The 71,256-nt window shown below is 41.8% G+C and overlaps 5 protein-coding genes across 5 annotated transcripts; 3 read left to right on the top strand and 2 right to left on the bottom strand.

The window, feature by feature from the left end:
- The first annotated feature begins 12,880 nt into the window (after positions 1–12,880).
- Positions 12,881–23,789, top strand: kpna6 (karyopherin alpha 6 (importin alpha 7)). Its single transcript, XM_063900085.1, has 14 exons — positions 12,881–13,022; positions 15,488–15,624; positions 15,802–15,894; positions 16,032–16,131; positions 16,230–16,324; positions 16,692–16,823; positions 16,914–17,002; positions 17,106–17,205; positions 17,606–17,769; positions 17,845–17,923; positions 18,131–18,256; positions 18,395–18,522; positions 18,939–19,123; positions 19,247–23,789. Exons 1-14 carry the CDS (start codon positions 13,019–13,021, stop codon positions 19,432–19,434), a joined length of 1,620 nt encoding a protein of 539 aa, XP_063756155.1. The 5' UTR covers positions 12,881–13,018; the 3' UTR covers positions 19,435–23,789.
- A 575-nt stretch (positions 23,790–24,364) lies between these two features.
- Positions 24,365–31,946, top strand: txlna (taxilin alpha). The gene is given in 13 exon segments (XM_063900086.1): positions 24,365–24,399; positions 24,401–24,461; positions 25,449–25,962; positions 26,674–26,934; positions 27,255–27,346; positions 28,171–28,341; positions 28,644–28,838; positions 28,925–29,044; positions 29,135–29,209; positions 29,293–29,385; positions 29,478–29,573; positions 29,784–30,042; positions 30,045–31,946. Coding segments are annotated over 13 exon segments (2,007 nt in total). The 5' UTR covers positions 24,365–24,382; the 3' UTR covers positions 30,098–31,946.
- A 599-nt stretch (positions 31,947–32,545) lies between these two features.
- Positions 32,546–36,390, top strand: eif3i (eukaryotic translation initiation factor 3, subunit I). Its single transcript, XM_063900030.1, has 11 exons — positions 32,546–32,703; positions 33,474–33,566; positions 33,659–33,746; positions 33,904–33,969; positions 34,118–34,267; positions 34,480–34,607; positions 34,796–34,906; positions 35,023–35,112; positions 35,413–35,486; positions 35,813–35,905; positions 35,994–36,390. Exons 1-11 carry the CDS (start codon positions 32,701–32,703, stop codon positions 36,073–36,075), a joined length of 978 nt encoding a protein of 325 aa, XP_063756100.1. The 5' UTR covers positions 32,546–32,700; the 3' UTR covers positions 36,076–36,390.
- Positions 36,391–37,594: 1,204 nt separating this feature from the next.
- Positions 37,595–43,679, bottom strand: LOC134875355 (probable histone deacetylase 1-B). Its single transcript, XM_063899906.1, has 12 exons — positions 43,524–43,679; positions 42,569–42,681; positions 41,835–41,952; positions 41,674–41,748; positions 40,047–40,185; positions 39,762–39,903; positions 39,585–39,677; positions 39,365–39,473; positions 38,902–39,282; positions 38,662–38,817; positions 38,535–38,580; positions 37,595–38,340 (listed from the first exon to the last, which is right to left on the bottom strand). The coding sequence occupies exons 1-12, from the start codon at positions 43,570–43,572 to the stop codon at positions 38,313–38,315; spliced, it is 1,449 nt and encodes a 482-aa protein (XP_063755976.1). The 5' UTR covers positions 43,573–43,679; the 3' UTR covers positions 37,595–38,312.
- A 4,208-nt stretch (positions 43,680–47,887) lies between these two features.
- Positions 47,888–50,494, bottom strand: marcksl1b (MARCKS-like 1b). The gene is made up of 2 exons (XM_063900076.1): positions 50,194–50,494; positions 47,888–49,295 (listed from the first exon to the last, which is right to left on the bottom strand). Exons 1-2 carry the CDS (start codon positions 50,278–50,280, stop codon positions 48,738–48,740), a joined length of 645 nt encoding a protein of 214 aa, XP_063756146.1. The 5' UTR covers positions 50,281–50,494; the 3' UTR covers positions 47,888–48,737.
- Positions 50,495–71,256: the final 20,762 nt, after the last annotated feature.

Below are 71,256 nucleotides of genomic sequence, written 5' to 3'. Positions count from 1 at the left end.
GTGTCAGGTTTTTATTTTTAAATATCTGGTTGGTATCTCTGTGACTCAAATCAAATTTTCTCTCCAAAATTATTTTTTTTCTCAGGAATTTCACTTTTTGTTTCAGAATTTCTATATTTTTCTCTAAAACTTGACTTTTTTCTTAGAATTTCACTTTTTCCTCAGGATTTAGACCGGGCTCTGGTTTGGGTGAAAAGAGGTGCTGCAGCACAGGGAGTTGAAAGTAGAATGTAGAACATAAAGAGCTTTTTGAACATTAAAGCTTGGAGACATTGCAGACAGTCACAGGAGAGGCTGTAAATACTAATATGATCCTGAAGATGAGTATAGTATGTCCTCTTTAAGATTTCCAGTGCCAACAACTACACCTAAAGCTATCAAATACTACTATAAACTTTGCATTTTGAAATTCCTTCGTGTGTGTGTGTGTGTGTGTGTCTGTGTCTGTGTCTGTGTGTCTGTGTCTGTGTCTGTGTGTGTGTGTGTGCCCATGGCTGAACAATCCACTTAGAAACCCCGACACACTGAGAGATTGTATCCTCTCAGTGAGTGGGAGGCGGTGGCACCAGTTGTTCTCTGTCACCAAACCGCTACACTCTGTCCTGCTGAGACTAACCAGAGGTGAGGCTCCTTCCTGCGCGGGTTTATCCAGTTCACATCCATGCAGTCTGGCTCTGACAGTCCCACTAATACTGCCACAGCACTGCTGGGGAACCAACCAGACACATCTACACACACACACATAAACACAAGCACTCAAAAGTTTATCTCAACTTCCCTTGTTAAGGACTAGAATTGCCTTTCTTTCCCTTCTTCTCGTGCTCTCAGAGGAGGCAGCGGTGGCTCTAAGGCAGGTATAGCAGATTGTAAATTTAGTTTAAGTCTCCGTGGAGTGAAGAGACAGAGTATTTTTCTAAAACCTTGCTACTACCTCTCTGTGTGCTCGGAAACACACTAGGTCAGCGCTTTTAGAAATGCACGAGGCAGGCCTTTCCTGGAATGAGATCCCTTCAGTGTTGGGGGATAAACACAGACTGCTTTAAAGGTAACATCCGTACAGAAATAAAATGATAGATTCCACCGGAAGAAAGAAATTCAACGCCCCGCTGAAGTATTGCTCCAACTTTCCTTCGATTTACAACATATTTATGGGTATTCTAATATTAGCAGCTTATTTAAAATCTGCTTCAAGCTACCGGGGTTCCCAGAGAACCTTCAATGCATAACACATGCATATTTAGCTGCCAAGCTTTGTTCAAACCCGCAGACATGTATTTTAAATCATAATGATATTCACAATGTTTCCAGGAATGTGGAAACGTCTGTAAAATACAAAAGCTGTATCCCTTTTAAAGCATACTACACTTCAGTGAAGCACAGGAACAAGCAGGCAGAAATGATATGGTGCCAAGTGAGGAAAATGTAGCTTTAAAGGGAGGAAATGAAGGGGAACATTTGAGTTTGATTTGTTTAAAGAGAACACGTTGTACCATATGATCTTTCCACAGCAGTTCACACTGATGGGGACAGCTTGTGGTTAATCTTTACTCATGTCTCCCCCATCATACCTAAGTTTTACTCAAAGCTAGACAAATTGACAGACAACAACAGGAATAACCAACCACGTAAGCAGCTGTAGCTTTGATGACTCATGTATTAATGTACAGCATACATATATTAATAATTTTAGGTGATTTTAGGCTTGATTTTTAGGGCTAATGTATTGTTTTTTTAGAAAATAAAATGGGTTTGTAAGGACTAATAAAATTAAGCTTTTGTTGCATTGTGGGAAATGTAGGAGAGTGGTTCCCGACCTTTTTTGTCTGGGTCCCCCCTCCCTCGTCTGGGATAATTCGCCTATATTTTCTCTTGTGTTAAACCCTTTGTGATCATGTCTAACCCAACCGCCCTTGAATGAAAATCTCATTCTCAATACAAATGCATTTATACTTGAGATTTCATTGTCAGTGAAAAATTATAATATTAAGACTCACTTCAAGCAGATGTAGGAGATAGAGTTTGATAACATGACCAACCAAAAGATATCTGTGTTGCTTTAATGAATGAATTGATTTTAAAAAGGTGTCAATCATATATTCTTCAACTTTATTTATACCTGAAATATGCCTTTAAGCAAAAGTAAATGGTTTAAAACACAGCAAAATGAATACACAGCACTACAGGAATTGCTATTTGTTATTTAATTAAAAGCCAGTAAGACAGAAAAACACCGATAATTCATCCACACACATAAATACATGTGTGTGAAAAAAATCAACAACCTGTTGTTTCCCAGAAAGAAAAACATCTTTAATTTATTCTCAGCTCAACAACACGTCATGAAAAATACACAACATGAAGCGACATCTGTTGAGAGAGCTGTCTTCAGAGGGTTTGACGGTGACAGGTGAAGACGGGGGACTCCTTTTCAAAGACGTGTTTTGAAAATAACTCCTTAAGGATGCATATTTTAAGTGGATCCGAGTGTGTCTGTTATAAACGTTGTGTCTTCATTTCAACCGTCAGGAATTACCTTTCATTCATGTGTGTTATTAACGCTGCAATCTCAAAGTCACTTCCTTTTCTTTCAAGTCTCTTAACGTCGCTTTAAATCTGGCTTTTGTAGCAAGGCAGATATAATTTCCACTTCTTTCCAATGCATTAAAGTGGACTTTTTCCTTACTTTCGTTACCTTTCCTTCAATTCTCAACACTTCTACTCGTACAGAAGGAAAAACCAATCATTTTTACAAAGAGTTGCTCCTCTTCTGAAGACAATTACAAAGCATCTCCTTTCCTTTATTTCTCTCCTTTCATGCCCAGATGAAGAAGAAGGAAAATGAAGCTCTCTGTTTCTTTGGCTTTGTCCAGACAACATTTAGCTGCTGTTACACAATGTGCACACTCTGTCAGCTGAGGCAATATATAACAGCAAAGTATAATTAAAAGCGCGACGGTTGGAGTCTGTTTTAATGCATGCTCAGTTTCACAGAAGTGTTTTTGTAGTTTCAACATCTTCGTTATCTGACTGGTGTATGTCTCTTGTGTTTGCTTTTGTCGTTGTTCTCAGACCACAAGCTGGTTTGGACGCTTGCTGTGAGGGAAATTACTGGGAAAGGAAAGATTTTAAAGTAAAGTGCTGCATCGAACGGAGGCCAGGGGAAGAAAGCACCAACGAGGAAATGATGGAGAGCAGACAGAGTGCTGAGGAAAACACTGCACCTTACAAAGTATTCCCTTTATGTGTTTAGACAGAACATAAGGGTGTGGGTTATATACTTTACCACTTTATTCCTCAATGGCTGGTGTATAATTCCAACTGATAATGGGTTTTTCAGACCAGGATCAAGACCTTAATTCAATATGCATCGGTCAGTAAGATTGTCTATGTAAACGGAGACCTTATTTCAAGACAGTCAATAAAATGACAGTCAAACTGAGCCACTGAGTTACTCAACAAAACAGGCCTCGACTGTTATTTTATACAGGAATTAAACATCTTTCCTGAGCCCATTATCTCCCACTCATGTTCAACTTAAAGAAACTGGTCAATGCAAAATGCCTTTCCTGCATTTTCACCACACTTAAAGCAAAGGAGTGCCGTAACACCGAGGAAGTGAAGGTTCTTACTGATGTCCACTGGTCTTCAAACGATGCCATGCATGTAGCTTGTGCCAGTTCTGTCAGGGTTTTGGTAGTAATGCGGACCTAAGAGCATGGGGTTGTTGTCGTTCCCCGGCTTTTTTTGCAGTACCAACAGGAGAGGCAGGTATGGGAATGGCAAGCTTTTAATAACTTGAATGCTTGTAAACAAAAACTGAAGAAGCAGGTGATGTAGCGCAAAAGGAGAAGTAGCAAACAAAACTAGAACAAACCGGGATGACTTGGAGGACATAGGACGGCAGACAAGGGAAACAGGAACAACCATGGGAACGACGTGAGATCAGGAAAAGCATGGGGACGACAACGACCCAGCATGGAACACAAGACTCAATACACAGAAGGGTAATCACAAGACACAGCTGGGGAGGGGAGGTGGAACACAGGGGCAACAGGTGAACACAGTGAGTCAATCACACACGGGGGAAACTAAAGACAGGAAGTTGGACTAGACAAGACACAAAATGGGAATACATTTCAAAAGAAAATAAGCAGACTGTGACAAGTTCCTCCCTTTTTCTCTGCCATGCAATTGGTGGTAAACATTAACGCTGGAAGGAAGTTTGTGTTAACCTGGGTTATGTGATTAATTTGCTTTGAGGTTTCCAGATCATTTGCGATCGCATTAATGTCCCTTATATTCACACATCAGTTCAGGAAAGTACATCAACATTACTTCCAATGACACCTTAACAGAGTGGTAGATTATTTTGGGTCCAAGCCAACATTAGGACTCGCTTCTTCTCAAAGAATACATCATGGCTTCCATGGCTTTAATGTAATGACACCCCTTATTTCCAGCTAAATTCAAGCAACCTTGCAGAAAGACCGCTGAATTTTTTGGGTAGAATCTCCACCTAGGGAAGGTGTGCCGTTGACCTTGCATATTTTGTCGTAGCTCTGGCATGTACACACACCACGTTGGCCCACGCCGCACGCTGCCATATGGCGGTAAATGATCAAAGATCCCGCATTTGACTTTGAGATTCCTCCAGAGGAAAGCGGGCGCAGCATTGGAGAGGAATTCACATTAAAAAGTCTCCAGCTGAATCTAATTGCTCCCCAGCTCCCCTCATTTCTTTAAGATGGAGCTCCTGCCACGCTGTGTGTGTGTGGGTATGTGTGTGAGTGCGAGAAAAGGGATTTAGAGGCGGGTGTGCAGGGGGGGAAAAGAAGCCTTGAGAAATATTAGCCCTTTGGTACGGTGGATATTACATCCCTTAATAAAAGGCTGATGCCACCGGCAGAGAGGGTCTGGGTAAAAAGAGAGGAAAATATTCCTCACTTTTAAGATGACTTTGTCTGCTCTCATCTGGGAGATTACAAAAGACCTGCCTCATGAAGTAATGAAATAAACGCTGACAACAACTTCAGACATCCAACGGAAGTCTCTGATGGTAAAAGTGATTAATTAATTGATTATGGAACCAAACGTTCCAGAGATAAGACTGAAAGTTTTTAATTAAAAAGGAAAAATGTTATTTATCCCAGCAAAGGGCAGCTAAAGAATATATAGGCAGTCATAACAGGGACTGAGATAATGAACTCTATGAACCTGCTTATGAATTCAGGTTAGCCCCGTACTAATTGCAAACGTTTGACAAAGTGAGGATGTGTTCTTTCTGTCTTTGTTGTGAACATCAGCAAAGACTTTTATCTTGGGGAAGATTCCTTTTATTTTAGAGAAAACCAAATGGGTGTGCAGATAGCTGTTGATGAATTAGTTTTTGTTCATGTTTTCAAATCAACTAGCTTGCATCTGGTTTTCTCCTTTGAAAACCAAAATGCTTTGCCAGTATTTCTGCAGAGAGAAAGTTATATTTTAGACATGAAGCTCAAGAAGAAGGTTATATTTCCTCAAACATCTAGGAAGGGATTGATCAATGCATGTTGGATCATGTGTTATCGGCATGTGTGGTTTGAAAGGACTGCAACCACAAAGAATATCTCACAATGAACCAAATCACAAACAAGTATTGTGTTTAAAATCACATTTTCCTTTTTAAAACCTCACACTTATCCCAGGTGCTCGGATGATCCCCTCACAGCCAACCCGACCTCCTCTTGATGTGGTATTTCAATGAGATCTAGATCCATAATGCTATATAATTAAGAGGGGGAAAATCTTCTCTAAATGGAGAGTGACTGTGTGACTTTAGATACGTTGTTTCTGGATCTTCCCTTTTCAGGACGCCGTTAAAACGTATCTTGAATTTTTGCCATGTGATTTCGAATAGTTTTCCATAATGCCTGATAGTTTAGTGATCTTTCATGTTTCCTTTATTGCCACCAAGAGGTTTATTAGTGTATTTAACAGAGACAGAGCACATAAATAAACATTTCTGTAAATGAGGCCATTTTTCATCTGTTGTCCCTGAACAGATGTTGCTACTCACCCTAAAAACAAGGACAGTTACGCTTTTAATGCGTCCTTGAGACATTCATGTTCTCCTGTGGAAGTTGTTAAAGATTTAGAAATCCCTTCAGTTTGATATTATATCCCAGCTCATCCTCAGATCACATTTGTAACTTGTCTTTTGTTTACTTAAGTAAATACCCGCAAAACTACATGACTTTCCCCTCAGCTGTACTGTGTTTATTAGCAGTTTTTTCATTCCTAAAACTCGTCTAAGCTACATGTTTACATTTCGTTTTAGATTCACTTTTTTAATTGTATTTTTTCTATTTGAATTGAAAGCAAAATCCTTCAAAATATGCACAAAAAGTGTTTAAACTGAGCCATTTAATTACTGCCTAAGGTCTACGCATGCTTCATCTTGTTTTGTCTGTTTACTCTCAAAATAATGTATTGTACTGCATTCATCTCGTAATAATCATTATTGTTCAATACTTTTTACATTTGCAGTGTGTGAATACATTGGGATTAAACAGACTTGCATGTGTGAAGAGATTAAGTCTTGCCTCTCAACTAATCAACATTTCCCGACTCTAAAACTCTTTGAGCCCGAGGCTTTGAAAAGCCCGCTCACACTTCCCTTTGGCACTGCATAAATGATTAGCTATCAGGTTTTGAGAAATGATTCCAAATATCTGAAATATGCTACAACGATGTTTTGCATGCTATAATCAAAACCTATTATTAAGAATGTAATGAGGCTGAACTGCAGGTAACAAATGCTGGCATGACACACACACACACACACACACACACACACACACACACACACACACACACACACACACACTCCGGATAAAACAACAACACACTGATGAGGATCCTGTGTATCAAGCCTGCCAAGTGCTCACCCATAATTAGGTGGTGATGTAGTGGCTTTTGTTCTCTCTGATTAATTATCAGCAGCTTGCCGAGTGTAAGGAAACAGCCAATTAGCTTTATCCAGGTTCTCATTCAATTACTCGGAGGCTACACACAAAAGGTCAGCGGAGGTCGGGTTTGGTTTGGTCCGAGTCAACAGTTAAGAACAAGAGAGGCGCGTTTCAGGCCAGGGAAAGGGCAGCGAGGCAATTTTCTAATCCATTTATCATCACGCCGCGCAGTTTTTCCCATTTTCCCCTCAATCTTTAGTTATATCAATAACAGAGCGCTTGAAAAACAAGCAACTGCAGCGTGCAGCGTTATGCAGACTACAGAAAAACATCCCGATAAGTGACACGCTGTCAGAGGAAAAGCCAGGCGTCGTTTTTTGAAGTTAATTTGAAAGCCATTTGTCTGCCTGGAACTAAATTGTTTTCCGCGGCCATCAATTCCACACGTCCAACGCTTTTGAAAACAACAATTAATACTGCGGGGAAAGGCAAGAGTGAAAAGACTTAATTTTATTCAGTTAATTTTGTGTCCTGTCACAAACTATTACGCTGCAGAAAGCTGATTGACCGGAGTAGAGACTCCTCCTCGGTTTCGGCTGCGGAGTTAATTAGATAGATTTACTGGAGGAAGGTGATTGTGGCGGACCGAGAGGATCAGACCGCTGTCAGGGTCAGTGGTGGTGTTATTTACGGAGAAACCCGAGTGTGTTTTCATGTCTGCGAGTGTGTGTGTGTGGCCTCACAGTGCACCAGGCCCCTCATTACCCTCTCTCTCCAATCACAGGTTGGATTTATGGGCACCGCAGGGAGGCCTGGAGTGAGGTAGTTAGGTGTTCAAGTACATCCACAGCCATACACATCACCTTTATGGTCACTCCTGCCCCATTCTTACATCACAACCAGCCAGACTGCATCTCAAACATCAAACGGCTTTAATTAAACCATCCCAGCCCGAGTCCGAACTGAATAATTTCAAGTCTATTTGTATTTCTGTGTTACATTTTCTGATGAGGAAGCGTGACAAGTAGTGGAGTTGAGAGTGCTGGTATTACAGGGAGTATTCGCAGCAGAAGGGCTGAATGTGCTGTACGGTTAATAGAAAAAGGCTTGGTTGGAATCTCTCTAAAGCCTCTTTTTACACTGTTACTTATAGAAAGTCTAAAAATAAAGAAACCTTCCAATACCAACAGCAAGGCCAGGTAGATAAAAGCACTTTGAGTTAATAGGCCTGATTGAGCCGGTTCGATTGGGCTGAAATGAGCCTGTAAGGGTCGAGAGGAAGTCCTCGCGAGCCACGTGTTCCATCAATTACAGTGTGAACAATGACTGTGCCGTATTGATCTCTTTGCTTCATCTACTCTGCTGGCAACCCTGAGTGTTTTCTGATGCAATACCCCCCCCCCCCCCTTCCAAACCTCTGTGTATATCGCTCTTTGGCATCAGACGCTGTGACATCTCTCGGCCATTTCACACGATCATTTGTTCAGGTTGATGAGCAATTAACAGGATGATGAAAGCTTTTGTATTGGATGCGTATTTGTAGATAGCTTTAACCCTCAGGTACGGTATTGGAATTTCTATTGCGAGAGAAAAGGTTGTAAAATTTCGTGGTTGAAAGAGAAATACAAACCAAATTGGTGTGCGGTTCTTGGTCATTTTCTCAAATCAACTTGCATACGTCTGGTTTTCTCTTTTGAAAACAAAAAAGCTTGGCAGGTATTTCTGCAGAGAGAAGGCTAATATAAGATATGAACCTTAAGGAGGTTATTTATATTATATCAGTGCATGTTGGATCATGTGTGGTTATAATTAGCTTTTGGACAAAAAGCAAATAAGGTATCATCATTGCCGCCTTTTAAGGAAATACAAGATTTTAAGTTTTGCTCATTTTATTGACTTTCATTATGTAAAGCTTGTGTTTAAATGTGTAAATGGACTTGCTCCTCAGTATCTCTGCGAATACATCCAGAGATTACAGAGCTGCGGCGGATCCACCAGAGCAGCTTCTAGTGGCAACTGTAAGGTCCCAGTCTGCAAAACATCTTTTGCTCAGACAGCTTTTTCTGTGAAAGGAACAAAGTCCTGGAACTTGCTACCTGATCTCTTGAAATCTGCTGCTAACTCCACCACTTTTAAGAGAGCTACCAAATCCTGGTTAATCCAACAACAAACAGACCTATGTCTAGTTGTAAGGTTTTTAATGTACGCATTATTGTATCGTGCTGTATTCTGTTTAACTCTATTTTACCTCACTGTTGTAATTTCCTAGTTTCATAAAAGCCCTTCTAGGGATGAGTGTTGCAAACCAGCATTCGCTATAAACACTATCATACTTGCATCGGATAGCTGTTTTCAGTCTGTCAATGTATATTGTATCTGTCCCTACCAAATAAACGATAAATACAAAGTACTTTTAAAGGACTGCAAACACAAAACATGTCTCACAATTAACCAAAGTACTGTGATAAAAATCACATTTTCCTTTTTAAAACCTCACACTTATCCCAGGAGCTCAGATGAGCCATCCCTAGATTTGTCACACATTTTCTAGGTTTGCAGAGGAGTCTTTTATACAGTGTTCAAAACGTAACGTCCGCAAAAGTAGCCAGAGCATTCTATAAAACTCCTTCAAGTACAACAACTGAAGCAGATATACTGAATTTCTTCGAGAACTGCATTTAGAAATAATTAGAAACTAACGTTAAGGAGTAGTCTGAACGCATAAGTTTACAGTCTGCACTAAGATATGTAGAGTTTCTTGCTGTCCTGATGTCAATAACGAGCTTGTTCCATCATTGTGGATCCAGGACAGCAAGTGAATTCTGTTGCATCGAGGGATTAACAAATCATTTGGCAGTAGCGGAGCATAGCGGACTGACTGGGTTGTCCGGTTTGACGATGTTCGGGACAGACGAAGGACCTGAGCCTTTCAGAGATCGATAAGCATGAACCGATGTCTTGAATTGGATTACTGCCGCCATCTCTAGTGAAGGATGCGGAGGAGTGGGTTAGTGTTGGAGCACTTGGGTAGGTTGAAGACTGCTCTATTCTGGATGATGGTTTTCTGGAGAGGGTCCTGAAAGAAAGAGTAGCTCAGCCTTGTCCAATAGCTCTGTGTGCGATTGGATTGTGGTTTAAGAACGATTATCCCTCCAGGACTCCCAGTTAAAGTGAGATCCCATGCGGCTCTAGTCTTCTCGAATGAAAAGTGGTTGCCATACTTGCTCGATGACATTGTCATTTCTAGTCCCTGCGACTACAGATTTGTCCGTAGGAGCCTTTTATCCTGTGAGGTTTTAAATTCTACATTAGTATTCAAATGGTTCCCACAAATCTCCCTCTCACACACAAGGAATGATTGAACGATCCACAAGAATACTTTAAAATCACCTACTCAGCATCTCACTTATCGGCCCCGCCACCTGGTAGATGTCAGAAAGGGAGACAGAGACTGAGAGGACCCCAGTCGTCAGATAAAAAAGTAAGGGATGGACAGCCCTGAATGGATTTTCAATGCTATATTATGAAGACATATCTTCTCTTCTCCATTCACGCCCCTCATGCACTGACACACTGCACTCGCCGCACACTATCCTCCCCCATGGCGTTATCTCTCTCACCCTTTATTACTCTCGCACAAAGCATTCAGCAGCGAGCCATGCAGATGTTCTCCCCCCCCACCCCCACAGGCAGGCCCACCACATTCTCACATTTCAGCAAACCGGCCTTATTATCATATTGTGTGTAATTGAATTAAAGCAGCAGTTTAAAAGGGGCAGAGTTGTGCAATTAAATAAGCACAATCAAAACTAAACTGCCTTTGACGCTTCATAATTGAGATTTTCACTCTGCAAACATGCTCCTTGATGTTGTCAGCCTCTTTTTGTGCTACATTTTTATCTGGGAAGCGTAAATTGTTGAAGGTCCAGGGATCTGAGTCCTGCTTGATGTTTTATAATGGATTTATTACCAGGAACATGATGCAAAACAGGGCAGATATTCGCATATGACAATGTCTCCACTGGATAAACTACAGTGTCCTTACAAATGAAAATGATTTATTTTGACTGTCAGAAAAGCAGTCAGCATTCAGAGATGTTCCAAAATCTGGACAAAGCTCTTTTGAATGTTTCATCTGGACGAAACGTGGACAAAGAAAAGCGTCTGCTGAAGAAATACAATTCACTAACACTGTGCTGTGTGGCCAGGAACCACTAATAACTCATGCTGATGAAATTGCACTTGATCAACATCTAGTTGTAGCTCTCATCCTGCTGTAGCAGCATTGTTAAAAATGCATTGTGGTTTTTTTAAATTGCTTACACAGCATAGACAGGCAATGGCCACTAATGAGGTCAGCAGGAGAGGTCTTCCTGTTTGTTGAATTAGTTCTTTCTTTCTTTTTAATTTACAGCACTTTGAATGAGGGTATTGATTGCAGGGTGTATTATATCTGCATTAGGAGCTGATGGTGAGTGGGTGCTCGACAGAAGTGACCAAGTGACCTGTCTACTTTACTCTTGTTTAAAACCCTTCGGTTACACGCCTTGCTCGGCTCTTATGATTCCATTACAGAGGCCGTCTTTACTCTGTGGCATTGACTAATGGATAGCCTTTGCTTCCCTGCAAAGTGGTGGCTGCTGTATGATGTGCTTCAGCAGGCCTGGAAATGAAAAAAGGTAAAGAACTCTCAAAAGGAGGATCCTGTGAAATCAGATTGGATGAACCCAAGCTACAGCCCTGCAGACTAGTCAAGTTCTCCTATGTGTTTGTGTTATTCGATACCAGTGGAGAGCTGCTATTCAGCAAGCAGTGTCTTTTGATTCATCTCTGTGCCAGCACACCTGCTGATGACTGTGAATTCTCAGCCGTCGGGGCTCGCCGAGTGCAGCCAAGAGCCACTGGTATCTCTGTGAGACACGGATCTATGAACAATATTGGTTCTTGTCTGCTAAGAAATTGCAATCATGGAAAAGTATCTGGTTGCTCTACAGTTAACTTGACCTCCCACACCCTTTTTAATAGGAGAAAAGGCAGCCTGATAGCAGTGAATGCCCCATTGCTTCCATTTTATTTGTACAACATTGCCCCCTAAAGTATTTTCTGGTGTATCTCCCAAGGCTGTTGTCAGAGGACAATGCTGAACCACGATATAGTGCAGTAATTTAACACTACCTGCTCCCAGCAAATTGACCACGGATGCACCTCACCTGTATTACTCTGTCACATTCACTTTGAGAAAACACTGGGGAACCAACACACACACAGGGAGGAAGACGCTCTCTGTTCAATTAAATGCCAGATGGTATACAAAATGAAAAGATTAGTGAAAAGCAGTGATTTTGAAAGTGCCATAATGTAAAATCCTGTGTTGGTTTCCCACCTTCACTAACTGCTATCACGCCGTATTAAGATGGAATTATGCATAACACTGTGGTAATGATGAGCAATTTATCTACTGGAGAATAAATCCAGCACTTAATTCATTATGGATACCAGAGTGTAAGAATACTCTGTTACAAGTAAAAGCCCTGCAATGAAAATGTTATGGAAGTAAAAGTAAAAATTATGAATATCAAAATATACGTAAAGTACCAAAAGTAAAAGTACTCATTATGCAGATTGGCCCATTTCAGAATAATAGTAATGAAGTCTTATTAAAGTGTTGATTATATTTCACATAATTAAACCAAATCTGCAAAGTAACTAAAGGTATTAAATGTGTAAAAGGTACACGATTTACCTCTGAATTGTAGTGGAGTAGAAGTACAAAGTGACCTCAAAATGTCAGTACAGTACTTGAGTGAATCTACTTAGCACGACTGTTGATTACAGATATTTGAGTTTGTTTGCTTTCTTGTTAGACATTACTTAAGGTGGCTAAATGTGAGGAGTGTTTTGTGAAGCTGGTCCGCCCTCTGGTGGCAGGAAGCTGGCGGTGCTGTTAGACGTTGACGTTTCCGTCTCCGGCAGACATATTGCTTACAGGAGCAAATTCTGGAAAGCTAGAAGAGAGAAAGGATTTAAAATTACTTCCCACCTTCACGACTTGATACACTCAACACGACAAAATGGGTAAGCTGTTTGACACATCAAGGTTAAAGATCATTCCTTTACGGGCTAACATATTGTGCTTTTACATCAGGATTAACGAAACTAAAATTCTCCTGTCACTGTTGTTTAGCTAAAGACTTAGCTAACTTACTAGCTAGTGAGCTAACTCAAGTTTAAGATGCTACGTAGTAACATTAGCGCAGATTGAGTTGCTGTTTAACGCTATTTCTCTTTGTTAATATTATGTCAGCTCACTATATCGTCTTAGCTCAGTGTTCCATAATGTATAATATGTCATATCACGGTAAATACAGCCAAATAATGTGCCATTTGTTAGCCAACTTAACGAAACTTGGCTAAGAGTTAAGCTAATTAGCTCCACCCTATTACGATTTAGGAAGACACACGAAGCATATAGCTACATGTTGCCTAAATCTAAATGTAAGTTATGTCCACATATTTGCTTGCTTGCCAGCTTTTTTAAAGTTTAATTTCCTAATTGCTCCCAATCTCGTGTTTCTTTGCATACAGCTGTTGCTAATATTAGCCGTTGAGCTAATGCTACGTAGTGTACATGTCAAACGTTGTATAGCGTTAGCTGTGTGTCAGGTGTTATTGTCCGGGTAGAGAGATTGTTATTTGCCGATATGCTTTTAATTACTTTAAAAAAAGATTATTAAACATCATTCATAAGAAGACACAATTTAATAGTCCCATATATTAGACACAGATGGGTGTGCGTAGCAGCTAATGCTAACGTCAACTAAGCTATATTAGCAAGCAATGTGCATGGTGTTTGGTGATTCCAACGTACACTATTTAAGGAAAAGGGTTATAAGAGATCATATATAATATAACTTTATATAAATAAAATGTTTAACATTGATGAAGAGAATAAAGAGGAATATTTACATGAGATATAACAACCTCGTACAATGTAGATCTAACAAACTGCTGCATATTGCATACAGGTGAACATCACGTTGCTGTTTGTATGATTATATTCAATGTGCGTTTTTATACTTTTTCTGACAAATCATTAACCTTGTTTATTCCATATGAAAGCACAAAATGTAACACTCTTTGGCAGCTAAGCAATAGTTTTGACATCTGACAGCAAACTGTACTCTAGTGTGTGACACCGGTGCTCCCCATGTTTTCCAGACTATTCCTTAGGACTATGATTGTGCTTGTGTTTTCAACCGCTACATTTTCTCCAATTCAGTGTGATTTTACTGTTAACTTGTATGTTCAAACTGTCCCAAAAATGTATTGCTTGATTTTAAATGTCAAATGGAAATATTACATACAAACAAATATCAGATCATGTTGTTATTGTGACAGGATGCTGCTTCGGCCCTCTCAAATTGTCCGTAAGTTGAACACCCTCAGTTTTTGTTTTTTACCAGGTTCATCTGGTGGTTTAATGGCTTTATGGAAGTGGTGGAAATATCAGTAGCAGTTTACTTAAACTCTCTGAAACTAGGAGAAATTAAACAGTATGGCTATATACCATTTAGTTTAAGTAGCAACATGATTGTCCTATTTGAATCTATACACTAAAACACCTCTCACCATTCTACGTTTTCCTCCAGAGTCTCCTTGCTGTATTTAGGGTCTCCTCTGAAATGCCAACGCAGACACGTCCTCTGCAGTGCTATTTCTGTGCCATCAAGCCCAACCAGTAAACAGTGGGTGCAGTTCACATACAGCAGCTAGTCCAACCAACACGCAGTACAGAAATGAGAGCATCCAGCCGCAACCTGTTCTCGTGTGCGGTCTACGCCCGTGGCTTCACCATCTGGGCCCATTACACACATGCATAAGCTTTTCATGAGGCTGGTTGTGCTAATAGCCTCAAACCATAACATGACCTCAATTTGAGCCACTTGTTCTAATATTTACCCTTGTAAACTCCTGTTGTTACAATGGGGGGGAGGACTTTTGGCACCGAAAGTTGGCACCACCTTGCGTTGGTGGCAGGTTTAAAAGTTGTCCCTCCTTCTCTTTCTCCCCCCTGTAGCCCTGGGTGACTCAGGGATCTGCCCGGTGCCCTTTTCTGGTGGCATGACTGCACAAATTGTGTGTGTGTGGGCACCACTTTACGCTAGCTCTGCGATTTAACTCAATTGCATAAATACGTTTGTTCTGACTGCCAACGGACTGGTTGATGAATAGCATAGCTGTGTATGTTTGTGTGGTATCTCTGTGTGTGCGCATTTTTGGTATGTAGAGTCCAGTTTAAACCGGCCTATTTATGCAAGCTTTTATAAATAGACCTGTGTACATGCTGTGTCATTACCTTGACCTATTATTAGACATGTCAATGGAAACAAACGCAAACTCTCTGTTCACTTGCTCTTCCTTTCACGTGATGGACTTGTTAATATAATCACCTTGAAGCCATAATGATGTTGTTGTTGTTGTTGTTGTTGTTGTTGTTGTTGTTTAAATCTTGATATCTACCTGTTTCTGTGTCCAATCAGAGCCGTCAGCCAGTCCGGCCAAAGACAACAACTACAGGATGAACCGCTACAAGAACAAAGCACTGAACCCAGAGGAGATGCGGCGCAGGAGAGAGGAGGAGGGCATCCAACTCAGGAAACAGAAAAGAGAACAACAGGTATTAAACCAAATTGTGGTGGGATAAAGCCAGATGTCATTTTGGGCTGTGATAAATATCCTAATTGAGTGGATTGTGGTGATACTTTCACATCGTTTGAGATTATTTCAGGGTGTAGTTTATGTATACTTTACATTGTCTGGCTTAATTATGCCTCCAACTATGTTATATTCACAGCTTTTCAAGAGGAGGAATGTGGACGTTCTCAACGAAGAGGAAGCCATGTTTGAGAGTCCTCTGGTGGACTCATACCTCAGCTCTCCAGCTACAGTGAGTGTCTGTTTCTCCTAATGCCTGTCACTCATAATAGATAAAGGAAGCTCACACAGGACCAATGTTTTTATTTGTGTTGTCTAGCCCCCTGAGTGGATCAAGTTTTGAAAGTGCTTGTGCATGTATTGTTGCAGGAAGGAGTCATTACCAGAGACATGGTTGAGATGCTCTTCTCGGAGGACCCAGAGCTTCAGCTCGCCACAACACAAAAGTTCAGGAAACTCCTTTCCAAAGGTATTTATCGTTTAACAGTGAATCTACACACCTGTGCTGTCAGTCAGGAGGTCACAATGAACCAGACAAGATTACTGAATCCATTTTTCTTATTTCAGAGCCCAACCCTCCGATTGATGAAGTTATAAACACAGCTCGAGTGGTGGATAGATTTGTGGAGTTCTTGAAGAAGAGCGTCAACTGCACACTACAGGTCAGTTTGTACACGCACTCGCACAGTTAGGCAATCCTTCGTGCTTAAAACGTGTATCTAAGTGGGATAATACAATTGGTGTCACCTGGCATGCTCGTAACGTTGTCAAAAAATGCATTGGACTCGGATAGAATCTAAAACTAGCAGGACTAGTTTTTAAGCGGCCATCATTTTTAAATCTCGGCACAGCTCACTGAGATGTTATCTTATCTCCAATGCTTAAAAAGTAGAATGAACAGAAATGGAAATCATTTGTTGACCGCATGAGGTTTTCCACCTTTTTCTAATAAAAACTCATGTTAACGCTTCGTGGTAAAATATATTTGAAATGTAACAGATTTTCCTGCATCATTTTTTTGCCCTGCAGTTTGAGGCAGCTTGGGCACTGACCAACATAGCATCCGGCACATCCATGCAGACCAAGACTGTGATTGCGGCCGGAGCAGTGCCAATCTTCATCGAACTACTCAACTCAGACTTCGAAGACGTCCAGGAACAGGTAACCCACCGTGGGATTGGTGTGATGTGTCATGTCCATCTTGGCTTGTTTGTTCCATTCTCTTATACATAACGTTGTTTCCTCCTGCAGGCTGTCTGGGCCTTGGGTAATATTGCAGGGGACAGTGCGGTGTGCAGAGACTATGTGCTGAACTGCGAAATTCTTCCACCATTATTAATGTAAGCCCGTCCTCTTTGGCTCAGGCCTTAAGTGTCCTACCTGTGTTTACATATTCCAGATCCTCTCTCATTTCCTGGGGTTTGTTCTTCTTTGTCCTTTCAGGCTTCTGACCAAATCCACTCGATTGACCATGACTAGGAACGCAGTGTGGGCTCTGTCTAATCTGTGTAGAGGAAAAAACCCTCCACCTGCGTTTGAAAAGGTACCCATGATGATCACCAAAAACTCTGATCCTTTTAGAGAATGGAATCTCTTGCATTTTACGATACAAACATGTGGCAGCCACAGCAGGCATATACCGTTCATTTCAATCCATGCAAAACATGGACTGAAATAAGATAGATAACATTGCAAAAATACAGAAGATATAGATGTATTGCGAAACATCATTGTTTAAATAGTCTACTGAGGTTTATAACGCAGCATTCCTAGGCCAGAAGTCATGGCTCCATTATATAAAAAAATAACTCATATTTTGGCGAGTGTAAGAAAGATCCAACACAACGTAGCCGAGCTGCTCTGAGAAAGCTGACTTGTCGATTGTGTGTGATTCATGGCGTAGTTAAAATGATGTTGTTTCTCATCCTGTCTTTGCCGTCTAGGTGTCCCCCTGTCTGCCCGTGCTGTCCAGGCTTTTATTTAGCAGCGACCCAGACTTGCTGGCAGACGCCTGCTGGGCCCTGTCCTACCTCTCCGACGGCCCCAATGATAAGATCCAAGCTGTCATCGACTCGGGCGTCTGCAGGCGTCTGGTAGAGCTTCTCATGTAAGTCCAGCTGCCCTCTCTGTTGCCGCCCTCACGCTGAATATGACCTGTAAATACTTACAACTGTTCCTGCAGGCACACAGACTACAAGGTGGCCTCGCCTGCTTTGAGAGCTGTAGGAAACATCGTGACTGGAGACGACATCCAGACACAGGTGAGGGTTTCTGGTTTTGGCAGAGTAAAATAAGTATCTTTTTTTTAAGAAGAGACACATTCAAGACAGACGACTATTTGTTTTAAACATTAGGTGTGTTCAGATTCTGAAATGTCATCATTGGACCAGTGAATCACTGTATTCATTTTCAGTTTTTTATACTCATCATAAACAACAGTTTTTTTACCCTCTCTGTTTTGTTTATAGGTGGTGTTAAACTGCTCCGCCCTGCCCTGTCTGCTGCACCTCCTCAGCAGTGCTAAAGAGTCCATCCGCAAAGAGGCATGCTGGACCATCTCAAACACCACAGCAGGAAACAGAGCACAGATACAGGTGATGTGCGCGTGCACACACACGCACACACACACTCACACACTCCCCTTTACAGACCTCAAGATCTGTGATGATGTCAGAGCAGTGCTGAAGCTGCTTTTTGGAGCCCTGATTTTTAAATCTCCTCCTGCCCCACAGACGGTAATTGATGCCAACATCTTCCCAGTGCTGATCGACATCCTACAGAAAGCAGAATTCAGAACCAGGAAAGAGGCGGCCTGGGCCATCACCAACGCAACCTCCGGAGGAACACCAGAACAGATCAGGTCAGAATTAGAGCTGAGTCATCCCCTCAGACACGCTGTAGGCGATGTTGCCTGACTCAAATTGTTTTAGAATTAAGCATAATTAACATATTATCTTTAAGATCAAATACATTTTCTAAAAAGATATGTCGATGGCCCCGGCCGTGGCGCAACTGGCTGGGGCACCTGCACCGTATACGGGCGACCCGGGTTCGATTCCCGACCCGTGGTCCTTTCCGGATCCCACCCCGACTCTCTCTCCCACTTTCCTGTCACTCTCCACTGTCCTATCCGATTAAAGGCAAAAAGCCCCCCCAAAAAAAATGAATTGACGCTTTAAGAGAAATTATAAAGCCCTTCTATTCCCGTCTTTAGCATTGTCATTGAATATAATGTTGCAACGTGCATGTGTGTGTTATGTGTGTGTCTGCGTACAGATACCTGGTGAACCTGGGCTGCATTAAGCCGCTGTGTGACCTGCTGACGGTGATGGACTCTAAGATCGTTCAGGTTGCTCTGAACGGGTTGGAGAACATCCTGAGGCTGGGCGAGCAGGAAGCCAAGCAGGAGAACAGCGGCACCGGAGTCAACCCGTACTGCAGCCTCATCGAAGAAGCATACGGTACCGCACCATTTCCACACACACATTAGAGGATAAAACATTACCAGTTACAGTTACAGTTTGATTCGGAACATTTGACATTTTGACAAAAACATATTGATGTAGCGCTTATTTTGCTTCCAGGTCTTGACAAAATCGAGTTCCTCCAGAGCCACGACAACCAGGAGATCTACCAGAAGGCCTTCGATCTCATCGAGCATTACTTCGGGGTGGAGGACGAGGACAACAGCCTCGCCCCGCAGGTGGACGCAGCCAACCAGCAGTTCCTATTCCCCGCTCAGGAGGCCCCCATGGAGGGCTTCCAGCTATAAGTCCCCACCTCTCTCCTCTAAATCACACCTTTTACCCCCCCCCCATACATCCTTATGTCATGGAGGACCCTTAGAAGCCGGGGTCAAACCTCCATCCCCTCTTCCCTGATCCACCCCCTGCCGTTAACACACAAACACACACACACACACACCTCTCGGAGGAAAAGTGTCCCGCTCTCCAGACAACAACAACAAAAATCTGTCTTTTCTTCAAAGCAGTGGACTGACTTCTTGCAGTGATATCTGGCCAATGGGAGAGAGCCACACAGACTGCATCACACTGAAGAAGGGACCCCCGTAGCACTGGTTTGTCGGTAAAACCTTTATATAAACTCATTTATTTTCCAATGGGACATTCCTATTTTCAGGATTACCCATGCAGCCCCATGCAAAGTCCACACAGATGGGGGGTGGGGGGGGTGCATGAGGTGAAATGCCTAGCTCTTGATGTCAGTCCGACCCTTTTCAAACAAAGGGAAAAAAGTTACATGGTCCTTTTTTGCTTTAGTTACTTCTCCCCGCCGACACTCATTTATTTTCAACTTTTTTTAGTGATTTCTTTATTTAGGCTTAGTGCTGGTCTCTGATCCCAAGGTAGAAGTGTGATTTATATTAATTTTCCCCTGCCTCTAACATTTTTTCCCCCTTTTATATTTAACATTTGAGTTAGTGGGACAAATGTAAAGGAGGGGGGAGTGTAAACATTTACCTGAACATAGGAAGGGTTTTGGATGAGCTGTTGGAAAAGGTGTTGGTTTCAGTTTTTTTTTTTAGAGGATTCGTTTAAAGATCTAGAAGAAGAAAAAAAAATCCAGTTTTGGAGGGTGGTATAGTTAGAGATCCAATGTTCGTTGTGTGCTGTGTTATTAATACCAATATGGATTATGAAGTGATCTAACCATTAAATGAGGCACAGCTGGGGGTCAAGGGGGGGGGGCGGTGCCTTCACACAGCAGCAGAACCATTCATATTTTTATATTTAGACAGAGGTTTAAGGGGTGAAATACCAGACTCCGCTACAGTTTCATCGAAGTAGACGAGATGCGGCAAGTGGAGGCGCTGTGCCCCCCCTTTCCCCGTCCCCAGCTGGATGTGATGGGGTTCTTGCGTGGTGTTATATGACCCTGCGTACAGTCACTGAGTATCCCTGGCCAAACACACACAGTTGACACAGAGAGACCGAAAACAGTGTGAAGAAATACAAAAGAAAAAAAAAAAGCTGGGCCACGACTGGTGGTGTCAGTGCTAGTGTAGTGACGGTGGTGGTGTTCGTATAGTGCTACAGTCGATCTGTAACCTGTGGCATTCTTTATCACTATCTTGGAGGGGTGGGAGTTCAAGCTGTTGGTGATTTAGCATGGGTCCGTTGTGATGGTGATGTAAATACTTTCCTCTGCCTTTTTAAAGGAAAGTCTGTCCCCTCGGGGGTGTTAAAAACAAACCCGGGTTTGGCTAGGGATACATCTCAGACGAGTGACGCCCCTAAATCACAAATTCAAGTACGAGTCTATATTTGAATTACAATGTATTTGCATTATATATGAATATATATTTGCACACACTTCATGCACACTTGCATACAACACCAGCAGACACTGTACACACACCTCTTACAGATGAGTGGCTAGCAGCAGAAAAAAGTTCCCATGGTCTTTGGAGTGAAAAAAAAAAGTTCTTTCATTTTATTAGGAAGTTTAATTTTCTGAAGTTTGAAAAAATTGCCGTTTTGGCTTTTTTTTGTTTTCATTCTGAGCACTTTTTTTCCTTATTTAAAAAAAAAATAGTTGCTCTTGTTCAGTTTTGACTTTCCGTTTTAGAGATTCTCCCAGAATTTGAAAGGTGATTCGATGCTCACAGGTCTCATGGAAACCTTTTTGTTGTTTCTAGCCACGTGACTTATGATGGATTAAACTAGCTGACTGTAAACCCTGACCCTGGATCAGCTCTGCGTGGGACAGAAGCTGATCCCGGCTCGGGGTTTTTTGGGCTTTATGGATGGAGCAGAACTGTGGTTGTGTGATGACTGACGGGCACTGTGAGGAACAGGTTGATTGACTCTATGACTGCGTCCCTGTCTGAGTCTGGGAGCGCCATCTGCTCTGTGGAATACTCGACCGGCTCTAGCATGAAATCATGCAACCATAAACAGAATTATCGACACAAAATATTACAGATTTATCTATTGGGATACACTTTCCTCAAAAATCTTTATTTGCAACCAAATTTCTTTTATGATTGCAATTATTTGGGATAAAAAGCGACTTTTCCTATTTGGTGTCACTATTTAATTTTTACACACAGTGCAGAATATCATACTGCTACATGCAGCTTTGATCTGCTAGGGTCAGTGAGATGTAATCCACAGATCACGCGTGCTCCCAGCAGACATAAGAGTTGAAATCATGAATAATTGAGCATCAAGAACTATTCTCTACATGACAGATGTGTAGAGCAGTATTTATAACTGAAGTCTTGGATTTCATGGCCAATTCTGTGCTTGGCCTACAAAAAATGCCAGAATTGCAATGTTAAAAAAAATCGATATCAATATATAGATATATATATATCTATATATCTATATACACACACAGTAAAAAAAAAAAAATCCGTGCATCGACCAGGAAAAATATTTATATTTCTGAAGAAGAAAATGCACTCCTATTCACAAAAGTGCCAATCCGACCAAGAAAGACTGGAGGTTCTTATGTATCTGTCTTTGACTTAGAGATTTGTTCTTCTTTATATCTTTTATTTACTTGAATGTGCACACGTTTTGTGCAGAACATTGCTGCTCTATTATCCTTATCTTTAAAGTTACGTTATTAGCCGTGCTTTCTTTGGGAAAAGTGGCATGCATTACTGTGGGCGCCTACAAACAAAAGAATTGAATTAAGGCAGTTTAATTATCTGGAAAAAGGGGAGGGGGTTACTTGAGTAATTGCATAAAAACAGGCCTTTCCAGCTGCTTGTCTATTGGTGTGATGACCCCCCCACTATTACAGTCTTGAGCTGGTTTTCACTGTGCAAAGCTAAGCTGCAGCTATGTGGAGTCTTAAGAATTGATTTGATGCGGTGAAAAGTATAAAATGATAAGAGAACTTGCAGTCAGAGCCTGTAGCCAGCCCCTCTGTGTGTGAGAGAAACTCTGCGCTGATGGACATGTACTTAGACGTGGCACATGGTGCAAGTTGTGGAAACTCAAGCGACTATCATAGCAGACAAATGCACGTACTGACGTTTTCTGTCATAGCTTACCAAAGTTGTGTCATCCTGAATGCGGGTTGAATTGATTTACTTGACGTCTTGTTTTCAAAACTCAATTTGTGTAATTGACTTGTGAAAAAGAAATAGCTTCATGCAATTTAAAGCTCACTTCTTTTCATTAGAAGCTCAGCCCTTTCTTCTCAGTTTTATTTCAAGTTCAAGAAATGTTTGGGGAGTTAGAGAAATCTGCAAAATAATCCTGAAGACTGCAATAAATATTGTCCAAAATCAGGCCCCCCCAGAGGCAACGATCCACCTGAGGTGACCCTCCTTCAGCCGGGTGGAGCTAACAGAGGCAACTACTTGACTTCTGGGATTCAGAAATAGTGATTTACATTAAAAAGTATTATAAGTTAAACTATATGTATGTTCTGATACATTGACAGGGATTCAGATGCAATTCTAATCACTTCTGAGAAGTGGAGAAAAAAGCCTCACTAGAACATGTCACAGGAAGTCAAATATAAAATGGGAGGAGAGGATTCAAGCCTTTCTGCTTTTCTTGATCTTTTTCCTGATCAGGATTCTCTGGGCTATATTTTTGGATAATTGTGTTTAAAGGTTTGTCCTAGTCAGGCTGCCTGATCAGGACCCTTGATATCTAAAGGGGAATGAACAGACATCACTAAATATCTCAAACCTGACTTGTCTTCCGTCCTAGAAGCTGTTCATGTCTTTATCAAAATCTAAAGCCACGCTCGGCTTGGGAAAGTAACGTTGTCTGTGCTTCAAATGTTTACAATGTTACATGTTTGTAAAAATACTTTTCATATGCCATCACTGACCAGTCCGGTTCTCTGCTCTGGTCTTCTCATTTCTTTTACATGTATTTATTTTCTCTATTCTTGTTTATGATTTTTCATTTTGCTCAAAATTACCCATCTTTAAAAAAACATCAACTGTGACTTGACTTGACTTTACCGACGGTATGAATGAGTGACGAGAAACTTATACACTTCAACTGAACATGACACACAAACATGAACATACAGGAAACAGCAACAATATTAAAAATGTAAAGGAAAGTATATTGAGTTTAAAGTTGTTCAGTGGAAATACTGTGCGAAACGAATAAAGTAATGTTGCAACCCTTTAAAGAAAGTGTTTCCTTTATTACTGGCATTCATTGTGAAGATATGGTGGTGTATTACAATATACAGCTGTGGACCGAGTACAATTACCAGTCCTTCCTTCATTTCAAGGTAGGTTGTATGTTGGAAGTGGAACATTTGTGTACAAGCCATGTGTAAGCCAACTCCCTTCATTTGACACAATATTTAATAAATGTAATACAACATAAAAACGATTAGTATTACAACAAAGGATTTTTAATTTATGTTTTTTAAGGGAAAACCTTTAGTCTTAGGCCACCCATGAATTAAAGAAATGATAAATAACAATAATGTCAGGTTGCATAATCAAAGAAATGAAGAAAGTGAGTTAAAATATGTACTTGTATCCTAATTATTTTATTTATTGATTCAGTTATTGTATTTATTTATGTTTTTATCACTTAATATATATATTTTGTTTTTTAATATTTTTATCTTTTACTTTCTATTAATATTAATATTAGTGTTTTATTTTTATTTATTTTATAAACATATATTTATTTTGTATATCTCCTGTAGATGGCAGCAGAGCATCAGCGGAGAATGTAAACGAAGAAGAAGAATCCAAAGTTATGACCGGAAGTGTTTTTTCTGCCTCACGCTGTTGTTGATGCTGTTCTCACATTAGCTATTTCCTCCTTGAGTCTGAAGGTAAACAACTCCCTTACACAGTTGAGAGCGGGATATAATTAAGAGAAAAATACATGTACAGTCAACCTTTGTTTATTTGTACGTGTGTCTTCTATATATGAGCTAACTGGTAGTCGTGCAAGCTAATTTCTGTTAGCCGCATCTGGAGCTAGCGAGGTTAGCAGGTTCTAGCTAACGCAATGTGAAAGCTCGATAGCAGGTGAATAAACGAAAGCTAGTGGCTACACGTGATAGGAAATGTACCTTTAATTTTCCATGACATTTTTAAATGCACATGCCAAGCTAAAACTAGTGTTATTAACGTTGTTACAGGTAGCTTTTGTACCGAAAAGGTGTGACTTAACCTAGTTAACTTGATACAACAAGTCTCAAGTTCGTTAAACAAGTGGCAGTTTCTGTACAAATTACTAACAGAGTATGGAAACAACCTTATTTGTCACACACGTACACACACAGTGACATGTGTCTCCTGTATTTAACATCACACAGTTATTACAAGGCACTTATTAATACCTGAGCTACAGTACAGCTTTGACGAATACTTTCTCAGCTATTACATTTAAGACTGGTGTGTTGCTAATACGAAAGTAACATGTTCCTCTAAAGCGAAAGAGGATAGTCAGCAACATTCAGGACGGATTTATTTAGCTAAAGGGCTGGTCATTCAGTTACTTTTTACTTTAATATGCTATCAGTATTTTATAACTAATGTCTGCTTTTCTTTTATATTATTGCTTGCCTTTTTGACATGCTATGCCACTTTTGCTGCACCACTGTACATTTCCCTGCTAGGGGACTAATACAGGATTATTACTGATAGGATCATAAAGCTGAATCATTGTTCGGTGCAAAAAACATTTTTACGTGACATATTACCCCGAGTCAAAAGTATGAGTTCAAAGTAATGGCTCAAGTATGTACATGATCCTCTCTGTGATGTTTCCTTGTTGTTACTGCCAGTATCACAGGTTGTTCTACTTGTTCCAGATATCAGAGATGAAAAAACAAGACACAGAAGAGTCTGCCACCCAGGGCATTGAGGATCCAGCTACAGCAGGAGGGATGGAGGCACCTGCAGCTGCTCAAGACAGCTTAGACAGTCCTAAAGAGTCTGAAGCACAGACGCCACTGACAGAATCACCGCCTCAGGACACGCCGCCACAAAGTGACACACCCCCTCAGACGGACACACCACCTCAGACAGACACACTGCTGCAGGACACACCTCAGCTGACGGTCACGCCACCACAGATGGACACACCGCCTCAGATGGACACACCTCAGTTGATGGACACGCCACCACAGACGGACACACCGCCTCAGATGGACACACCTCAGCTGACGGACACACCGCCTCAGACGGACACACCTCAGATGACGGATACGTCACCACAGACGGACACACCACCACAGACAGACACACCTCAGTTGACGGACACACCGCTGCAGGACACTCCACCACAGACAGACACACCGCAAGAGGATGAGGCAACAAGTGAAGGTAGAGTCTGAATTATTTACATCGCAAATTGTATTTTCCAACAGTAGCAATTTTGTAACATGAGCACCTTTTAATAAGATGCTCAGTAGGGAGTAGTTTTTCACTGTGTTTGAAAGGGTTATTTTTTATATCAGGTCCTACTTTTTTAAAGACTGCACGTAGTTTTTAACATCTGCAAAGTAGGTTGTGACTTTAGAAACCTTCATTCTTAATAATTGGTCCACCTTTTCACTACTGATGCATTTAGCTCTGCAAACACCCTGGTGAAATATATTGAAAAATAATTTTACTCATGACTTTTACATATTTGGAGCAGTATTTATAGACAAGAAAATAATGTGTTTATTTTACATTTAAGGTCTTTCTAAATGTTCCCATAGTGACTCAAATTGTGTGTCGAGATGAAAATGAGCTTAAATACTCCCTTTTATATTTGTTGGTATCACAGTTTGCTTCATTAGCCCCTTAATATTTATTAATCAGTCATCACAGAAATGATTAACGTTTAAATGCTTTTTAGTTGGAGGTAACACCCCATAGTGCTTAAAGTGTGACAAGAGAACTGCAGAAATCCAACATTAAACTCGTGTTTAGGATCGCTTACATCACAAGAAAGCATATTGACGATCGTGAGTGTTTTAAGAGGCTGGTCGTGCTTGAGTCCAAAAAGTTTTAAAAAGTCCTTTATTCCTCTCCCTTCCCTGCATGTAGTTGCCGAGGCGACCCTCTCTCAGTCTGACATGGCGGAGGCGCTGAGCCGGCAGCTGGAGGATATCCTCAGCATCTATTGTCGGGAGAGCATCTCAGACGACGGTGGCACTATGCCCAACGGCCAATTACACAGCCCGGTGCTCAACGGCCTGAGCAGTGAGCGGGGGGGTGGCAAGCCAGAGGGCAAAGCCAACGGGGCCGGTAACGGAGGGGAGAAAGAGCAAAAGAAGACTCAGGACAAGAAGAAGGTGAAGGGTCTGGGTAAGGAGAAGCATACTTCTTTAACTTTTCATAGTTATAGAGTCATCAGAGTAGCGGAGGCTGCAACAACTAACCTGAAATGTTTAGCATATTCATAATGGTGCAGTGATGACATATCTTTGTAGGCCCAAACCCCCCTCCCAAAAAAAATCACAATTGGGGAATCCAATGGTGGTAAAATGCTGACTCATTTCCAGGTTTCAGGACTCATTCCTGCACCGCAACTTCATGTTCTTAGTTTGCTCAATACTACTATTTCTGTTCAGTTTTCTGACATGCCGTATAATTCTGTCCTCTCTCTCTGGTCCTTTGTTGTGCAGGCAAAGAGATCACTCTGCTCATGCAGACTCTGAACACACTGAGCACCCCCGATGAAAAGCTAGCAGGCCTCTGTAAGAAGTACGCTGAGCTGGTGAGTGCTTCCTGGAAACGGTTTTCCTTTTTATTCAAAGTCAGCTAAACCTGGTGGCTTCCATGAAGGGAGAACACAGAAAGGAAATGCGTCCTTCGGTACCTTCACTGCTGCTGAATGAAATAAATGATTACGGTGCTGTAGCTTCTAGAGATTTCCAGGGCTGTTTGGTTTCAAAATCTACATTCCCTACTCATAAGCAGGTTATAATAGCTGACCTAAATAAACCCCGTTCCTCTGGTTGTAGATGAGTGTGTCTGAAGTGGATGAAACTGTATGATTCCGGTTAAACAACCAGCACAGGTCAGTAGGATCTATGCAAACAAGCAGTGAAGGTGGTGCAGGGATCTGTGACAGACTGGTGCAATGCAGAGCTCTGTCCTGAGAGTTTCTGCAGCTCCAGTGATGCCCTCAGGATACCTCTGGGGCTGTGGATTCTCCAGGGAGTATTTATGGACAGATTTGGCAGCGTGTCACAGCTGATCTGCAGTGTGATTATCGGCTTAATGTAGAGGAAAAGCCTCCGTGTTGTTCCCGTGTTAGGGCAAAATGTTGATATTATGTCGATGTTGTGATAGTGGACGGAATATTGTTCTAGATTTAGGATATTCTAACATTGTAAGTCTGCCTCTTCCTGGTTTAAGGTGGTATTACAGTAAAGATACATCATTTCACTGATGGTCAACCCCACACTATCATCACCATATCAGGGATATTTGAGGTTCTTCATATCGGCAGCCCTATATCCTGTTGTTTGGGCTCTAATCACGTTATGAAGAAGGTGTTTGACATCCTTTAAAGTCCTTTCTGTGTGTCTGTGACAGCTGGAGGAGCACCGTAACACCATGAAGCAGATGCGGGTGCTGCAGAAGAAGCAGAACCAGGTGGTGCAGGAGAAGGACAACCTGAGGAACGAGCACAGCAAGGCCATCCTCGCTCGCAGCAAGCTGGAGAGTCTCTGCCGGGAGCTGCAGAGACACAACCGCACCCTCAAGGTACCAGAACACCCCCCATGTCTGGAGTATAGAAACACTGCTGCATTTTTCTTTGACTTCCTGCAGCCATAGCCGCTCAGGTCCAGCTCCTTTATGTTTATGCACTTTGAGTCATCCGATAAGCTTCCTTCCTTAGATGCATTTCCTTTAGGTTCTTAAAATTAAATGAAGTGGTTTTTTGACAGATTTTTGAGGTGCATATGATTTCCTCATCAGAATTGATCTCTCGAGAATCATGATGCTGACGAGAGCTTTCAACAGAAGTATCGTGCAACATTAACTCATCTTTTGCCTATCTGCAGGAGGAGGGGGTGCAGAGGACGCGCCTGGAGGAGGAGAAGAGGAAGGAAGTGACCTCACACTTCCAGGTGACCCTGAACGACATCCAGGCTCAGATGGAGCAGCACAACGAGAGGAACGCCAGCCTGAGACAGGAGAACACGGAGCTGGCGGAGAAACTGAAGAAGCTCTATGAGCAGTACAAACTCAGAGAAGAGGTGTGTGTGAGGGAGTTCTCTTTACTGGAGAACTCAAATGAGTGTTTACTGGATGTGTGACGGGCTCTTTATTTCTCTGACCCCAGCACATAGACAAAGTGGTGAAGCACAAAGACCTGCAGCAGCAGCTGGTGGACGCCAAGCTGCAGCAGGCCCAGGAGCTGCTGAAGGAGTCGGAGGAGCGCCACGACAGAGAGAAGCACTTTGTAAGGATCCACTGAAAGGCACTCGCACACTACCCTATACAAATCCTGACTTATGCTTACGATTATTCCTCCTTTCCTTCCTCTGCTCAGCTGCTGAAAGAAGCGGTGGAGTCTCAGAGGATGTGTGAGCTGATGAAGCAGCAGGAAGTCCACCTTAAGCAGCAGGTTTCCCATCAGCCTTTGCTCCTCCTTTAATAACTTTTCTTTATACCGTTTGCATCCTAACTTGATCCCTCCTGTCGTTGCAGCTCTCACTGTACACAGAGAAGTTTGAAGAGTTTCAGACCACGCTGTCCAAGAGCAACGAGGTCTTCACCACATTCAAACAGGAGATGGAGAAGGTGAGGAGTCCAGGGGAGTGTATGATACAGGGAGGGGGGATTTGTGTCTACAATTTGCTGGATGTGACGGTTTTATTTCCTTTGATGAACAGATGACTAAAAAGATCAAGAAGCTGGAGAAGGAGACGGCCATGTATCGCTCCAGGTGGGAGAGCAGCAACAAGGCTCTGCTGGAGATGGCAGAGGAGGTACAATTTGTTTTATTGTCACACTCTGAACAGAAATGCTCCTTCCCGCTGAATAAAATGGACTTATTTACTATATTTTGGGTATTTTAATTCCTGTCTTCCCGCCTGTAGGATCTCATGACTTGAATTGTAGTATTACTTAGTGCTTGTATATCATCTAGCTGCAAAAACTGTTTTTGTTTCTGACTTTTCTATACCTGTGTTGTACAGAAATCTGTGCGGGACCGTGACTTCGAGGCTCTTCAGGGTAAAGTCCAGCGGCTGGAGAAGCTGCGTCGGGCTCTGAAAGTGGAGCGCAACGAGCTCAACAAGAAGGTCCAGAACCTCAGTTGTCCAGAGGGAGGCGCAGCAGTAACCACCACCGCCTCCGACCCAGGGACCGACTCCCCCTCTCCCACACCCACAGACTCTCTCCATGTCCCGGACGCCCCCCACTGCTCCCACTCCTGCCACTGTGAGCCAGAACTGGAACAGACGCTCTGCTAGAGGAAGCTAAGGCTCTGTCTGTCGCTGCACAGGAATGAAGCAAAGCAGCGTCAAACCCCCCCCCCCCTACAATAAGCCACCAGCCTGCTAGCCCCCCCCCCGCCCGCTTCCTCCTTTGCTGGAAGAAGCTGAAGTTAAACACTGGTCCAGAAACAGATCAGAAAGCAAGCTTAACTTGTCTCCTCCCAGCATGCACTGCAGGCTTTAAGACGGCGATGAGAAGATGCCTCATCGGTCAGTCACCATAGCTCCAATACTGTGAAACCCCTCGTTAAGATCACTGTTCAATCAAAGCATTTACAGGTTTTATAATAACCTAATTTCCCCCCGAATCAGTTTATCAGTCTTGTTCATTATCAGGAAACATTAGCTACTCCATGCTATTAGCGCTACCACGTGCTGCTGTTAGTGTTTGAAACACAGCTTCCAGTACACAACCTGCACTGAATCCAAACAAATAAATCCCAGAGACGTTTCAAGTTCTGTTCATCTTTCTCCAACTTGACCAAGACTTCCCTTTTTTATATGAAGGCTCCAGTAATATCCGTCTGTTTCGCTGTTTGAATACACATTCCCTTTTTGACTCAAACACAGAACTGCACGGCAACGTTATAACAGAGCTGCTCGGGAGGACACAAGCTAGGCAGGAATGTGACAAGAGGGGGCATCAGAGGTTGTGTGTGTGTTCGTGTGTGTGTGTGTGCGTGTCCTCGCAATGTGCTATGAAGGTGTGTGATTCATAGCTTCTAATTTAGTGTTTTTTCCAGTTCTTTTCTGTATTAGGAAGCAAATAACGTCCCTATCTTCTCCAAATCATAGTAACATATATATAATATAGAATTCTTCATAATTATTAACGGACATTTCTGGGTTTTCCTCCCGTTTTACACGTTTTCAGTTCTTGTAGACCTTTTTGAGGAGACATTTTGTTTTTGTTCGTATCACACTTCTTCATTTCCACAGCGTTCGTTTGTGTGGTCTGTATTTATTGTTTGATCATTATTATTGAAATGTATCACCACTAAAAATAAAGCCGTTTTTTTATTCATTTTGAAAACGTGTTACTTTTAGGACCAACATTTTCATTCCTAGCCTATCAGAGCTCATTTGTTGTTAGCATCATTAAGCTGTGTGTGTGTGTGTGTGTGTGTGTGTGTGTGTGTGTGTGTGTGTGTGTGTGTGTGTGTGTGTGTGTGTGTGTGTGTGTGTGTGTGTGTGTGTGTGTGTGTGTGTGTGTGTGTGTGTGTGTGTGTGTGTGTGTGTGTGTGTGTGTGTGTGTGTGTGTGTGTGTGTGTGTGTGTGTGTCCTCTCAGCCCTGATAATTGCAGTAGCTTGTAATCAGGTTTTAACTCGAGAATGTTCAAGGACCTCTATGCAACGCTTGCCTTTTGGTTTTTACTCTGTGGCAGTCTCAACTCGACAGGCACTTCGCTGAGAATGTAAACTCATGATCTCCACTGTCCTGCATGGATGTATTGTATAAACAGACTACATATCTCACAGCAGATCCTTATCTTTGCTTTGGATTAAACCTTGTTAATCGCCTCTCGGTTGAGCGGAGTGTTTGACATGGAGCAGTGACTGAGCCATAAGTAGAGGAAATGTTATTGGACTTTTGAATTGTAGTTTGACACAAACATGTCAATTTATCTTCAGACATTCTTATGTATTTCTTAAAATGTAGCATCTTGTAGAATCAGTCATTTCCAAACGTACTTCTTCATCGTCCCACAGATCAGACTCGCTGTGCCTCTGCTCCTGTGGGGGGTGTGGAGGTTCAGTGACCGTGACAAGGAACCAAAGATGTTTCCTTATTTTGTCTTTTGCAGTACTTTTATCTGGCCCTGTATATTTTTGTTTCTTGTTAATAAAGGATGTAACAGTGTTTATTTGCGTTGCTGGTTGGCTTTGTGTAAATGCTTCTTTCAGTGTGAGGAAGACAACAACCTTAGCATGTGTCTTTGGATATCCATTTTATAATCTGTCAGTTTCTAACATTCATGCACATTAGACCACAATTCCTGTTGAAAATAATGTAATAATTTTGTAGATACTTTAAGCTCTTGTATAGAAATGGTGCATAAAGACAAACATTTGAATGTGCCGGGGGCAACTACAGAACTAAGAAAAGTAGACGAAAAATATAATTACCATTATAAGAAAATAAACTATTGCGTACATCGTTCACAGGGAATAAATCCCCTTATGAGTGTAATTGAATTTCTAAGTATCAGATTTATTTTTTACTCTAAATATAATTCAAAAGGGTTCAATTAAGCATTCAAAGGAAAATATTAAACAAAACAAGAAAATAGGATTTGTAAATGTTCTTATACATTATACGTATACAGAATTTCGCTGGTAAAATCAATACATATTTGATTGCCCTTTTTCAAACCATTTAAACATTGTATTTATAGTAAAAGGTATTTGGCGTGCTGATCGTCTGTATACGACATGCTGGATTGGAGTGTTTCACCAGGGGGCGCGCTAATTCCTTCTTGCCGTTCTGCACCGGAAATACGTCACCTTCCTCTTCCGCCGCGTCTCCGGCGCCTGAAACACGAGTGTTCATCTTTTCTCTCTTTACGCGAGGCGCAGATAAAATACTGGACCGATTGGCGACACTTTGCTGACAAAAATGGTTAGTACATTTCTTCATGACCATCTCCTGCATTTTAGAGGTCGCTCAGAATAATAGACATTCAGTTTGTTGAGATAGTTAGCCCCGGTTCAGTTAGCATATCCACCCTGGCTAACGTTAGCTTCCATATTAGCCTCCGTTAACATCAGAGCTGCTGTTAGCTGCGTGTTGATGCAAGATGATGATCCGGTGTTTTTAAATAAGCAAATGCAAGGACGGTGCCATTTAGTACCTTTATTAAAGCTCTCTATACATAAAGTGTAGTATTTTTTTTATTGAATGTTATTATAATACTTTTACCAATATCATATATCAAATATAATGTATTAGTGTTATTATTATATTACCTTTACTAATATTACGTAAGTATTCATGACCGTTCGAACTGAACTGTACATTATATTAGAATAATTGGACAATAAAAAAAAGATCTTTACGTGATTAAAAATGTACAAGCTAAGTACCTTTTTTTTTAAAAGCTCTCTATATTTTTTATTTATTATTAATATTATACTGCTTTTATCAAAACTATATGAAAACAATGTATTATTATTATATTATTACCAATATTATATAAATATAATTTGGTATTATATTACATGTACACGTTAAGTGCCTTTTAGTACATTTTGTAGCAAGCTCTCTAAATAAAATGTATATTTTTTACCAATATTATCTATTTTTGTTATTTATATACTTGTATCCTCTATTTTTCTTAGACATTTGACCCATGTTTTTTATAACACTACCCTGTGCTGCTCCCTCCACAGAGACCCATCCTGCTACAGGGCCACGAGCGGTCCATCACTCAAATAAAGTACAACAGAGAGGGAGACCTGCTCTTCTCTGTCGCTAAAGACACAGTAAGATAATAATCAATGAAATATGTCGTGCCATGATGTTCTTACACCTGCATATTTGGTTTTGTTAAACCCTTTGTGACGTGTCCCTGTAGGTAGCCAACGTTTGGTACTCTGTGAATGGAGAGAGGCTCGGCACCTACAATGGACACACAGGAGCCGTGTGGTGTGTGGACTGTGACTGTATCCTTTTCCAAGAGCTACACTTGTTTATGTTTCAACTCAAACTAATATATGTGTTTATTATTGTTATTGTAATCACCCGTATTGCTAACACCTGAATGTCCCTATAGAGATTCATCCTACTGTATGTTGGGCTCCTTAACCTGTCTTCTCTCAGGGGACACTAAAAACGTTTTGACAGGATCAGCCGACAACAGCTGTCGACTGTGGGACTGTCAGACCGGTGAGTAAGAAAAGCTGCAGTGAAACAATAAAGTGTTTATCAATTCCCAAAGTCAGTTAGTTATGAGACTTCTCTCTGCCTTCAGTATCAGAGTTTACATTCTCCAGTAGTTTGAATTTGTTGATCCTCACCCCTGTGTGTCTCCCAGGTAAACAGCTGGCTCTGCTGGAAACCAACTCTGCTGTCAGGACGTGCGGCTTCGACTTCAGCGGGAACATCATCATGTTCTCCACAGACAAGCAGATGGGTTACCAGTGCTTCCTGAACTTCTTCGACCTTAGGGACCCACAGCAGATTGGTACACGCGCCCCACGATGCACACACGTGTCTATTCCTGCCATTTATCAAGAAGTAGTTGAATTAAACGTGGCAGCTAGACTAAGGAAACAAAGCAGCTGCATCTAGCTCCGTTCTCATTCTATGACCTTTGACAGTCGCACTGAGGTGGAGTGTATTGATCTGTGCTCGGTGGTATAGTAAATAAATCCCTCCCCCCATCTGTCCCTGCAGAGGACAACCAGCCCTACCTGTCGTTACCGTGCGCTGACCATAAGATCACCAGCGCTGTGTGGGGGCCTCTGGGCGAGTTCGTCATCGCAGGACACGAGAACGGAGAGTTCAACCAGTTCAGCGCCAAGGTAGGACACACACTTTACCGGGAAAATATGGGATGGAACAAACGGTGGTTATGTGGCGTAAGCTGCAGGGCAAGAACAACAATAGGGTTAATTGAAGGGAGTACGAATATGGAGCACAGATTCCTTCAGTGAAAATGCACCTTGTTTTATTCTCAATCTTTAATTTGACCGTGTTTGTTTCTGGTCAGTCTGGAGAGATCCTGAAGAAGGTCAAGGAGCACACCAAGCAGATCAACGACCTCCAGACGTCAGTGGACCTCACCATGTTCATCAGCGCCTCCAAGGACAACACCGCCAAGGTACAGCACTGTCCCCTCTGCGGGTTCCACCACGAGCTCTCCGATACTCTGCCCTGTAGTCTGACTCTAACCCTGACCTGTCTGTTGACTGGTATCATACTCTGTGTTTCTCTCAGCTGTTTGACTCCTCCACTATGGATCACATCAAGACCTTTAAGACAGAGAGACCCGTCAACTCTGCTGCCATCTCCCCCATCATGGATCATGTAAGTTATGCGTCCCTGAATGTCGGATGGTGGTCTCGTGAGATTAACTTCCTAGTAATAAAATCCCGTGCCTCGTCTGAAAAGGGATTCCATTAATGTTGCAAGCCTTTTTCTTTGCAGTAAAATGTGCAAAGCCTGTGAGACACTGGCAGCTCCATTAGCAAACCCTACAGTTATTTTAATCTCTGTGTTATATCCATTATTACTCATGCAAAACAAGTTGGATTGTGTGCTTTCTACAAATGAAAAGAAGGTTTGTACCATCACTGACTGTTAACACTCCACGTGCGTTTGCTTCAGGTGGTGATGGGAGGTGGACAGGAGGCCATGGAGGTCACCACGACTTCCACCAGGATCGGCAAGTTTGAGGCCAGGTGAGATAAAGAATACTTAAAGAGACTCATCCTAAAATTTAAAGTAAAATGCATAACATTAAGCTTTAAAATGTCTAAAAAAAACATACCTGTTAATGAAGCTGTCATTAGTCGATATTATTTCCAGTTATTTCACCTGGATGAATGTTTTCTCATCAGACATCTGGATAGATCAGAGACGCAGATTTTTTAACGTAAAGCTGTGTTTTTACTCGTTCTTTATCCTTGGGTTTACTCTTGCTGTTAAACCTACTGTGGTCCCATTTTCAAATTCCCCAGTGACATTCAGACTGAGGCTCTAACCTTGCTTTCCCCTCCCCCCTCAGGTTCTTCCATGCTGCCTATGAAGAGGAGTTCGGCAGAGTCAAAGGTCATTTCGGACCCATCAACTGCGTGGCGTTCCACCCTGATGGCAAGAGGTAAGAAGCACCCAGAGACACCCACTGGTGTGTGTGTGTGGTGTGTGTGTGAGTCGTGGCTAACTGTTCTCCTGCTCGTTGTCCACAGTTACAGCAGTGGAGGAGAGGACGGATACACTAGGATTCATTACTTTGACCCACAGTACTTTGACTTTGAGCTGGAGGCATAAACAGACGGATCGCACCGACCCAGAGGACTGAAGCATTTACAGTCGACCGCCTCGCCCTCGTTCAGGTCTCGGTCTGACGGGGGTTTTTTAAGTCATTTTTCTAACATCACTTGGAGTCTGTTTCGGTGGGATCAGAAGTCCTTTTTTTTTTCTAACCCTGGATCTGCGGATTTATCGTGACTGGACTTCAAATCCCCACACTCCCTGATTCCCGGCTCTATTTAATCCGATTCTACGCAGAAGTGGAATTTGAGTTGATATATTTTCTGTTGTAAGCCATTCCACCTCAAGTCACCATAAAATTACTGAGATCAACCTGTGTCTGTGATTTATGCAACCAGTGGTCATTCTTTCACATGGGAACACTCTGTAGTAGTCATCTTAAAACGAAGCCTTCTATTAAAAGCTTTCTGTAATAATATATAGCTTACATTTTCGACTTCCAAAAGTATGAGTCTTGTGCTTACCTTATGTTGTCCTTCTTAAATATATATGTACACCTATATTACACAGTAGTATTTATGCGTTAAGAAGCCGACTTCTCAAATAAATTCAGTCAATTATATTATACCTTCATATTTCCACTTATTATAATCAGTCTGAGGCTTCTGTTGTAAGGAATGAGCTGCTAACATAAATGAAACCCTATGGAGAGCTGTGGTTCAGTATCAAGCATAATGAACCTACATTTGATAGATTTTGCTAACTTATAACTTAACTTGAAGCAATATACCTCAGCTCTAGTGAAGGGCCCAGACCTTTGTATGTTTTACTGTGAGTGGCCCTCAACACCCCAAATAATAATAGATTACATGTTTAAAGCGCCTTTCATCGGACCCAAGGGCGCCGTACATGGTGTAAGGACGGGCAAAAAAACAAAATAGGGCAAATAATGAAGGACAAATATAAGTGGGAGTGGAGGCAAGGTGGACTGTGGTGGGTTAGGGGTCAAAGGCCATGGTGAAGAGGTGAGGCTTTAATGACCGCCCTGACACCACCTGTTCGGAGGTGAGTACGGGGAATGGAGAGCAGACTCCGAGAAGGGGTGTAGGGCTGGAGGAGGTCCGATAAGTACCGCCCTATACTATTACTCGACAGTGGCATACCATAATATTTACCACTAACCTATTATACACTAATGGAAGTATAGTAGATCAATTTTACAGAACTCAAATTCATTGTATACGAGGGTTAGCTAATTCTAATGCCCCCTGTAAAGACGTGGGCTCTGTTTTATACACCTCATCTTATTTAATGACATTTAAATCATTTACAAAGTTCAGTGCTGCTCCTCCCCCAGGAAAGTATGTCCATGGAAGTAGAACTCCCAAAGAAACCAACATGCAGGCACTAGAAGTCACGTGTAAATACTAAATTAACCTGATCAAATTTAAAGATATACCGACTGACAAAAATGAATTGTGATCCAAAGAAACCAGAATCCTCAATCCTCTGAAACAAAACTGGTTTTTCTTTTTCTTTTAAGGGTGTATGAATTAATCAGAGGAAGAACAATTGATCAGTTCCTTATTTCTTTATTACAAATTTATGATAATGCACATTTCACATTTCAAACTCCAAACAACATGAAGCCCCCTCTCACGTCTGCTGGTACAAAATATCTAAAACAAGTCACTCGCTTCATAACATAATCCTCCGAGCGGCTTCACGACCATTCACACTTCCACACACACACAAAGCAGGAGGAAATAAAATAGGATACGCAGAAGGGCGACCTTTCTTCAGGATTTAAAATAAGTTACTGAGAAGAGATGGGGAGCAGTGTGGACATGCTTAAAGGCAGGGTCGTTTCAAACATGCACTCGTGGGGAAATAAACACAGATGGTCTGCTGGAGCTGTTACCTCCGCGACCCTGACGGAAAAGCGGGAGAAGATGGATGGATGGTCGAAGGCTGGGTTTTCTAACAGCATCATTAATCGGTATTTAAAAATAAGCTGTTTTTAGCACGTAGGAATCATTACATCTATGCAGGTATTTAAATCTGGATCACCATGATAGGAGCAGGAATACGTGGAGCGCTTTCCTTCACAGTAAAGCAGCCCTTGTTTCACAGCAGCAGCAGCGGGGGAAGAAGGAATTGTGTCGTTTGTTTTACACTACGCTACGCTCCAGTCGGGTGGGGTTTACAACCTTGCGTTGAATATAAAAAGGAGGTCCTCTCGCTGCAGCAGGAGGACGGAGGAGTCGGATCCACCAACCATTTCTGCTCAGGTGTCAGGTTGTCTTCACCTCCTCTTTTGGTCTGAAACGCAACGATTGAGGAGTTTAAGCAACAAATACCACACGTACATCGATGCTTTGACCATTCCTACTCTTCAAATGTAACTTATATAGCTCAGTCTTCATTTGTTTAGTATAAAAAGAGCAAAAGTCATTGTGTAGTGTGCTGCAAATATCAGAAAACACTACTTAGTATGTGATGTGTAACTCTCTTACCCCGAGGTGTCCATCTTCTCCTCCTCCTTCTCCTCCTCTTTCACTTCTAAAATGCAGAAAAACACGAGTCATGATCACAGTATTTTCTATCTAGAAAGATCCAACAGAGCTCGTCAGTAAGTCTCACCTTTCTTCTCCTCTCCGTCCTTCTCCTCCTCCTTCTTCACTCGTTTCACCTTCTTGTGATTGGCTGCGTTCCTGCGGCCTCCTCCCTGCCCCTCCGCCTCGTCCTCAGAGTCGGAGAACTCCTCCTCGCAGGCTATCCTCTTGTCGTGGGCCCGGACTGAAACACAGAGATACTTTGAGGTCATTTCTCAGCCCAATGAAGTCAGTTTTTTTTTTAGAGTGGGAAGAACAAGTCTCTTACTGGAGACGCGTTTGTCGGGGTCCTCCTCCTCCTCGTCCCCGCTGTCCGGGTGGGGGGCGTCCTCGGGGATGGCCTGCATCTGGACCCCGGGGGCGTGAGGCAGCATGCGCAGGTTTTCAAACAGCCGCTGCTTGATCTTCTCCAGGTACTCGTTGGTGTTCTGGTTGGTCATGTTGGACGGGCTGATGTGCAGCTTGAAGTCGGGCCCGAAGTACTCGAAGTAGTCGTTGTAGGGCAGCTCGTTGGGGATGGAGCAGTCCAAGGCGGTGGCCGTCTCATACGTCCAGCAGCGTGCCACGTTTCGGATGGTGTAGCCTCCCCCCCCCAGCATCAGCAGGGGGAGGTTGAAGCTCTTGATGTACTCCACACATTTGGCGTGGCCTGGAGGAACACACACAGTAAATCCTCTGCATGTTCTTGGGAGAGTTCATTGTTTGATTCATTCAGCAGCTGTTGGTGATACCTTTGATGGTGAGGTTGAAGCAGCCCAGTCTGTCTCCAGAGAGAGAATCCGCTCCACACTGGAGAACCACCGCACTCGGCTGGTACATCTCCATGACTTTAGCCATGATCTAACACACACACACACACACACACACACACACACACACACACACAAACATTAACACACATGCTCGGAGAAAGAGTGATTGATAACGTAGCATCTGAATTAAAGCACCTACAGGTTTGAAGATGGCTTCATACGACTCATCGTCAATCCCGTCTCTGAGCGGGTAGTTTACGGCGTAGTACTTTCCCTTTCCAGCTCCGATGTCCTGCACTCAGAGGAGATATCATTTACTACTTTGTGAAAGGGTACACAGAACATCTTAAAAGGGAATTAGAACAAATGAACTCACCCTCAGGTCTCCAGTGCCGGGGAAGTACTCTCCATACTTGTGGAAAGAGACGGTCATGACCCTGTCTGTGGTGTAGAAAGCCTCCTCCACCCCATCACCGTGGTGGATGTCGATGTCGATGTACAAGACTCTCTGGTGGTACCTGGAGAAGAAGAAAATGCAGTTTATGAACATTCTCCTGTTTGGAGCAGAAAGAAGCGTTTAATTGTGTGCATTCGAAATAAAGCTGTACAATTTAAAATCGTTTGGGGCCCAGAATACAATCAAAGGAAGGCAGCCGCTTACTTGAGCAGCTCGAGGATGGCCAGGACGATGTCGTTGACGTAGCAGAAACCCGAGGCCTCCGACTTCTTGGCGTGGTGGAGTCCTCCGGCCCAGTTGATGGCGATGTCTGTCTGCTGCTTGTTCAGCTTCAAAGCCCCGGCTACAAGAAAGAGTAACAGAGAAAATTAAACATCAACTTCAGATATATAGCACTAATCTAGAACAACTATGAGAGACAGAATGAGAAAAAAAATCCAGGAAATCACATTGTAGGATTTTTAATGAATTCATTGTAAATTCCTCGGTAAAATAAGTATTTGGTCACCTACAAACAAGCAAGATTTCTGGCTCTCACAGACCTGTAACTTCTTCTTTAAGAGGCTCCTCTGTCCTCCACTCGTTACCTGTATTAATGGCACCTTTTTGAACTCGTTATCAGTATAAAAGACACCTGTCCACAACCTCAAACAGTCATACTCCAAACTCCACTATGGCCAAGACCAAAGAGCTGTCAAAGGAGACCAGAGACAAAATTGTAGACCTGCACCAGGCTGGGAAAACTGAATCTGCAATAGGTAAGCAGCTTGGTGTGAAGAAATCAACTGTGGGAGCAATTATTAGAAAATGGAAGACATACAAGACCACTGCTAATCTCCCTCGATCTGGGGCTCCACGCAAGATGTCACCCCGTGGGGTCAAAATGATCACAAGAACGGTGAGCAAAACTCCCAGAACCACACAGGGGGGACCTAGTGAATGACCTGCAGAGAGCTGGGACCAAAGTAACAGAGGCTACCATCAGTAACACACTACGCCGCCAGGGACTTAAATCCTGCAGTTCCAGACGTGTCCCCCTGCTTAAGCCAGTACATGTCCAGGCCCGTCTGAAGTTTGCTAGAGGGCATTTGGATGCTCCAGAAGAGGATTGGGAGAATGTCATATGGTCAGATGAAACCAAAATAGAACTTTTTGGTAAAAACTCAACTCGTCGTGTTTGGAGGAGAAAGAATGCAGAGTTGCATCCAAAGAACACCATACCTACTGTGAAGCATGGGGGTGGAAACATCATGCTTTGGGGCTGTTTTTCTGCAAAGGGACCAGGACGACTGATCCGTGTAAAGGAAAGAATGAATGGGGCCATGTATCGTGAGATTTTGAGTGAAAACCTCCTTCCATCAGCAAGGGCACTGAAGATGAAGCGTGGCTGGGTCTTTCAGCATGACAATGATCCCAAACACACCGCCAGGGCAGCGAAGGAGTGGCTTCGTAAGAAGCATTTCAAGGTCCTGGAGTGGCCTAGCCAGTCTCCAGATCTGAACCGCATAGAAAATCTTTGGAGGGAGTTGAAAGTCTGTGTTGCCCAGCGACAGCCCCAAAACATCACTGCTTTAGAGGAGAACTGCATGGAGGAATGGGCCAAAATACCAGCAAGATTATGTAATGAAGAAACACAGGTGGTTAAAATAAACCTGTGACCTCAGTCCAAGACATTATAGTAAAAAATGAATAACTCTTATTTAAGATGACTTGGAAACCACTTTTGACTAGACTTTAACGTCAGGTTTAGTCCTTGCACAGTCACTAATGTGCCTCCTGTATGACGCTGGTGCTCCAGAGGGATTGTGGGAGTTATAGTGGGAAAACTTACCGACAGATCCACCTGTTGAGAGCTGGCAGAACTCAAACAGACCATCAAACACCGGACAGTCCTCTCCGACATTGACTGTGAGAAAACAAAGACATAGATTTAAAATATGTGAGACAGAGGGAGTACTTCAGGGACCAATGGATGAAACGACAAACACTCACATCTCTGCATCTGTTTGCTGTACTCAGACATGTTGTCCGGCCGGATGGACCGCAGGAACTTAATGTAGTCGTCACTGTGGTATTTGGTCATCTCCTCGCCACTGGCTTTGTGTGGTCTCTGGAAACACACAGGAACATGAGCAGAAAGAACGTGACGGCTTTAACTCTTTACTGTTTGTCAGTAGTCATTGTGTTTGTCTGATTCTGTATAATGTTTTATTTGCAAGTCTCTATGTAAAAAAAAAACAACAACTCATCGGATTTAATTCCATATGTTTTGTAGCAATCATTTCTATACATTACTGTGTATTTTTGAAAGCCTGATAACCTGCTGATGCTGTCACAAGGAAGCTCTAGATCTATCTATCTATCTATCTATCCAACCACATAACTGTTCACTCGTTCCTTATGCAAATATTTAAATGCGAAAGTGTTAAAAATACCCACTTCAGAGTCAAAAACCATCAATAATTAATACACATTTTACAGTCAGAACCAAGTAACTTCCAATGTGTTCTTGGTGGAAATCCTACTCTTGTGAAATTGTGTTTCACACTATCAAACTAACTGAATGGTTAATGATCAATATGTGTATCATTACACCCATGATAGTAATTTTATAAATGTCACACTATGTTTAAACAACTTTCAAAATGACAGAGTAATATTCTCTGAACAAAAGATAAAGTGTAAGGTTGTGAGTGTTGGGCTTTGTGTGGAGAGCTATAACTCACATAGATCTCCATTTTCCTGTACAGTCCATAGTTGAGTAGCAGGTTGTGAGTCATGCGAATCCTGTGGGGTTTCATGGGATGGCCCTGACCATAGTAGTAGTTCCCCACATCCCCTTGGAAAGAGAAAAACAAACAGAAAATGTTGCATTCATGACAAACTTCATTTAAAAATGTGCCTTTTTTATCTGCAATCGTATAAACTGCATATTACACTCTGAACACTAACGTAATAACATCTGGGAAAATACAATCTGGTTTAATTGATCAATTTGCTGAACTGTGACTGTATGCTACTGAAAATATAGGTTTCTCAAAAGGTGAGATAGGGGTCAAGGACCAGACGTTTCACAATGAGTTATCATATTCTTTTTAGGCACACCGACTAAAGCTAAAACATCCAAAACCCAAATTAATACAACCGTCTAACTCAACATTAACCACCACACTTTTAGTTTCCATCATACAGTGTTTGGACTTGCATATTGTGCCTGTTTCTGCATAACATAATATCCCTTATTTACAAGAAAAACGTTCCTTAATACCGAAACTGAACCCCGGCGCATTGGTCCTCACTTCTCGGAAGTTGGTAGGAATTTGGGGTAACATTTGTGAGATAAGCACCGGGTAAATTAACGACTTATCTGGTCCCAGTATAGCCACGTTTTCTTACATAAAGACATCACAGTCAAATTACAGCGTTGAACGAAGTAAGGACATTTGTTGTTGTTATTAGAGAATTCGAGATAAACACCGGGTCATTTTGAAGCTAACAGCTAGCATAGCATAGCAAGTAGCTAAATCACACTGTTTAACCAACGGAGGAAGCTACGGTTAGCCTGCTAGCACCGGCTAGTCGTGCTGCACATCTTTTTAAATCGTGCGTGTAAAAATATTCTACGCATCTTTACGGAAGCTTCAATAATAACAAAACTGATGATTTAATTGATATATTTACCGTCATAGTAATAGCAAACTTTTTTCTTTGTTCCTTGAGACAGCGCCATTTTACACCAATTAGCACATTGGTGTCCACTGGTTCCTCTTGCTCTTCACCAGGCAACTAGCGCGGAGCTCCTTCTACCAATCAGAGGCGAACACCCGCCCGGATGGGAGGCGCCGGTGATTACAAACAGGCACCCCCGAGGTTGCAGCTACAACTAGACAGTGTCTAGACTGGTGCAGAAATGCAGGGGTTTTGTCTTAAAGTCAATGATGCAGAGATGGTGTTGTAATTTGAAGTCCCCAGCATTAATAGTAATGTATTCTGATTTGATTGAATACATGAGAAGCTTCTTCTCTCTCTGGGGCTTAGTGTCATACCAATGTAATGCACTTTATGAGGACACTGAAGTATGCATATGGATATTTAAGAATTAAAGGATGATTAATTGTCTCCCAGGGATGCACAACCAAATCTTTCCACCCTGCGACACACAAAAGCATGACAGATGAGGGGAGAAAAGCTGTGGTAGTAGATTCCTGAAGTGCATAGTCAAAATTGTTTGATGGACAATGAGAATGTTTAATTATCTGGGCAGATTATCGTGGAAGCATAGGTTTTATTTCTGTATATATTTTTTTCTAAATTGATTTTATTCCATTTGAGAAGGCCAGCTCTGATTGATCAAGACATGAATTGTGAATGAGTTTAGGGTCAATTTAACGACAGCAGTTGTCCATGGCCAGATTATGGGTGAAAGTAAGATGCCAACAACAACAAATATATATATTATTAGAAAAATAAATATGAATTAATTTATAAATGATGTACTTGATGCAGACATGCATTTTTAACATTGTTTTTGGTACATGTGATGTCATTTTAATTAATTCATCAAGTCATTTATGCATTTGTCTGTTATTTTGGCAGCCTCTGTCCTCCATTACTGGTCTGAAGGCACCCTAAAAAAGACTAAAATGCCATTTGCAAGCTATGATAAAATAAGTCAAGTGTTTTTGTCCATTCAAAAGTTGCACATGATGACAGACAGGGACATAAACATAATGCATATCCTTGCCAAATTCATTCCATTTTAAAACCAAGATAAATATAAAGATAATTTGAAAGCGTAAAATGTTCATAGTGTACACAATGAGGTTGATTATGCATATTAATGCAGGCATATTGTGAAAACAGACAATAGGTGAACATGTGGGGGCCACTTCACACATTAGCCACCGGGTGACGGTGTTAGCTCACATGTGTTCGACTGTAGCGTCCAAATCTCTGCAGACCTGTCATGGCTGAGAGAGAAATGCAGATCAATGACATGTATAGTATGCACAATGCAAACAAAACATAAAGGATGTAGAGGTAATCAAAACAACTGGAGGATGTATTTAAATGCTGATATTGTGCACTTTAATGTACATGTTTTGTGTGTAAGCTGTATGTGGAAGATTTATACAATTTAGGTATGATTTTGCTCTTCTTAAAGACACTTATCATCATAAAAATGTAATGTTTGAGCTTAAGAAATTACCTGTTTCAGGAGGCAGAGAGCTGTGTCAATGCAGAGCCACATTTCTGTTTAAATAATTGTCTGGGTCCGAATGTAGCTCCAGTCTCAACTCATCATATCACCATGTAAACTAGGTCAGTTTACCCAGAGCAGGACTGCTGCGTTCAGTTTGTCCAACGGAAGAAATACTGTAGATGTGAATGAGGGTGGAGGGGGGGGGGGGGGGGGGGTGGAGGTAATGGTGCTGATCTCAGGGCCATAAGACTAATAGAGGGCCAGGGGTCATTGGAGCTAACATGGCCGTGCTGGTGTGTTCAATTATCTCCAAACCAATCACCTTCAGTGAGTCTTGTTTCATGGGGAATCACTGACTGATCCATGTGACGTGCTGCAAGGGATACTTTGACACCTAATCTCATATCAGTTAACGTAGGCTACATGTCTTTTGTGTTCAATATTAGTGGTGGATCGTTGTCTGTGTTGTTAAATAATGAATGTCTTTTTATGGTTGAGGACAGAGGGCATGCTGCAGATTGTAAAGGCCCTCGAGGTAGATTTGAACTACTATAAAGTGACTCCAGTATGATTTGAGGCACTTGTACTTGTCATTAATACTTAAATGTTATGCTTCTGTATACTTTACTCCACTACATTTCATTTAAACGGTATTATTGTACTTTTTTATTACGTGTGATAGTTGCAGATTGAGGTTATTATCAATGAAGTCAGCTCTCTTAAACTGATGAAATATAGTGTCTTCAGCATGATGAGTATTAAAAAGATCTCCACCTTTACAAGCTTCAAAATCACATTAATGAAGGCTTAACATTATCGTGTCATTACTGCATAATGAATACTTTCACTGCTCAAAGTTCATTTTAATGTTGATGCTTTTGTAGTTTTACTGGAGTATGATTTGTAATGCAGATTTATGACTTGTAACACTTTTCCTGTGTAACGTACAGGTCTCACTAAAGCATCTATTAGAAGGCTGCAGCTTTTTCATAATGCCGCTCACCACCACCACTGAGGAAGTGGATCACATCAGAGTAGTTCTGAGGTTTTTACTCCTGTCTGTCAAAGAATTCAAAATACTGCAGCTGGTTTATAAAGCATTGACTGGTTTATTCTGTTCTCCTGCTACATTATGAACCATCCAGAGCTCTCAGGTCTTCTGGGACGGGTCATCTCTCTGTGTCCCCAGAGTCAGAGCTAAACATGGTTCACTTATTATGCTGCAAATATCTAGAACAAACTCCCAGAAACCTGCAGGTGCGCTGCTACTCTTACTACTTTAAAATCCAGACTTTTCTTTTTGTCGCTGCTTTTAATTGAACGATTCTTATTTAACAGTGAACTTTTATTCATATTCATTTTAATAACTGTTTATAAATGCCATTTTGTGATATGTTTCTGCTGCACTATGTCTTATGCTCTTAATGTCCTTCAGTTTGGTAAAGCACTCTCAATTGCCTTGTGTCGAAAGGTGCTTTATAAATAAACTGGCCTTGCCTAATATTACAACTTTTAATCAAGTGAAATATCTTTATACTTCCTCCACCAGTGGAAATGTGTGATTTGTGGTATCTGCGAGTATAAATTAAACTGATTTGACATGTTTGTTTCGAGCCAAGACCGAGTGATTCACAGTCCAATAATTACATGAAGTCATGCAGAGTTTAGCCATTCAGATTTTATGAGTGGCACTAATAAACTTTATTACCCCCCCTGTAATGTACACATTTCTTTCTGTACTGTAACCATGGGGTTAGAATTATTTGCTAATGTCACATCTATCAGAACATGACGTTTTCTTGGCATATTTGTGTCATTGTGCTGAATGACAGCCACTGTAGGGTGATAATTAAAAGGGTGAAATGTAGTGTAACAGCAGCACGGGCAGAAAAATGATCATCGTGTTAATTTGCTCGCAGTAGCCAGGCTGTAGAAGAAAACTCCTGTGTTCTCTGCTCCTGTATTTTATTGCTTTTTAATTAACCCTTCGTTTCTAAAAGGAAGAATGTGTTATTTAATCTTTTAAAAGCTGCATACTCTTATTAAAAATTGGGGTTTTGAGGACACACATGAGAAGGAAGTGGTGAGGCTGCTCCAATTAAAGTTTTACAGTTGCTATATCCTGTCAATTGCCTTATAGCACAAACACCAGAGCAATACATGATGTCAGTTAATGACGCATCTGCCTTTAAACAGTGTCTGTGTAGTTGCAATTGTCCAATTAGTGGAGGAATTTAACTGTGTATACTTACTTTTCTGTAGGGCTCCAACTAACGATTATTTTCCTTTTGGATTCATCTGCCTATTATTTTTGATTCATGTCAATGAAATTTCAGAAAAAGTCAAAGATGATATATTTTAATGTATGTTTTTTAAGTCAAAAACCCAAAATGTTGTGTTTTATATAATCTAAAACAGAAATAATCCTTATATCTCAAAATGGATTACCCTGTCTGGTATTTTTTATTAATCATTAGGCAATTAAATGTCATAGAAAGTCAATATTTTATTTAAATGTCTTGTTTTGTGGGTCAAAAACCCCACAATATACTGTTTTATATCATATAAACTAGAAAAAGGAGGAAATCTAAATATTTCATCGAATATAAACTGTATTTCTTGTCCTTTTTGCATGAAAATACTGATAAACCAATTATCAAAATGGTTTTTTTTCAACCAAATCATTAGTTGACTAATCTTTGCAGCTCTGCTATAGGTATTTGTTAACACCACATTTGTATTAAAGCGTATAATATACAAGCTTTAGACCCTCTCAATTGAAGTATTGTACTTTATAACACATGTAATGCATGATGTGAAAGACCATGAAGACACATAAACGTGTAGGTAACCAACATTTATTTACCATTATCAACTTTACAATAAAACCAGTAACATCTGTCAACATTAGCAAAATAAAGAACAGAAATCAATCCAATGTATTTACAGAGACAAAGCAGATTCAGGCTCACAAACGACAGATAAACAACTCTGCTTCATATCAAACCGCAACAGTGAACATAGCAAGCTTAAGTGTTCTTTTTTCATAGTAAGGTAAAAATCAAAGTTGTCTATTTTTTTTTCTTTTCTTTAAACAAACAAGTAATAGCTTCTCTGAATCTTTAACATGGTTCTCTATAATACACCACAAAATACTTCAAATTTGGGTTAAAATATAGGAATGTAAAAAGTTGGCAAGTCTCTTTAATTTTCTGATTTCATTTTTTTTTTGCGAACAGTCATTTCAAGTGGTGGTGGTGTCCTAGTATGTTATCTAGCTTCATTCCTTCAGCAAAGGAGGCATCTTTGATTTGCAGATTTTGTGGGAAAAGATGCCATCTCTCTCCATCCGTCTATACGTCATGGTGTCATTAGCTCGCTTTCTAGCCATTAAAATCCAGATTCCCACACGGCGACCAGCCCACAGCCTAAAACTCAGTCCGGGTCCAGATGTCGAGCGGTAACCAGGGAAGTGATCTAGTGAATCTAGTCTGTCGTCTTGTTATCATGACGAAAAAGTGGCACGTCGAAGGAGTCTCTCACATACATGTGTATATATTTACATATACATATATCCATATACATATGTATACATATACACATATATATATAAATATATATATATACTCTTAAATTTTCTCTCTCTCTCTTGAAAAACAGTTCACCCAGTTCATTGTGAGATAAACGTACAATCACTCTTTCTTTTCAGAGGGAGCGGGGGTCGAGCTGCTCTCCTCTGCTGGTTTTGTGGCCTCTGGGGCCGGGGCAGCTTCCTCCTTTGGGGCCTCCTCTGCCTTGGGGGCCTCCTCTTTAGCTGGAGCCTCCTCTGCTTTAGGGGCCTCGGCGGTGGCGGCGGCAGCAGCAGCCTCCTCCTTCACCTCTTTCACCTCCTCCTTCTTCTCCTCCGCAGGAGCAGCGGCACCGTTCTCAGCTGGCTTCTCCTCGGCGGGGGTGGCGGCGGCGGCAGCTTCCTCCTTCACAGCCTCGCTCTTCTTAGTCTTCTTCATATTCAGCTTGAAGTTGAAGGACTTCTTCAGGGAGAACTTATTCTTCTTCTTCTTGGGGGTCTCCTTGGCTGCAGCCTCGCCTTCTGGTTTGGCTGCCTCTCCATCTGCAGCGGGCGCCGGCTCGATGGCGTCTCCTGTTGCCGCCTCAGGCTCCTTGGCTGCCTCAGCGGAGCCATTGGTGGCGGCAGCGTCGCCATCAGTCTTTGTGGAGACATCACCATTGGTTTTCACATGGCCATTCTCCTGAAAAATATTTTGACACATAAGTTTCTACAGCTGAGAAATTCATGTTTGAATTACATCAAATCCTCTGTGCACATGTTTTAAAAACACAGAGGAGCGATTATAGATGTGCATTTCTCATTTCTTTGCACAGCATCGTCGTGCTCATCAATTAACCACCGTGTCTCTTGGCTCAGAGGCGACGCCTTGCAGTACTCTAATCTCGCGATAGGCGGCAGTAGCTCCGCACACACCGCCTGAGGTACCAGACAGACATCGACTCAACAAAGACAAGACTGGAGCTCATCGATGGAATACTGAAAAACACTTCCCATTGAAGTTTTTACCCAGAATAACCAGCCTGAAATAAAAATTCCCCTTTTAACACTCAAGTAACGTCTTTTTTTGTGTCATTAATATCTGATTAAATTAATGCAAAACATGCAATAAGTGTTTTAAAAATGAAATGCATGATTAAATGGGACTTTTTTTCACACATTTTGATGTCAAATGAGCAAAATTGGTGTGCAGACTAACAGGGAGGAGTGGTGCCTACGTGCGCTCGCGCTGCCCCCCGACCCCCTCCCCCTTTAATTCCTGGCACTGTCAAACACGTTGGGTATTGGGTAAAACCTCCGTCTAAAAGAAACATAAATGAACAAAAACAAAGTAAACCGGGACAAAAAGGACGCTATATCATTTTGTTTTTTAGGTTCTCTGTGATTAACCCATCAGCAGGAGACAGCGATGCTTAAATAAAAAGCCCCACCTGACTTACCCAAAACGTCCTCACATTCAAGTTTTATCGATTCAACGTCGACTAAATCATTTAAACTAATGGTTTCCTACGAGAAAATCAACTTCTATCCATTTGCACGTACCTCATCTGTTGCATCAAATTGCAATAAAGGGTAATTACCTGTCCGTTGGTTTTGACAGCTGCACCATCAGCGGCAGCAGCGTTCGCCTCCGCGGCCACATCTCCCTTGGATGCCTGGGACCCCATTGTCTTCTGTGAGTTTTTCTAAAGCAAATGAAAAAGAAAAACTAAAAAAGAGTGTTCTTTTTCGAAGTTAATCCAAACTCCAGCTCGAGATAAGTATCCACTGGTGAAGAGATGAAAAGTGTGGTGGGTTTTTTTTTATGACTTCAGTCGGCTGTTATTTCCCCTCCAATGGTCGGACTTGTCACCCCGGTAGAGAGAGACCCTCTAAACTCAACACTGGTTGAACGCAACGCTTCAACATACAGCAGGTTCAAGGCACCACCCGTGGGCGGGACCTAGCTGAGGTTTGACCAATCAGCGTGCAGTCTGAGGGCAAGTCTAGTCAGCTCTGGCCAATCACCCTTGACTCCCTAATTGGCCCCGCCCCTCAGGACGACCCCCAACAATGACTTCCAGTAAACCAAGCTGAATTCAGTGTTTCACAGGCTTTAAAGTAAAAAAAACATCACTTTTTTTGTTAATAAATCATCTCTTTCTATTAGTGTGTCTATACATGTGTGTGAGTTCTCATTTATTTATGTTATTTGTTGATTATTCAGTCAAAGATGACAAGAAATATCTACTAACTTAGGACATCTTTACATTTCATTACATTTGATTTAGCTTTTTCCAAATTGATTTACAATAAGTGCAATCAACTTTGAAGATACAAAGTCAAGAAAGCAGGAAACCTACAAACAAATTCACTTTTAAATAAGCCAAACCATTACCAGCTTTGATTAAGAAATTACTTTTTTAGTACTACATACGTAAACGAGGAAAAATCCAATTCATTTGAGCTACTACTTTTGTGTGTGTGTGTGTGTGTGTGTGTGTGTGTGTGTGTGTGTGTGTGTGTGTGTGTGTGTGTGTGTGTGTGTGTGTGTGTGTGTGTGTGTGTGTGTGTGTTATGTTTATTGACCAAGATGCAGTCAAAACATGTGGGTTTTCAGACTGCAACGGAAGATGTAGTAAATCATGTAGAAGCAGTAAGACTGAGGATTGCTTAATGGTCTATTACTAAATAACTGCATATGCATGTGTGTGTGTGTGTGTGTGTGTGTGTGTGTGTGTGTGTGTGTGTGTGTGTGTGTGTGTGTGTGTGTGTGTGTGTGTGTGTGTGTGTGTGTGTGTGTGTGTGTGTGTGTGTGTGTGTGTGTGTGTGTGTGTGGTCTACTGTAAGGGCCTTGGATGCATCACTACACTCTGAGTGCTCATAGGAGTTTATGTAAACATAAGAAAAACTGTAATAGTGACTGAATCACTTTTGAATATAGTTATATTGACTGTATTCACTGAAGAAATTACTCTACAGCAGTGAGTTTGACCGACACCTCGGCCGCAACTTACAGTTTCTCTTTGCACTGTTGAGCAAGCAGAGAAGTTTCCTAGAATCTCTGTTTTGGTTTCAATATCAGTGAAGATGCTTACAGATCTTAAATTACATCTGATTCAGCACTTAGTCAGAGTTTCAGCAAAATAGCTCATGCATTTCTTCATCATTATCTTTCTATAAAGTCATGATTCAGGAGCCTGTAATTAAAAGCAGTATAATGACCTAAGAACCCAGTAGCATGTATGTGTTTATCTGTCTTTTTTTTATATAGAAAATGTTGATTTTACATGCCCGAGCAATACATCCCGTTCTCCAGAACACCTGGACAAACAACTCAACATGTGACCAATTTGCATCAGCTGTAGCCGGGCAGTTAGCACAGCATGGACTCAAAGTAAGTGAGTTATGACGGTCATGAGTTTGCGGTCTCGGTCTTTCAGAAATGCAAAATATGTGACAGATGATGCAGGACAAGATTTGGGACAAACAGTTGAAAAGGTAAGCGTGCAATTTAAATGTAATTTTCTTGTGTTTGCCGTCCCCTTGTCTACAGGACACTCTGTCTATCTGTCTCCGCCAGTAGAAGCACATTTCGAATAAAGGTTTCAATCTATTGTTCGATGTTGTGCTCTCAGTGGTAATCCGACTGGAGAACAGGATCATCATTGGGTCTAACCGCATGTCACGCTGTCTCCTCATGTCTCAGTGACTGAATTTGTTGTTCACGTCAGCTTGTCAACAACATATTGGAAACAAAATGTGTCAATGTGATGATCATGCACATTCCATCCGATCGTTCTCTCCCACACACATTCCTCGCAACAGCTGTTTAGGCCACACCAAATCTCAGTTACGGCGAGGGAAAAGACTCTACTGTTCAACGTAACAAATTGTCGTTGCTGAGACCAATCAGCCTAATTGATTTTGCGAGACTCTGGAACATTGGAATGCGTGTCAGCAGCTCGTCCCGATACCAAAGCCGTCAGCTCTCAACATCACATGGAAGTCAACGCACACTGTGGCCACATTACATTACTGTAACAAAAAACTGGGTTTACAATGCAGTTTCTTTGGCTATTTCACCAACCATGCGTATGTTTTTATGCATTGTGTAAAGATAACAATTTATCTGCTATCAAGTTTTTGACTGTAAAGGAGCTGGACACAGTCTGCAGTGTGTACAGGACACTATCTATCCATCTATCTATCTATCTATCTATCTGTCTGTCTGTCTGTCTGTCTGTCTGTCTGTCTGTCTGTCTGTCTGTCTGTCTGTCTGTCTGTCTGTCCGTCCGTCCGTCCGTCCGTCCGTCCGTCCGTCCGTCCGTCCGTCCGTCTGTCTGTCTATCTATCTATCTATCTATCTATCTATCTATCTATCCAACTATAGGCCTAAAAAGATCAACAAGCGCTTCTACAGAACAACAAATCTCTTTTAATGTGTTATGCTGGGCTAAACTAACCTATAAAACCCCAACATTTCACCAATGTATTCAATTGTTTGTCATATATAACATAAAGATAAAAGAGTGGCATCAGTCTACTCTTCCTTTGATATGCTGCTACAACACCCTCAGGCCCTCTGAGAAAACTTTCCACGAAAAACTTAGAAAATTCTTTTTTTTATGACCCTCACAGGAGGAGCATTGTCAGGTGGACACGGCAAAGGGCATTCCCCGAACTGTTGCCAGGAAGATGAAAGAACTGTATTGTTGTAAAAAATATGTATGCATGCTATGCTGTTGCATTATTGTTCACCCCAGAAAGTCTAAATCCACAGTTAAAAATGTAATACAAATCCATACAAACTTAAAATGTGAGTAGTATTCTTGTGTCCACATTGTGTCCCTTGGTCACATTGGGAGGATATACATTTGTAAAGAGTAAAATCCTTCAGTAGTAGTAAGTCATTAACGTAGACGTCGAGTTGTGAGAGGTTTTATTGCTGTGTTTGCAGGACTGGACTTTTTATATGCATCACGACGTGATAAAACATCAATCAAGCCTTTTTTTCTCGACTTCTCTTCCTGCGCTGCTCTGTGGTTTGCAGTCACACTGTGAGCACAACCTTTTCTCACACACGTATCACGCTGTAACTATCTAGCTGGCCTTGTAAATGTCATAATAATGTGTCCACTGTGTACTGAGGAATGCCTGGCACGCGGGCCCTCCCGTCTCCTCAAGCCATCTTCTCCTGTGAATGGGTTTCTTCAGCCTGCTTGAGGTAACTCAGCCCTGGAGGATCGGTGGGGGAGGCAGAGAAAGAGGCAGAGAGAGAGAGAGAGAGAGAGAGGGACGGCATCATGGCTAACTTTTGCAGATGGAACAACATCAAGTACTCCTTTCTTCTTCTTCCACGTAAAAACCTTGTAGTGACAGCGGTGATGACGAGGCGCAGGCTCATCGTCTCCTCATCTCCTCATCACCGCTCTTGACACTTTGTTCTGTGCAATGTGTGTGAATGTGTGTGTGAATGTGTGTGTGTTTGCACATGTGTGCCTGTGTGTTATGTGCATATAAGGGAAGCATTGTCATGGGACCAGTGAGCATCAGGGGGTGAAAGGCACAGAGAAGCAATCCTTCACACATAGACACGCATTATGCAGCCGCACACACACACACACACACACACACACACACACACACACACACACACACACACACACACACACACACACACACACACACACACACACACACACACACACACACACACACACACACACACACACACACACACACACACAGTAAAGAGGCATCAGCTGTGACAGAGTTCATATAGATGGGCCTGGGGTTGGAATGCAGAGAGGAGAGGAGGTGAGGAGGGGGGGGGGGGTTTCTGATCTGTATGATAGAGCCGAGGCCTTAGATGGAGAAGAAAGGGGAGGGTGGGGGAGAAAGAAGACAGCCAGAGGTGGATGCAGATTTTTGTTTGGATGTGACTGGCAACAGAATGACGTGCTGATAGCCGAGTGATAGCATCAGGTGTGGCCGGGAGGTGATAAGAAAGTCATCAAACAACCATTAAACCCCCCCCCCCCCCCAGGAGGGTGAGATGTAAGAGAAAAGGGTGTGAGATGAGATGATGCATGAAGAAAACTGGGAATCAAAAACCTATATTTAAGGGTAGAAGGATTCTGTTTCTTCCCTTTTCAAAGTACTAGCTAGTTACAAATTCCTGATTAAATAAGACGGGTTGCACCAAGTATGTCTTAGTGAGACCAGCTCTTACTAATGTTTAAATTGGTGTCTAGGAAACATCAGTAGTGCTTTGCAATCAAACACATTCAACCATACTAGCAGGAAGTCACAGTAGTATTAGGAGCTGTTTTAGAGTCCAGGCAATGCATTTTATTTAACCACTAATGTGCTTTCACTTATCTGACTGTGTGTAATTTAAATGTACAAACATGGAGACATAAGTGTGTATTAGAGTAAGGATCTGGATGCAGAATCTGTAGGAAATGGAACAAGACTGTGGTTATTAGTCCTGTTGTATTGACCCATGAATGGAAATTGCTGCAAGAATCCTGCAGCCACTCCTCAGTAGCCTGATGTGTAGGTAAGTAAACAAACAGTGACATTTAATATTCCTCTGCGGAAGTCACCTCACTCTCTTGTGGTTGTGGACTGACTAAAGGCGGGCCGGTGTAAGTAAGGTGCTTTCCAATCTAAGAGTGGGAATCTGCAAGCATGACATCATATTGTAAACACGCACCAGCAATATGAAACAGATCCCATCAGAGGACTTTGAAACACTTTCATGGTGTTGATTATTTATGTTCATAGTCCAACTACATACATATTTACAAAACTGGTGTATGTTTATTTTTACTTCTGTTCCTCCTTATGTTCATACTTTACAATTGTTTATTTCTTATTTGATTTTCTATTGTGCAATGACTTGTGTTGTATTATGCTGCTGCAACACAACATTTTCCCAGTCTTGGATTAATAAAGTCATTCTTATCTTCCCTTCTTTTAAGGGCCAAGCTTAAATTATGGACAAATTGTGTTGTTCTAATCAAAAGGATAGCTTGAATTGTCAGGGTTTGGAAAACTGAATAGTTGACATTTACACCATTAAAGCATCAAAGACCACAGATCAGATTAGTCTCTCAGCCTGAACCGGTCATTAACCAGCAAACGGCCGGAAAAAGGATTATTAAGAACTTGTTATCCCTCATTTGGAGTCTAATTGAGCCAATCATACTCTTTTACTTTCTCCATGGCTTGCTGTCACACCACGCTCAACTGTTCAGCCTCAGGGGATACTCTTGAGTTGTCCCCGCCCTCTGAACCGGTCTTACACCACCCTTTGATCATGTGTCTGGACTTGGTGGCCTCAGGCTCGTCAAACGAAGTCCTGACTTGATCTCTGGGTCACTGTTACCTGTCCTGTGGCTACCGTATATTATTCTCACATCAGGTCCTTCTTTATAAATGTGTGTGTGATACCAAACCCTAAACCCCCACCGCCCACCTTCACCATCTTGCTGTCTGGCTGCCGTCAATGAAGCTCTGTGTATATATATTCCTGTCTCCCAAAGGCGCCATTGTTCTGCACTTCATCACCCTATGGATGAGCATCACAAGTCCTGCTGGAGGGGGGACCAGAAGACGTAGCGATGGCTGGGTGTAGACAGAGAATGCAAGAGATAGAGAGGCAGACGGGACAAAGGATTATGGGTATTAAATCAGTAGAAACTGAGCTGATCACTGGAGAGAATGTGCGGAAAGTTAATGAATGCTATTTCTGGAGCGTGCGATGACACTTGAGAGAGCAGACCTCTGCCAACGCCGCTTTAGTTCATTATAGGAAAACAATCTATACTAAGAAGATACTGGGGTTTGATCCCCATGCGGTGGACCCAGGTTCGAGTCCGGCCTGAGTCCCTTTGCCGCGCGTCTTCCCTTCTGTTTCCCTGTTTCTGAACTGCACTGTCACTGTATTAAAGGCACTGGTTGCCCAAAAAATTCTCTAAAAAGTACTAATACCTCAATGTAAAAATACCTCAATTAAAACTACTGTATCGAGAATGGTACTTAAGTGAAAATATTGAATACGGTTAGGAAAACAAATTGAAAGTATTAGGAATAAAATTAGTTGTTGCAGAAAAAAATAGCTTTAAATATATAAAAATAGTAGAACTATAAAGTAGTATAAAATGTACCTCAAATGTGTATTTAAGTACAATACTTCCGAAAAATGTACTTAAGTTACTTTCCGTGACCCTTTCTCACTTGACAAATGCTACACCCTTACACCAAGTTTCATGAAAATCGTTTTTTAGGTAATCTTTCTGACAAACCTAACCAAAAACACATCATCCCTGTGGAAAATAACAAACAACCAAGTTAATTCTGACATGATTAAGACATTTTTGGAGAAGCAAACTGTCCATGCCCTGGATTATAATCAGCCGTTTTAATCAAAGCCATGCCTAGCTGCGGTCCATATCTCTTAAGTGCTCACTCAGTCGTATAAGCGCTGATTCACAGATCTCATGAGGGACAATAGATAGCATATGGCATCGCGTTTGAGCTGACAGATGTCCACGCTGGACAAATAGAAAGGCTTGAAAAATGTAATAATAATCATGACTTTGAGCCCTGGGGTCAAAGGGGGTCAGAGTTGTGGTGCAAACAACAATGGGGCGAAGAAATGGGGAGGTGTACACCAGGCTTGTTAAATGCCAGCTAAGTAGGTCACATTTACATGTTGTAAGGAGTGACAAAGAAGCAACTACAGGGCTTTCCAAATCTTCCTGGGAGATATTGTGGAGTTTCCAGAGAATAAAAACAGACCAATAAGCAGTTTCAGGGAAGTGTTTGGGACTTTTTATTTTATAACAAACAAGTGAATCACCCAGCTGAGCATTCACTACATTTACTTTCACTTTCATCCCTCTCATGCTTCCTCATCTCTCGTTGACTTACTGTATGGTCAGAGAGCAGGAATCCCCGTGGGGGGATTTCCCAGGTGTGGAAGCACAGAGTTCATGCTGTAGTAAAGAGAAGCAGTGTTGTGAAGCAAAGTGAAAATGTTATTTTTTACTATTACTACAAGCCTTGATTTTGAAATAGACCTACATTTTCCAGGAAATCGAGCACAGTTTGAGTAAAATGTGGAATTTCAGCCTCATTGTTGCTTAACAGTGAAAAGAAATTACCCGACTCAGCCTTCCTTCCAGTCTGTCTTTGTCTAACATACTGTATACAAACACACACACACACGCCTGGCACATGCTGAACTGGAAATGGTGTCAGCCCAGTATAAATCCCTTTTGACATATGAGCATGCCAGTGACCTTATTACCATGACAACGGTTTCTACGGGATAATAACGTTGTGGGAATGCTGACACAATATGACACAACACCGTGGACACTCATTGTGCGATGTGTGGCTGAGAGGTGATCCACTCACTTTGTATTTTCCTTATTCTCCTTTTTCTTTCTCGTCTCTTGACGTTTGCATTGTTTTTCTTCCTCTATTTTTTCTTCTGTGTGTGTGTGTGTGTGTGTGTGTGTGTGTGTGTGTGTGTGTGTGTGTGTGTGTGTGTGTGTGTGTGGTAGATAATGCTCAGTGCATTTGGAGGATTCAGGTATATGGAAAAGTATTTGAGCTAAAATAAAAAGCATCCTTCCAGCAGCTCTCTAAAACAAGATTGATAGAAAGGTAGGTCAGGCTTATCTCTGGGCGCTCACTTTCTGTGTGTGTGTGTGTGTGTGTGTGTGTGTGTGTGTGTGTGTGTGTGTGTGTGTGTGTGTGTGTGTGTGTGTGTGTGTGTGTGTGTGTGTGTGTGTGTGTGTGTGTGTGTGTGTGTGTGTGTGTGTGTGTTGCAAATGTGTATACACCCACGCGAGAGTCCTAAAATAAATGCTTCTTCTTTCATACATGTGAGCACATTCAGCAGAACTGAACAACACATCCACCCCCTCTCTTTCCCGCTTCTCTTCCGCCTCCTTCTTTTGCATCCATCCTGAGAGGGAGAGACAGGGAGAATGTCAGGAGGAAGTAGAGGGACTGGGAAGACGAGGAAACGCTTTGCATGCTTTTTGTTGACCGAAAATATGACAGTCTTAGGCTTTGTCAGTCTTTTTATCTCAGGAATGCACGAAGGCCAGGCGGCTTCTAGGAAATAGGATAACAAAAGTGAAAGCGGGAGACACTGCTGCATTGGGAGGGAGAGCTGGGTAATCAATATTGGAATTCATTTTACATTAAATTAAAAAAGAACTCTAACTCTTTTCCACAAGTCCAGTCTGATCGCCACAATGAGTAGTCAGTACTTTTTTGGATCCCCACCCACAGACTCTGAGTGGATCTTTCTAATGTTGAAGATGGCAACTAGTGGCATTGTGGGAAATGTAGGAAACTGTGGTTTTGGAGCTTCGACCTTACGGCTTTGCTTTTGACCTTACTGGTATTATTAAGTAGCTTGTAAGTCCACCAACTGTTTAAAATGTGAATTAAAAAAAATACTACTTGCTTCTTGTATTTTAATTGGTCCCTTATGAATTTGATGGCATCCATTTTTTAAAATGTTGGCTTAAAAGAACACTCATATATAAATAATATATAGCTTATACATTTTCAAATATGATCTTGAGATATTTTCCTTGTTATACCTGTTTCTTTTTCTTGCTTGTCAAAACAGACCGCCTACATTTCCCACAATGCATCTATGGTGTGGACATTTCAGTCATTGGTCTGGTGTGTTGCAAGGCTGGTAGCTGATGCTAATATAGCCTTGAGCTGCCTCATGCTGAGACGAGGAGTGGGCTACAGATGTGTGTTCAGCTCACTTCATCCTGACTTCAAAGCCCAGATCTTTTTTCTTTTCTAACTTGTTGACTTCAGCTCCAGCCATCAAGTGACATCCCTTGAGGAATATGCATTTCACCCAGATCCCCCTGGGACCAAAATTATTTCCAGTGCTATCACGGGGAAAGGTTTTCAAAGCGGTTTTCACATGACTTTCCATTGATTGCATGCATGCACTTTGTACGCTGACCTCATTTCCACACCTCGTTGTCGTCAGTCTTAAGGAAGTGTAATGATCTGCAAAGTAGTCTGCATGTGGACACTGTGATCTTCTGTTAGCAGGAGAGGGAGTAAGAGGTAGGTAAGCAGGGAATGGATGGATGTGTGGTGAGTCAGAGAAAAGACATGGAGGCAGAGAGGAGAGAGGGAGAAGTGCTGATGAATGGGTTGATGGCACACTGACCCACTAATGTTGCAGCTGCATAGCCAGTGGCTTTGAATGGCCTGCTGAAACACACACATCATCATGCAAATGAATAATCCTTTTTGACGACTACTTTTTGGACATTGATTTAAAGACTTGTGCATCATTTCCTATTTATATTTGGGTATGTTCTCCAGAAGTAAGCATGGAAACACACAATTCTGCTTAATTCACTGACTGCCTACTATAAAAGTTCATCACAAGGGAGGAAGCAGTTCAGTGGGCCCCAGAGAATATACCCCAACAGGTTTCACAACTTATAGCCACAAGGTTTCTAAATCTGTCAAATATATTTTGGCTTGGAGATCTAATCAGCTTCAGTAGCCATCTTTCTTTAAAGTGTGGGCGAGGGGGCACTTCCGTTCAAATGTGTCAGGTCTTTAAAGATTGATCATCATGTGATGTTTTCAATTCAATTCAGAGGACACCTTTAACCTATGGGATGCATTCACAACAAATCAGACGTTGCAGCGATTAGCATGCTCCCGTTTGCGTGACCTAAGCATGTGAACTTTAACCCGCCCAACAACAAAGCAAAAGAAGATGAACCCGGAGTTTTTACTCCATATCCATTCCACAAACTAATGGACACAAACCAAATGAAGCTTTATGGTATTGCTCTTGCAGCTAATCCTGCAAGACAGCCGCATTATATCAAAGCGCAGTACAACAAAAATAAGACACAACCTGGGGAGGTATCATCATTTTGTCCATGAACTCCGCCTTAACGGCACCTGATTTGCGACTGCGACATGGCATCGGGTTGTGTTTCTCCAAAAGTTGATTCTGTTCAGGTTGTCCACTCTTTATCCACTGCAGTCCTCTCTTCTGCAGTGCACTACCTACATTCAAACTAATGGTAGGATTGCCCTTTTCACCGCAACGCCTGATTAAATGTGAATCCAGCCATAGCCTTGGTCTAAAATAGGTTTATCCTGCAGGTAGAAAGCCTCCAGTGAGTAGCTGATTTACTTAAAAGCTATTTAGCGTTGGATGCAAATTTCCATAGAGGCTGGTGTTGTTTTTTGTCCACTCTCCTCCCTCACCACTTCTGTTTGGACAGGCACAAGCTCCAAGTGTTTGCTTTCCTTAAACCTCCACGTCCAACAGCAACTGGCCTTGTTTCATCGTTTCATTTGACTTATTCACCTAGCATTGTGTTTACCTTAAAATGCTCATCCAAAGCCAAAAGTAAAAGCCCGTCTTCCTAAAAGAACAACTTGAGATTATGGTATGTTAAATAAAAGACTGAAAACAGGGACACCACGAGCCTGTCTCTGTCCTAAGTTAGAAGAACCAATCATCAATCAGCACCTCTAAAGCTCATGAATCAACACATTATAACACATTTGCTTAATCTGTTCGCAGCCCACCGTTCACACTATCATTACTGTTGACTGTCTGTATTAACTAATTAAGTCAATCTGGGAGACTGTATGTTCAGGAGATATAGATGTAATTAAAAGATTAACACCTTCCAAGGACATCACTGTAGCTGGTGGTAGATGTGCCTCTGAAATGACAGTTTGTACACAAACACTCACCCCAAAAAAAAAAAAGGAGTGACACATATCCCCGGGGAGAGGAATCACACACACAGCGCGCAGTATTAGGATGTGATGTGACTGAGAGGTAGTGACAGCTCTGTGCATGGAGGCTGGCTGGATGTGCACTCTTTCAGGGTGGATGGCCCTTTGATATCCCCATGAGAGACCAAAACACACACCAGTGGGAGGCCATTTCATTCTAAAAAATAAAAGAAATAGCCATGATGAGGAGACAGTGAATGCCAGGGTCTTTGTTTGTATTGGTAGTATTTCATCGTCTCATTAGTGTGAATAAACAAAAGAGGGAGGTGTGGCAGGTTCTCTGCTGGTCATATGGGGCTTTAGCCCAAAGAGCTGCTTACATAAGACGAGGCAGTCAGCTGGTTAGGGCGAATAAAGGTTTACTATGTGAACCCAAGACAGTAAACCACATCCCCAGTCCAACCCAACACGGGGGCTAAATGCTTACAGAGACCGCCGGCAGGTCACATCTTTTCCAAAGAATTTGGGGAATCTGTATTATTATCAGAATGAGGTGCACGTGTTCGTCATGCGGTTGTCTGTGTGACGGTAAGGTAATGAGGTCAAGTGAGGGTGATAGAGGAAGGAAACGCTGGAGGGAAATTGTAAACCTGTAGGAAAAAACAAGAAAAAGGGCAGTGGCAATGAGCCTGAAAAGCTACAGTAGCAAGGCTGCTCTTGGCATCCACACACACACACACAAACACACACATCGACTTTGCCCTCCCAGCACACCCTCTAGGCTGGCACATGGAGCGGTGGGGGGAGGGAGGCTGCATGCCCGAGGATGAGGCTGAAAAGAGAGAGCGATCTGGGGATGGCAAGATGGCTGCGTGGTTCAGCCTTTCTCTCACACTTCTGTTACAGTACACAGACTGTTAACAACATGCAGCGTGTGGAATAATTCATCTGCTGAGATCTGAACATCTGCAGCTTCTCCATCTGACATCACACATTGGGCTTTTGGATATCAAAGACACGCACACTACAGATCCCAAAATGATAAATTTGACTGGAAATGCTTTCAAGTCCAGACACATACTGTGCACCTTTGAAATGGTGCCTTCTCGATTTTTATCCTCGTTGTAGTGCACAGTATAGCCTTTTTTTTGGGGTGGGTGGGGGGGGGGGGATGCACTACAGGCTTATTATATAAATTACAGTAAGGAAAATTGATAACCGGGAAGCTAGACGACGCAAATGAGTTACTAATCAGCAAAGACAGAGCGAGAGGGAAGGAGGGGTGTAGTGTGGAGAAGTGTTGACCTAATTCTGTGCAAATGGCTTGTTCGTGTGATAGACAGAATTGTCGGTGGTTTATATTGTAATTCCTAAGACTGGGGTCAAGCCAGACTTGTGCATGTGTGTGTGTTGAGGTTGTGCACTGATATATTAGGTATGGCATCTGCTCATATGGTAGATATTTATATATTTTGCCATACTGCTTGGAAATGTGTGTGTCTGGTTGTTGGGGGAAGGGAAACAGTGCTGCAAACAGGAGTAAGGGGGGAAAATGGAAAGAAATGCATGCATTATTTAACATTTAAGGGGTTAGGATCTTGATTTTTCAAGACATATAATGGAATTTTGAGAAATAAACACTTTATTGTAGCAGAGATTTTCTCAAATTGGTCGACTGATCAGGGAGTAACGGGAATATGACTGTGTTGGAAGCCATTTCTATACAAGCAAACCAGGCTGAAATACCATTTTTAGGTCACAGCGGGAGATAAATACACACTGGAACCACCACAAATATCTGTGTGTCTGTGTGTCTTGTTCTTCTTCTCTCTCTGTTTTTCTCTGTCTCTCGTTACCTGTCCTCCAAGTTGACAGAATCATACGTGGCACCAATTACCGCGGTCTCAGCCTGTCAGCTGGAGGAGAGCAAGGCCACAGGAAGTCAAAATGACAGCTGAGTGCCTCCTTAGCATCCACTGTGGGGTTAGAGGCAGGGATACACACATCTGATCTGAAGTGGGAATGTGTGTGTGTGTGTGTGTGTGTGTGTGTGTGTGTGTGTGTGTGTGTGTGTGTGTGTGTGTGTGTGTGTGTGTGTGTGTGTGTGTGTGTGTGTGTGTATCTAACAAAAAAAACAATGCATTAAAACTGTATTGATTGACACTGGCGCTGTGGCTCTTTAGGGAAGGCCATGTGAGACCGCCATTTTGGTCCAAACCAAAACAATTTCAACATCGATAGGATGGATCACGTAGAATAGACATTCATGGCCCCCATATGAACATCTTTGGTGATCCCCTGACTTCTCCTGGAGTGCTCTATTGATGATGCCATTTCAAAAGCATTGAATGGATTGATAGATAAATACACACAAATCAATTTTTCACTAAATTTTAGGGATCTCCCGACTTGTGCCATCATCAGGTAAGAATATCACTTAGAAGAACATGTTTGTAATTATTATGGCTCGTCTATAATATATGCAGTGGGCTCACATTTAGCTTTGATGAATCCCCAAGATGTGTGTCTAACAAGCACTCAGAAAGAGCAAACTTCTGGGAAGATCTGCTCCAAAATGTATTTGGTTCTTCCTTGCTCCGTGCTACAGCATAACACCAAATCTAACTGAAATCGGATTAGAGGTTTTTCGGATATCCGGACAAAAATGGACGAGGATTAAAATAGAAGCAAACCTCAGGAACACATTTTCTGACAAGAAAAACTAAAGCCATTACAATCAGCCACTACTGTGCGTTTAGTGCTAATTAGCAAATGATAGCATGCTAACTCACTATGATGGGGAACGAGGTAAACACGATGACATGAGCATTGTCAGTGTGAGCATTTTAGCATGCTGACGTTAGCATTGAGCTCTGTAAGCATTTAGCTAGACTGCTATTAAATATGTGCTCTCTGAGCTAATTTCATACTGTTAAACAATGCAGATATGTGATGTTTTATTGGTCACAGACGTATGGAAAGGTCTTAACCCTGAACGAAGCACACTGCAGTACTTTAATTGGATTCTCCTAGTGTTTTATTACTATCGTTAAGCTGGACTTTAGAGCGCCATTATCTTAATTCTGCTGCAGAAGCTTTTCCATCCCGCAATGAATAAGACCTGATGAATTGTAATTGTGTGGCATTAAAGTTGTCACGTTAAATACAGACTGTATATTGGCACAAAACACCTGCTATTTGCAGTCCAATCAAACAGCATTGGTCATAAAAACCATTATCAGTGTAACACCACAGCTTTTGTTGTCACAAGTGTGTGAGGCTGCACCAGAACGGTGTTTGTTCAAATGGTAATAAAACACCAAAGTGAAAGCAAACAAACTGCTTTTGCTTTCCAATTGAGTGTTTATTTTTGAAAGGCAGCCACCAGAAGTGAGCGAACGGCCTTGATCTGCTGCCGGCGATCAACAGATGGCTTATTAGCATTTCCAAATCTGTAGTCAAACTGTGGAATGAAATGGGGAATGATTGGAATTCAACTTGGAGACTTCATCTGCTCCCACACCATTGAAAAGTCTTTCCCCCCCCCCTCCCCCCCCATTTGATTAGCAAGTAAAACATTATTCCGATGGCTCATTGATCGCCTGCAAGTTTTACACAGATAGACATTTTTATGGCAGCGTGCCCGTGGAAAAACACATGAGAGCAAAGCAATTTACTTTTCCTTTCACACTGCTACCGCCTCATCTATAACACACACTTTCTCTTTCTCTCTCTCTCTCTCTCTCTCTCTCTCTCTCTCTCTCTCTCTCTACCCTGGCACTTCCCTCTTTCTCCCTCTGTCTCACTATGTTGCTCACCCTCTTCCATATCACTTTCCAATCAGCTAAATTCCCCTGGCACAGCTGAATAATGTTCCATCATTCACTATAGTAATCGCTTGTGCCCACACACACACACACACACACACACACACACACACACACACACACACACACACACACACACACACACACACACACACACACACACACACACACACACACACTGGTCCCATCCTATAATGTCATTATGGCACCTACTGAGTCAAATTACACTGAATCAATAGGTCTTGTTTATCTGTTGGGGGGCCTCCCTGCTCTCAATTACAGCCCAGGGGAACGTCTAGGGAGGGGAGTGCGTGTGAGCGTGCACATGCTCCGGTGTGCATGTGTGTGAGGTCTCTTTTTAAGATGGCCCTGGTGTTAGCAGTGGCCGGCGTAAAGGCACTGAGTTCTTGTGGACAGCCCTGCATTGGGAACAACAACAACATCAAGGCATTATATCGCCAATAGCCAGATAAGCTAATTGACTCTCCGGCTGTCTCAATGAAAAGCCCATTGAGATGCAGCTCGACGTCTGAGAAGCGGCACACAACAATGAGAGGAATGTTAATGACTCGCTTTTTTGACTGCAATGTAAACAGCACAGCAGCCCCGAGTGCCTCTTAGAATTCATTCAGCCACATCATCACACGGCACTCACTGCAGCTGGTATTCAGGGATGAATTCCTGGAATTACACGCAGGAAAGGGTTTGCACTCAGGAGGGGAGCACAGGTAACACTACTTTTCCTTCAATACTTATCCCATTAAAAAGAGGATTGTTAAGAGGGACATCTTTTGCTGCGAATATACGAGAGTCGACCTTATAAGAGTCAAATCTGTCCCCGAATCTGACCTCATCTGCCAAAATGACTGATACACTGAAGTAGACTCAATGAAGTGTTGATGACTCATGACTGGAAAGATATTAATCATCTTACATCTTAATATATCTGAATAGTAGGCGTACAGTAAGTCACCTACTATGAATAACGGTACCTCCATTTTTTCTTTTTAGTTGACAAATAGGAAATGATTGCTATTAAACTAAATAATCTTCAGTCATGCCAGTCTAACTCTTCTAATCTACAGGAGGTGTGTTTGTGTATGTTATATCTTCTGGTTCTTACAATAAATCCTTTCACTTCTTTAAAGTTCCTATCAACACAAATTTCCTTACGTACGTGCAAGCCAATGTCGACTTGCATTGATGTATGTTGTGGTAACATGCTCTTGTACTTGAGTAAAAGTATAAGTACTCAGATCTTGTAGTTGAGTAAAAGTAGAAGTACTCAGATCTTGTTCTTGAGTAAAGTATAAGTACTCAGGTCTTGTACTTGAGTAAAGTAGAAGTACCAGAGTGTAGGAATACTCTGTCACAGTAAAAGTATTCTAAATGTTCCTCCAGTGAAAGTAGAAAGTACTCTCATCTAAATGTACTTAAAGTAGCGACAGTAAAAGTAGAAGTACTCAGATCTTGTACTTGAGTAAAAGTAGAAGTACTCAGATCTTGTACTTGAGTAAAGTAGAAGTACCAGAGTGTAGGAATACTCTGTCACAGTGAAAGTATTCTAAATGTTCCTCCAGTGAAAGTAGAAGTACTTAGATCTTGTTCTTGAGTAAAGTAGAAGTACCAGAGTGTAGGAATACTCTGGTCACAGTAAAAGTATTCTAAATGTTCCTCCAGTGAAAGTAGAAAGTACTCTCATCTAAATGTACTTAAAGTAGCGACAGTAAAAGTAGTCATTGTCTGATTGGTCCATTTCAGAATAATATCTCTGATATGTTTTATAATGATTGATCATTAAAGTGTTCTCAGAGCTGGTAAAGGTGCAGCTAGTTTGAATGGCTTTGTATACTGCAGGGTAGCTGCTGGATTTACTGCAGGTGAACTACAGTCTGATTTAAGGGATTATATTTCACATCATTAATCCAAATCTGCCAACTAAAGGTATTAAATAAATATAATAGAGTAAAAGTATACGATCTCCCTCTGAATATAGTTGGGTACAAGTACAAAGTATCTCCAAATTGTTCTTAAGTACAGTACTTGAGTGAAACTACTTAGTTACTTCCCATTTTGCTTGTTGCTGTTATGAGATGAAAATGATCTACTGATTATAAAAATACCGCTTCCTTGTGAATGTCCGGTGTCACAGGTTCAATCTTGGCGAGATTTACGTATAAAACTCACTTTTGGATCAGACGCTGTAATCATCTGCTTCTATTTCCAGGTGACAGCCAAGTCAGCAACTTATACACTTTCAGATTCAAGATTCAAATGCTTTATTGTCATTTGCACAAAAGCTACAGCTAAGTTTTGGCATGGAAAATAACCCTCACCCTCCAACAACGCATCATGAATATACATAATGGAAGAGTGCAAGAAAAGAGAGGAATGAAATGAATAACAAAAACCTGCTTATCGTTATAATAAATACATTATGTGAGTAAACAGATGAATGCTATGAACACATGCAGATGGAGGCATTCTTTTGTTTATTTATTTGGGGTTTTGGGTCATTGGGGTCAAGTTTTGCAACCTCTACAAAGGCATTCTGGGTGGGCTGCAGTGATTGACAGCCAGGGTGATAAACCCTTCCCATGGGGGGGTCGGTCAACTTGTTTGGACACTTTTAACAGACAAGCAATTAGCACTAGGAGTACAAACCAGAGAGCCAATTAGAGCAACACTGTTAAACCCCCCCCCCCCCCCCCCTGTATTTAAATGAGGAGAGGAATTAGCAGAAAGACATGGAGATGGTGAGGGTATGCAGCAGGAATGGAGATGTGATTAGGAAGCTGCGGAGAGGAGGAATATATAAGTGTGTTTTTAAAGTGAGGACTCCAAATTATGAGAGTGGGAAGAAAAGCAAAGTACCAAAGGGAGGGGTGGGAGAATAAGAAAGAGGAAGCAAGGCGAAAGACAAGAGGGTGAGGGGGTGGAAACAGAGCAAAAAGAACAAGAAGACGAAGAAAGAGATACTAGGATGAAATACATGAACAGGTTTCCAGTCAGCCTGCATACTAACACACAGCTCAATGTGTATTTATAGGGTGTGTTTGAGTGCGGGGCTGTATGCAGGTGCAGACTGTAGGCGCTCCTTTTGATCAAATAGATGAGTGTGTGTCTGTGTGTGTGTGTGTGCATGAATTCAGCTGCAGGTACTTGATGAAAACCTTCCATGAGAAAACCTTATCATATCACAGTGTTGCACTTGATCGCATGAAAGATGGCACAGCGAGGCGCATGGACCGCCTTCCAGATGCACAAACACACACATCTTCGTCCACGTTTTATTTATTGAAGCTCACAGGCCCGTATTCGAAGTACATTGTGTGATGGGATGTCGCCTCTCTCTTCGTGGTTGGCCAGCGACGCCCGTCATGTCATTAGTTCACGCGTTTAGCCTCCCATCACATTTACTCACGTTCAGTAATCTGGCCATGTCACACTTGCCGCTTCACTGGAGCTGTGGCTTAACAGAGACTGAGTATATGTGTGGTAATGGGATTGAGCTCATGATAGTAAATCCAGGCACATAAATGACCCTTTTTTCCCCCCTTTACATTTTCTTGACCGTTTTAGTGATTTTATTGACACTGTCAAAAAAAAAGTCACTTAGTCTGTTCATAGTGAAATGATGAACCAATTACACACTTTGTTTCCAGGATATAAAACATAGTGGTAACTTCAGAACCTCAATTAAATTACACGTTTATGAAATCTAATATATCGTTTTATATATCCTCATAGTAGTAAACCCATGTTATCTGTCTCTATAAAGCTAATAAAGCCAACTACCACAATATAACAGCACCTGGCTAGGTGTTTCCATGGGTTTCCAGTCATTATGCTATGCTAAGCTAAGCTAAGCTAACAATCTCCTGGCAGCAGTTTCATATTGAATGGAAATTGATGGCTCTCTTAAGGTTGAATAAAGATGTTGCCCATGATGTCAAACTACTGACTTCAATGAATCCATGAAATAAGTTGATTGTTACAAGTCATTGATTAGACGCTTTAATCCAAAGCGACTTACATACATTCAATACTGTGGGTAATGCCGTGGGGATTGAACCAGTGCTCCCCTGAGTCGAAGGTCAGCGGACTGACCCACTGCACTACTGAAGAGTTTGATGTGGTGTCATTGCTACTGAAGCGAAGAATTCTGGGTGAAATATCAATTCAGAGAAAATGTGCTAGAATACGGTAAAGGGTCAAAAAGTGAAAAATACATTTGAAAATTTCAGTGAAGAAAAAAAAAATGCGAAGAATTTTTGAAAGTTTCAGAGAAAAGTCAGAATTTAGAGAATCTGAGAAAAAATATATGTTCTAAGCAATCTATATCCTGAAATGTCTAGAATCCTGAGAAAAAAAGTCCAATATTTTTATCATTTCAACAAAAAAAATCAACGTATTTTTTGCAATTTTTAGGAAAAAAATAAATCGGAAATATCTAGTTTATTATTTATATTTCTTTCTAATTTCTGTCTATAATTAATATCATGACTTTCAAAGATACATTTTGTTAAGGATTCCCTTTCTGTGTCAAACCCTCTGTTTACGTCTGTTCTCTCTCTCTCCCCTGCCTCACTATCTCCCCCTCCATCCGTCTTCCACCCTGTCCATGGATTCCCTGTATAGACTTCCTGTTTACCCAGAAAGTAAGCAGTGGAATGAATGTATGGGTCACTGTCAGGGTCACTTTCTCCGCATCCTCTCCTCTCCTCCCACCATCCATCCTGCGCTCCCCATGGCCCCCTCGCCCATCCTTCCCCCTGATTATGTTCTGGTAATGAGAGGTCTAGACATGCCTGATCAGGATTAAGGGCCCGGGAACGCAGGCAGGCACAGGCCAAGCGAGGTCAAGCGAGAAGCGGCTTTAGCTCAGACACATACACCGCTGTGGGCCTGGGATGTGCACCAAAAGATGAGGATGTTTTTGAAGAAAGGGGCAGGAAGATGGAGAGGAATTAGGAAACAGAGGAGACGGACAAATGTAGCTGTGATAGAAGTCCTAGTTTCTGCAGAGGCTCCGTCTACTGACGCTCCACTGGTGGAACAATATGTGGAAATAACAACTGTGGTACTGTGGTGGGATGGCATTGTTTAAGTAGAAAGTCTTCAAACTGAAAGGTGCCTTGTGACCGCCTCAGCTCCATCAACAATCCACCTCTTTGCCCCATTTTTGGATTATTTTGGATTAGCATTTTCATTGGGCAATGTTGACAAAATGGCAACAGCTAGAGCCACTAACTTGAGTTTTACAACCATTTCTAAGAGACCCTTGAGTGAGGCCAAGTCTATGTTGTATACAGTCTATGGTTTTATTCCAGAGCTAAGAGAAAGAGACACATAACAATTCAGAAATGAAATATTTTTTAAGTTGTCCCACAGCAGAGACATTTACAGCGTTGCAAAAGCAAAGGTGCAAATAAAAAGGCAAGAGAAAAAGAAGTAGTCTCACATATTAAATCACCCGTTAACAAACATAATGAATAACTTCACATCCATTAAAGTTTGAATGAATTATATGATATTATTCTGAAATGAGTATTACATAATTTAACTTTATGTAACGGATGATAAATTCTAGCAAACGGATCATCTGTTTTTCATTTGCACGGCATTCGAATGACGGCCGTGACATTTGAACCCTTCCATCTCTGTGTTTATTGACTCTTTAGCATGCAGGTGCATGCACATGCATCTCAATGTGTTTGAGGTAGAGGACACCAGCTGTTGATATAGGTGGCTTAATGTCCACTGGGAATAATAAAGAGAGAACACATAGCCGTCATCCAATTCCCGTCCTCAAAGCTGCCACACGGATCTGATTTATGATCATTCCTAAACATCAGGAGAGCACACTGGAGGTCTCTGAGTGAAAATATATGAATTGATTGGGAAAATAGCTTCCAGCAGGAGGGTCATTTGGAATTCAACCCTCAACGCCTTTTTATTTTAGGAACCAGGAATGTCCAGAGAGAGAAACATTGTCCCTCTGCTGGATGACATGATGGACAGAGGGTCTTTCCTGGCAACCTTCATCGA

This window comes from Eleginops maclovinus, chromosome 13 (genome assembly GCF_036324505.1).
Source record: "Eleginops maclovinus isolate JMC-PN-2008 ecotype Puerto Natales chromosome 13, JC_Emac_rtc_rv5, whole genome shotgun sequence".
NCBI lineage: Eukaryota > Metazoa > Chordata > Actinopteri > Perciformes > Eleginopidae > Eleginops > Eleginops maclovinus.
The sequence above is the reverse complement of the archived record's forward strand: the minus strand, read 5'-3'. Positions and strand labels throughout refer to the sequence as shown.

Coding starts and splice junctions, on each gene's coding strand:
- eif3i (XM_063900030.1), top strand. Junction 33,567..33,658: donor TCTCTGTCGCTAAAGACACA/GTAAGATAATAA, acceptor GTGTCCCTGTAG/GTAGCCAACGTTTGGTACTC. Junction 35,487..35,812: donor ATCGGCAAGTTTGAGGCCAG/GTGAGATAAAGA, acceptor CTCCCCCCTCAG/GTTCTTCCATGCTGCCTATG.
- LOC134875355 (XM_063899906.1), bottom strand. CDS start 43,572: ATGGCGCTGTCTCAAGGAACAAAGAAAAAAGTTTGCTATTACTATGAC. Junction 39,474..39,584: donor ATGAAGCCATCTTCAAACCT/GTAGGTGCTTTA, acceptor TGTGTGTGTTAG/ATCATGGCTAAAGTCATGGA. Junction 38,341..38,534: donor GAGAAGATGGACACCTCGGG/GTAAGAGAGTTA, acceptor GTTGCGTTTCAG/ACCAAAAGAGGAGGTGAAGA.
- kpna6 (XM_063900085.1), top strand. Junction 16,132..16,229: donor CAGGAAACTCCTTTCCAAAG/GTATTTATCGTT, acceptor TTCTTATTTCAG/AGCCCAACCCTCCGATTGAT. Junction 18,257..18,394: donor GAAACAGAGCACAGATACAG/GTGATGTGCGCG, acceptor CCTGCCCCACAG/ACGGTAATTGATGCCAACAT.
- marcksl1b (XM_063900076.1), bottom strand. CDS start 50,280: ATGGGGTCCCAGGCATCCAAGGGAGATGTGGCCGCGGAGGCGAACGCT. Junction 49,296..50,193: donor CTGTCAAAACCAACGGACAG/GTAATTACCCTT, acceptor AATATTTTTCAG/GAGAATGGCCATGTGAAAAC.